A 72,089-nucleotide genomic window follows, 5' to 3' on the forward strand; every position below is an offset into this window, starting at 1 on the left:
GAGGCTTATCATCCCTAATTCAATCTAATAATAAAAATTACATAATAATATATTATATAACAGGCTTCCCATGGACATTTTAAGTGGCTTTAGGCATTGTGCGGTTTTCCCCCCCAGCTTCCTGAAAATTGAAAAACCAAGCAAACCAAACCCGCTACCATTGAGTCCACACTGATGCGGAATAACCTTAAATAGAGTCTTTGAGATTGCAAATCTTTATGGGAGGAGATAGCCTCATCTTTCTCCCTTCGAGAAACTGGTGGGCGAGAACCTCCAAACTTGAGGTTAGAAATCTAAGGTAATTGTGCTTACAGGGTAGCCAATTCACATTTGTCACATGCATTTTATAGTCTACTTTGCCCATAGTGAATAGCAATAGAATTGAAAGTTCACGGACGCAATCTATTTTTTTTAATAATTTTATTGGGGGTTCGTACAATTCTTATCACAATCCATACATACATCCATTGTACCAAGCCCATTTGTACATTTGTTGCCATCATCATTCTCAAAACATTTGCTCTCTACTTGAGCCCTTGATATCAGCCCATCATTTCCCCCCCTCCCTCCCGCTCCCTCTTCCCTCATGAACCCTTGATAATTTATAAATTATTATTATTTTATCATATCTAACACTGTCTGATGTCTCCATTCTCCCACTTTTCTGTTGTCCACCCCCCAGGGAGGAGGTTATATGTAGATCTTTTTAATCGGTTCCCCCTTTCTACCCCACCTTCCTCTAACCTCCAGGGATAGCCACTCTCACCACTGGTCCTGAAGGGATCATCTGTCCTGGATTCCCTGTGTTTCCAGTTCCTATCTGTACCAGTGTCTATCCTCTGGTCTAGCCATATTTGTAAGATAGAATTGGGATCATGATAATGGGGGGAGGAGGAAGCATTTAAGAACTAGAGGAAAGTTGTATGTTTCATGATTGCTATACTGCACCCTGATTGGCTGGTCTCCTCCCCATGACCCTTCAGTAAGGGGGTGTCCAGTTGCCTAGTGAGGGGCTTTGGGTCTCCACTCTGCACTCACTCTCATTTACAATGATGTGATTTTTTTGGTTTTTTTGATGCCTGATACCTGATCCCTTCAACACCTCGTGATCACATAGGCTGGTGTGCTTCATCCATGTGGGCTTTGTTGCTTCTGAGCTAGATGGCCGCTTGTTTATCTTCAAGCCTTTAAGACCCCAGATGCTATACCTTTTGATAGCCGGGCACCATCACCTTTCTTCACCACATTTGCTTATGCACAAATTTGTCTTCAGTGATCATATCAGGAAGGTGGGCACCCACTGATACGATTTTTTGTTCTTTGATGTCTGATACCTGGTTCCTCCTACACTTCATGGTCACACAGGCTGGTGTGCTTCTTCCATGTGGGCTTTGATGTGGAAGCAATCTTATTCCTACCATCTTTATATTTCAATATACTCCATTACCCAAAAAGCAAAAGCAAAGCCACTGCCGTCCAGTTGATTTTGACTCATTGGAATTTTACTGGACCATGTAGAACTGCCCCCAAAGATTTTTTAAGGCTGTCCCTTTTTATGGAAGCTCAGATGGTCACATCTTTGTCCCACAGAGCAACCAGTGGAGCTGTGAGAGCAAGCACTCTAGTCACTGAGTCACCAGGCCTCCCAAATGTTTGCTCTACCCCTGCTGGGGAGCTGAGTCCAGCTCAGCAGCCGCTGTGTTAGGAGACTGGGCAGCGCTGCCCCAGAGGGCTCCACGGCCGCGCGGCTTTGAGTGGAGATTGCTGCGTCTGCCCCTCCTGGGATTACTGATGGGCTTCAACTGCTGCCCTTTCAGTTAGCGAGCAAGTCCCTAACCCACAGGTTACTTAAAGATACCATACATTGTTAAAATGACATTAAAAGGAATAGAAAAGCATTCCACATTTTCAACATCCTGAACTCAAATATTCTCCATTTCTCTATGCTTCTTTAGAATCTTTATCCAGAGTCGTAGACTATCGGTAATCGTCTTTAAAAGTCACTTATTATTTTATAAACCATTCCTTTTGGTATCGTAATCTTTATGTTTGTATTTTAAATGCCATGTTCATATTTATTTAAGAAGCTATGTGATACTTTATTTTCTTTCTAATGTAGGTGGGCACATAGGTTGCTTCTAATTTTGTCTGTTGTAATTAATTACAGAATGTCTGACGTTCTGTGTAGACTCGAGTCCAGATATTTTGTTTAATTCTCTTTGTAAACAGTCTCATATTTGTCAAAACATGTCTCTTGATTTTGATCCCCAACACCATGTGAATGTGTGTTTCTTGTGTGTGTACATGTTTGCTAACTAGTTTATTCTGGGAATATGCCTTAAGGAGCTAGTTCAAAAGAAAAACAAAATTGAATAATTAGATGTTTGTTGATACATCATTTAAATCCTGAAGATGTTGGCATATCTTCATTTTCTTTAATGCTTTATATATATGTACATATATAGGTGGAATTTTTATGACTAAATAGTTAATGTGGAGTTCACTTTGATGTTTTAAATCTACATAGATGTTCTTTATATAAAAAAATAAAACTAGACTTCTTTATTAAGTAAATACTCAGTTTTTTTGAGTTTTGTGATTTCTATTTCATACATTTAGTATAATACATATGTTGGCTTTGCGTTTTACAAATTCCTATTTTACTTATTTACATTTTTGCATCAGTTTTGCAAATTTTAATGATTGAGGTTTACTCTGGAAAGATGAGTACTTTCAGGAACTTAAACCAATTTTGTCATTTTTCTTTAAGGAAACTTTTTAGTATCTCTTATTCTACTTTTTATTGTAGTGGCCATCTTTCCGTGACATTTATTGAAACAGTGCCAAACCAGCTAGTGGACTGCTTAACAACGACCATTTGGTTTCAAGTTTATTCTGCAATAAAACATGCTCACTGTAATGAAAATTCAAGCAATATTGAAATCAGTGTCTGTAATGAAATTGCATTAGAAGCTCAGGAAACAGAAGTAACAAGTATGAAAATTATACTACCCTGCACCTGGTCTTATTCATTCACAGTGAATAGCAGGATATTTTAATATCAGTTCATATAAACTTGCCTAATTTGATTAAATGGTTGAAGAGTTTCTCACTGAATGAGTTTAAAAATGTATCATAATTTACACAATTATGGGCAAGAAAAGTGAACATTAATTTTTTTATTTGGTCATTACAAGCAAGGCTACAAAGTGTGTAATTAAGCATATCTCTCTAAACTTGAGAGTTTATTTTTGAAGTCTAAATTCTTGGCAATGGAATTGCTAAGCTTGAGAATTGTGTTAGATATTAACAAACAGGCTCTAAATATTGTTTTGACGTATGCTATAGTATAAAATAATTTTTATTTGCAAAATGACAGCCTTAAATACTTTGAAGGTCTGAGACTGTCCATCTTCTGGGTCAACACTCCAAGGCACACAACCTTCCCCCTTATTCCATATCTAGTGTTGATCGGACACATTTATGATCCTAACCTGGTATTTTAGCATGGTTGCAGTAAGATTGTTTTATTTCTCTATCCCTCTGTCTGCCAACACTTTAGACTCAAGGTCTGAAGGAAAAAGAAAGTTCATATAAAATTGTAGAAATTTATTTCCCTGTGATTTCAGTATAAAGAGGGTGGCCCAGGGTCATATCAGGATGTCTGGATTTACATGTATTTGTAAACACCTCTGTGATTTAGGCAAGACACTTAACCTTGCTTTTTATTAATTGCTTCCTCACTAATAACAACCTCACAACAGTATTGTGAAAAAAATAATAACAGTGATGATTACAATAATAATATTTTGAATAGTAATTTATCGCATTCAAAGACTTTCTGAAAGGAAGCTTTTATAGAGTGACCAGCCTATTTATTTCAATTTGATTCAAAGATCCTAAGTTCCAGAAATTCTTGATACAAGCATTTAAAATCAAATGCATAATGGAATGTAGACATATATGCAGAAGGAAAGAGTGAATCCATGGTTAGCACAAATATACAAACATATATGTGTGTATGTTTAGGTCTATACACTCTCTTTTGTCCATATGATAGATAGATAAAAGATAGATAGATAGATACAGATATTTTTTGAATAATGAAATTCTGAAGCAATGAATCTTTACTAAGCATATTCACTGATTAGAAGTATAGAATTTTCAACTATGAAAGGAACCTTAAGATAATTTTGTCCATGACTTTCATTTTATAAATGTGAAAGTATAACGCATTGATTTGAAGTACAGTGTTTGGATCATGATTATTTAGTTTCATATCATAGAGACTTAGGACAAACAGGCTTATTAAGGAAAATGGAGGAATGTATTACTTCACATAGCTGAGAAAGCTACAGAATAAGCTTCAGATCTAGCTAGATCAAGGTGTTCAATATTTCCCCCCTTCTTTCTTTGTCTTGCTCCAACTTGCTTTTGTTTCCTTTTAAAGTTTTAACCTCACTATTTCCTGCTTGAAAGTAGACAGTCACAAGCCCTATATTTACGATCCTATCACTCACAAAGCAAATCAGAGGGAGTTTTTCCCTCTGCCTCTAAAGGTAGAAAGACTCATTTGTGGCCTGTCTGCTAAGAGTGTGGCAGTCTGGTCTGGTGATCCATGTTTGACAATCCTTCCACTAGCACATGAAGTGAAGGAGGATTTCCTCAAGAACTGTAAAGTGCAATGAGGGCTTGAAGGTAATATAGCAATTCATGGTATGAACTGAGACCAAAAGACAAGTTCCCATGACATTATTATTTTCAATAGCAGTGAGGATGCCCTCTGTTGAGGGTTACAGTGTCTACTTGCCTTGTCTGCCACGATACTCAGAGCTAAATTTAATATAATATAGATTGAGGTAGTTAGTTTATTGTGTCAACCTGGCCGATAAACACATGTGGGGTTAATTGAAGGGTGGAGGGATAAATGGCTCAGAGTCTCGCCTTTCCAATTCTCGGGTCTCTTGTTTCGTGATGGCCGGACCTGGGTGCAGCTGCCTTAGCCAGTTCCCTGCTTCAGCTGACAAGGCTCATTTCCTACAAGACATCCCCAAGGAGAAGCCACATGGATCTACCCCGATGCAGCCCTGGGTGCTGGAGCAGCCATGTGGAGACCCCTGCCAGCACTGAGATGCTTATATATTCACTGACTCGGCTTTCCTCCTGCAGTCGGTGTCATAGTGTTTTGTGAGATGGAGGAGGACTTTGTGGATTGGTATTGGACATATGGGTTAATGGGTTAATGTTGGACTTGTGGGCTTGGGCAGCACTGGGTTGGGATGTTTTCTTGATGTGCACTTACCCTTTATATAAAACTCTCTCTTATACATGAGTTTCTGTGGGTTTGTTTCTCTAAAGTACCCAAATTAACACATAGATCTATCTATCTATCTATCTATCTATCTATCTATCTATCTATCTATCTATCTATCATCTATCTATCTATCTATCTATCTATCTATCTATCTATCTATCTCTCCTATAGATTAAGGAAAGTACACATACCTAAAGTTGTACATAAGGTTTGGAACTAGTCAGAATCCTACCACTCCAGTAGGTTGCATATGAGCAAGAGCCAATGGTGCTGAAGGAAGAAGTTCAAGCTGCACTGAAAGCATTAGCCAAAAACAAGACTTCAGGCATTTATAGAACACCAAGCTTAAATATTTCAACAATTGGGGAAGCACTGGAAGCACTCACTCATTTATGCCAGCAAATTTGCCAGAGAGCTACTTGGCCAACTGAGCCGAAGCGATCCAAATTTGTACCAATTCCAAGGAAAGGTGACCCAACAGAATTCTCAAACAACAGAACAGTATTATTGATATCACATGCAAGTAAAATTTTACTGAAGATCATCCAACAATGGTTGCAGCAGTTATTGACAAGGAGCTGCCAGAGGTTCAGGTCAGATTCAGAAAAGGATGTGCAGGACCATGGAGTATTTCCTTCTGTTATGCATAGGCTGGCTATGGGTTGGACCCAGCTCTATGGCACCTAACATAGAACAACAACAACAACAACAATACATACATACATACGTAAACACACTCATAAGTTTGTTTGTGTCAACCATAGATTAACACTTTCTTTATCCATATATGCATATGTCACATTATGTACTTAATTTTAAATGTTTAAAATATTTTAATGTATTCATCTTCTGTAAAATTCATTTAGATTTAAAAAAATATTTGGATATAATAAATAATTAGTACCCATTAGCACTCCATTTTCCTTCACCCCTGGCCAAATACATGGGTCTCCTGCTTATTTATTTTTAAAGCTACTTTCATTTCTCTTCAGTCCCATGAAAAGACACAGCAGTTTCTCTAAGATGCTGGGTTCCACTGGTTTTATATGGGCAATTCCCAGGACTTGAATAAATCGCAAACTTCCCATTTGTCTGGGTATTTGCCATGGATAGCTCTTTAGATCAAGAAAAATTTTAATGCAGACCCACTTCTTATTGAAGAATGAATTGCATACTCTGTAGGCTTACATGTTTTCTCGGCATTCCCGTCTATGTTTAACAGGTACAAGACTGATCGATCCCACATCTTTATGACTATAAAAGAATGGCTCTTGGATGCGGGAGGGGGAAGGGAACACTAGAACAGATTATGATTATACAATTATTTCAAAAGTGATGTAACTATGGAAGTATATGATATGTGAATACTATGTAAAGAAAACCACAGGGGAAAAAAGAGAGAAGCCAAACTTGCCCAAGGGTTACCCTAGGTGAAGGGGAAAGAGATGTTGCACAGGGGGCATTGAGCTTGTCAATGGTGGTAGAATAATTTGGAAAAGGATATCAATATTGGTTTTACAGCTTGAAGAGTATAATTAATGACACTGATTTATGGAAGTAGAAGCTGTAGATTTAGAGCATATTTCCACTCGACCTTTCTACAAGAATTATTTGATTGACCATCACAGTAGAATTTGGCTTAAAGACATTAAAGACTAGTGAAGATCCTAAAATCAGAAGGAAGTGTTGGCAGAAAAGTCATTGAGTGTCTGCTGACTGATATTTTAAGAATCTTTGCAAGGAGTTGCTCATGTAAAACCAGTGGAATTAAAGTTATTATTGAACATTTATTGAATACTTCTTTTAGGTGAGCCTTGTACAGAACCTGGAACATGTGGACAACAGCTGTACATGGATTTGATCTTGAGATGCTCACAGCCTGGGATGACTGGCTTCGGTTTCATCCTGCCAATAAAGGCACATTGTGTGGTACATTGTGCACATTATACCCTATACTCCATTTTAGCAATAAAATATTTTATTGGGTATGTTTCTGTTGTCAGGGCAAAGGGATAGCTCTATGAATTAATCTGACACAAATTTCTAAATAACCTTCCTTCCTCCAGTTAACTTTCTCCTGACTAGTGTGAAATCTCTATTTGAATAATAATTTGGATTTTACCTGGACCTTCTGTAAGAATTGAGTATTTATATGATGGAGGAATTATTAACACTTTTGTGCATGTTCCTTTAGGTTATTTTCTTCTTTGTTTATAGTACTTAATGGTTGCCTGTATTTTTAAAAAGGGAGGGACTATCTAAAAAATGTAAAAAAATATATTTTATACCCGATTGAGTTGAAAAGCTCCATAAGTTAAAAAAAAAGAGAGATGTAAAGTAACTATATTTTTTGCTTTCCTTCATGGCAAGGATGTAGTTTTGACTTCAAAGATTCAGAACATAATTTCTTACATTTAATAGTATTTTTTCTCTCTAGAATAATTATTGAGAACAATGTAACTACTGTACAGTAAAACTAGCGACTCTTATGAAACATTTCTTTTATTACTCTGTTGACACCACAAAACTGGGGTATTTGTTTTGTATGGACACATTCAGTGGCCTGGAAGCTCTCCTACAGCTTTGCCCGTGTGTCAATAGGAGAAACTGTTTTCACATCAACAGAGAAGCCAGTCAGTGACATCATAAACAGAATATCAATTTCTTAACACCTTCATCTACATCAGATTATACTGTCCCCTTAGCAATTTTGGGAGATATTATCATCATGCTTTATGTGAACAAATTTAGGCTCAGGGGTCAAAAAGCAGTAGGTTAAATAAAAGTAACATCTTCTTAAAAACATATATATTTAGTTCATATTTATATAAGCATATGGAAGCTCTAATTAAGAAGGTAATGAGATTTAACACAATTCTGATGGTAATGGGAGGCTATTTAAATGTTGCAGGTAGAAGAATTGGACTCATTTATGATGGATTGATCTGTGATGCTGTACTCAATCTATCAGAATGGGAATCCTGGAGGAAGTAACCAGTGTGGAATCCTTGAACAACAGAGGTGTGAAATCAGAAGAACCTAATTAGTGTGATGACAGTAGTGGCGCTGCAGAGGAAGAGTTGTTAGTAAAGAGGAAGTGATTGCACTAGAAAACACTAGAAAACCTTGAAAGTAAAGACCTTATCTGTCTTTTATCTTTCTTCTGTTCCCTGTCAGTACAATCATGTCTGGTACTTAGTAAGCACTGAGTATTAGTTGGTAAATTAAGATCAAATCAGTGGGTGTGGTAAGGTGCAATAGGTGCTATGAAAGGGGCAGAAAAGAAGGCTTCCCTGCAGAGGAGATGCTTGAATCTGTAAACTAAGTGATTTTCAAATTGTTCTGGTCTAATGAATGTTTTCTAATTTACCTCTCTAGTTTCTAATGTCCATTGCAAGGGCTACACAGAATTTACGGATAAAATTCAAGATGAAAGGGTTTATTAAGGAAGTGAAGTTGTAATGCCAGTGAGAAATGCTAAGGGCTTTTTATAAGGACATGTTACAAAATTTCAGAACCGCTGATTAATGTGCAAAGGGGCATAGCAGTCTACTGTAAGCTTCAGCCCAAAGACAGTGAGCCCAAGCACTATGGGTGAGCAAACCCAGCTCCCTGAATTAAGTCCAGAGACATCCCAGTCCTGTAAGCCTCAGCTCAAAAGCACTCAACTCCACTTCCATGGGCCAGCAAGTCCAACGTCCCCAATTAAATGTCCAGAGGCACCCCACTCTGCAAGCTTGCCTCTTGCAAGTCACAAAAGCAGTCGTCCTAATTTGCTCCGTGAGTTGGAAAGGCCATCATTCTATTCCATGCTCTGGTTCCTGTTCTGCTGCTGCTCCACTGGTGATATAACAGTTACCTGGATCCAGGAGGTTCACTGCATGGAAATCTTGGGTCCACAAGACAAGTTCCCCTCCTGGCTCTTGCTGGTAATGAGATCCTTCATTTTGCTTCTCAGAGGCCTCTTTTATACACAGCAGGATGGCACTCTGGGAAATCCTGTTTGCCATTACTCACAGGTGACTCCTGTCAGTAACTCCCCCCACTTTCTTATCAGATTCATGCAGGTAAGGGTTATGTGGTGGGAATTAGAGAATTTGGCTGGAAGCGCCACATTAAATAATTCACTGCCCCTGCAAAAATGATCATGTAACAAGAACAATTTTTTAACTATAAGAAAATTAAAAACAAAATTTTAACTTGATATATTTTTAAATATGTATATATTTAAATATATCAAGTGGCAATGAGTACAAAGTGTAAAAGAATAAAATACTGAGGGACTAGAGTTAAGCTTCAAACCTATTGCAAAAATCTCTGGAAAAAGTGACAAAGGCTCCCATTAAGAAGCTTTAGCAGGGACAGATATCATGGCAAGACTCTAAAACACATGAGAGTTCGAAAGAGAAAAAGATAGATGAGGAAATAAATGTGAAAAAAGGCAATGGAACACAGAACAGACAACGGAACTATGGACACTTTTGGCTTCTGACTTGTCCAAAGGTAGTGTAATCTACAAGAGGGCTTCAAAGAATTTGTGAAAAACGGGATGAAAGATTTGAAGGCCTCTCATACTGCAACAATGAAAAGAAATAGAAAGAGGAAGTTGCTGTTTGTGCCATCAAGTGGATTCCTACTCATAGACATCCTGTACATCAGTGTGAAGCCATAGGCTTTCCAAGGTTATAACCTCAACGGGAATAGATTTCTTATATTGTCTCCCTTGGAATGACTGGTAGGTTCAAATCTTATAACTTTTGGTTAGCAGCCCAGCACTTGGGAATTGTGCTCTCAGAGCTCCTTAGGAGGAAGTTACTTAAATCAAAGCAAACCCATTCCTATTAACTTGATTCTGACGCATAGCAACCCCATATGACAGAGTAAAACTGCCCCACTGGGTTTACAAGTATATAAACGTTTATGGGAACAGACAGCTGCATCTTTCTCCCACGGAAGAACTGGTGGGTTTGAACTGCTGACCCTTTTGCTTGCAGCCAAGCACCTGACTTGTGTTACTGGGGCTTCCCAGCAGAAGTTAGAAGGAGGAATAGTGAAATAAATTTTGGCTCATTGACTTTGAAATGTAAACAGAACAAGAAGGTGAGGTTGTGAATAATAACCAAGTCTGGAAATGTAGCTTGGGTGTTGTCTGATTGGAAGGTTAAGGCATTGAGATGGAAAAGAGGTGAGGTTGACGATGGAATACTGGAGAATTCCCACATTCAAGTGCCAAATGGAGAAAGAGAAGCCACCCAAGGGGACAAAACCCTGAATAGTCAGGGATGTTGGTGTAGATTTAGGACTTTTGCATCGTTTAAAGTGATTTTGGCTCATTGAAATCTTCAAAAATCAATGAAGGAGACAAAAGAGAGTTTCAAGAAGAGGGAATTACACCACAAAAACTCCCAGGATTCAAAAGGAATATGTTCTATAGCCATGAAGATGGACAAATCCCGGAATATATTGACCTGTGGTAATTATAACATCCTCAGACTTATTCTTAAAAGCAAACAATAGATTAGTTTAACTAGTTAAACAAAAGTCTGCCTTGTGTATTATGCTCTTTTAAGAATTATCTATATGGAGCACAAGGAAGAGATGAGCCAGTCAGGGTTCAATAAAGCACCCAGGAAACATACAACTTTCCTCTAGTTCTTTAATGCTCCCCCCGCCCCCTACTATCATAATCTTAATTCTACCTTACAAATCTGGCTAGACCAGAGCATGTACACTGGTACAGATAAGCGCTCCCAACAGAGGGGAGCCAGGACAGATAAACCCCTCAGGGCCAATAATGAGATAGCAATACCAGACGGTAAGGAGAAGATGGGGTGGGGGTAGAGGGTAGGGTGGAACCAATTAAAAAGTGGGTGAAGGAAGACAGTGGTCATTGTAAGACATGGAAAAAAACCAATTATTTATAAATAATTATCAAGGGTTCATGAGGGAGGGAGGGTGGGGGAGGGAAAATGAGGTGACACCAAGGGCTCAGGTGGAAAGAAAATGTTTTGAGAATGATGCCGGCAACATATGTACAAAGGTGCTTGACACAATGGATGGATGGATGGATTGTGAAAAGAGCTGTAACAGCCCCAATAAAATGATTTGGGGAAAAAATAGAATGATCTATATGAGATTGTTAGGTAGGTTAGCAAAGGGCTGGGAGTGTCCTGTAACGCGTGCCCAGAGGGCCAAGGCAGGGGAACAAAGGAGTGGCACACAGCACATGCTCAGGGTCCCACCCCCCACCCCAGTAGGCAGGGGTGGGGGTGGGTGGGCGTGAACTTGAATTGGCTCACCTAGCCAGGTGAATTCAATTCAGCCAATGGGGTCGATCAGGGGTCTTCCACCACGCCTCCCTGTGGAATCCTTGAAAAGGCAGAAGCCTGGAGTTGAGAGAGAGAGAGAACTTAGGCGCAGAGAGCTTTGGCGGAACTTTGGGACGCTTTGCAGGACCCCTAGCCATTTCCCACCAGGCCGCATGTCTGGGAGGAGCCCCTCGGAAGCCCTGTGAACCTGAAACTTCTAATTCTCATAAAATTCACTTCGATCAGGAACCAGGCTTCGGCGTGAATTCTTTCTCGTGTGGAGCCAAGGACCGACATATATATATCTAGCTCCAGAGAGATCTAACAAGATCAGCAACTTAAAAGTTGAAATAGAGGCACGAGGAGCCAACGCGGACATCGTGAGGGAGAAACAAGTGTGCAAAGAACATGCAGAGGAGCAGAATCCCTGGCAGGAGACTGTGTGTAGAAACCGCTGCATCAGTGCATATGTTGCTATGGATACTCTCAACAGCCCCAAAGTAAATGCAATTTAGAAAAGTTATCATTTAATTTTATAAAAGAGTTCAAAGGTTACTTTCCCATAAACTCTGCTAGCAGAGCAGTTTCTGAAGGCCTAATGGGTCTTGAGCTAATAATGACACTATTTCTTCAAATAGTCCGTTGTTAAAACGTGAGAGGAATAGACAAACAAGGTTCTCAAGAGAAAGCCCAGATTGGGAAGCAATATTGTTTTGTATGCTTTTTTGTTTGATAAGGATGGGAACCATGTCAGCCTGGGATTCATATCATCCATATCCCCTGATCCCAGAATCTTATATCCACATGAATGCACCTCTTGAAATTACACCCAGGTCAACCAAATTCAATGTTTGAACATCTCCTCGAAGCCTCCTGTATTCTTGGGTACTCCACATCCTTCATCCACGTGTTCAAACCAATGGCCACCTCCTAATAGTTGAAATCCATATCCACATCCTCTTAGAAATCTAGAATCAGATTTCTTGGTGTAAAGGCAAGGGGTTGGCAGGACTACCCTCCCTCCAAAGGCTCTGGGAAGAATCCATTTCATGGCCTTTCCCAGCGCCTAGAGCTTCATTCCTTGGCTCATAGGCCCTTCTTCCATCTTCAAAGGTAGCAGCATAGGACCTTGCTTCGATAGTCACATTGCCTTCTTCCCTGTGGTACATCTCCTTGTGCTTACATGCAGTCCTGTTGTGATTACATGCAGTCCTGCTGTGATTACATGCAGTCCTGCTGTGATTACATGCAGGACTTTCCAGATAATTCAGGCTATTCTTTCCAGACCAAGAACCTGAATTTAATCATGGTTGCAAAATCTCTTTTGCAATCACAGGAATAGGAACTGGGTATCTTTGGAGGTCATTATTCACATTACTACAGCACCTAAATGTACATAATCTAAGCTTCTCATTAAAGGAGCCCAGGTGGTCTAGTAGGTTATGAATCAGGCTGCTAACTTTAAGCAGTTTGAAGCCTTAGTTGACACAAGGGAGAAAGGTGGGGCTTTCTGTAAAAAAAAAAAAAAAAATTACATAGTCCAAAACCCAAAGAGTTTCTGTGAGTGGGGATTGCCCCAATGCCAATGGCAGCGGGCTGACAACCTCATGTTCTTTACTGATCTTCCCTTAAATCCTTCATCGCACACCGGTGACTAATGGCACGTTGACTACTGACGTTGACCTATACGTTACACTCACAGACTCGTCCACATTCATTGGAAACGTCTACATGTCTCTTTCCGCCTGGGCGTTGAGGCCCGTTAGATCGAGTTCCCTCCTGTCACCCCTGTTCTTTCTTACAGGAGGCCGGCCTTGGAAACCCACAGAGGCATTCCACCCTGCCCGAGAAGGTCACTATGGGCTCGATGCAACTTGATGGCAGTGACTTCTTCGCTTTGCTTCTTTGTCATGCTTTGTACTCAGCATGATTATCTGGCACATGGTAATTTCCAAGGCTTGTTGAACTGAAATGGGGAAACAAAGGTCCAAGGGAGAAAAGGGTGTCTAATGCAATGAAGATTGAAGAGAGACAGTAAGGGATGGAGCAAAAGACAAATGAAATAGAAGAGATGCCTTTCACTCTGACTCTCAGGGGAAGCAGGTAAAGAGAGAGGAAGATATAACTCACTAAAACACAACTCATTGCCATCAAGTCTACTCCGACCCACAGCCACCCTATGGGAGAGGATAGAATTGCCCCTGTGCATTGCTGAGGCTGCTAATCTTTATGGGACCAGAAAGCTTCATTGGTCTCCTGAGGAGCAGCTGGGGGTTTGAATGACTGACCAGTGCTGGCAGTTCAACACAAAACCCATTATGCTACCAGAACTCATAGGAGGCAGATAGGTGGTAGGAAATGGGGAGAATTTTGGATTATGGACTGTGTTAGTCTGGGTAGACTAGGGAAACAAATTCACAGAAACACGAGTTTTATATAAAAAGTAAGTGGACATTAAGAACACATTCCAATCCAATCTGGTCCAAGCCCATAAGTCCGATATTAGTCCATATGTCTGCCACTGATCTACAAAGTCCTCCTCAAACTCGCAAAACACATGCAATAGCACTGACTGCAGGAGGAAAGCCGCATCAGTGAATGTGTAAGCATCTCAGTGCTGGCAGGGGTCTCCACATGGCCTCTCCAGCACCCAGGGTTGCATCGGGGTCGGTCCATGTGGCTTCTCAGGAATGTCTCACAGGAAGTTGAGATGTCGTGCCAGCTGAGGCAGAGAACTAGCTAAGGCAGCTGCACCCTGATCTGACCATCAGAAAACAAGAGACCAGAGAACAAGAAAAGCGAGGCTTACCGAGCCATTTATCTCCCCGCCCTTCAATTAATCCCACATGTGTTTATCGTCCAGGTTGGCACAATAAACCTTAACCATCACATGCATTTTATTTGTTAAATAGGCAATTGGACCATGTGAGTGTTTAATAAAAATTTAGAGAAGACTGGTTGGTAGCTGAAAAAATACACAGGACACATTTACTGGGACAGTAGAAACTCATCTTAAATGTTAAGACCCTAGAAACATTTCCCCCCCAGGAATTTGGAAATCCTTTAGGGCCTTATTCATATACTTGAAATCCTTTTACGAGGCAATGGTTTAGGGACTCTTAGACTCTTTTCTCTGTATCTATCTGCAAACACGTGTGCCTGCAGACCTTTGCTTTTCTGTGAGGCTGTAGACTTGCTGTCAGAGCTGGGGTTGCTCCCGGTGGTGTTGCTGTTGGTGGCGTCCAGAGACGCATGGCTCACGGCAATGCTGCTTGCACTGTGGGAAGAGTAACTATAAACCATCTGGAGGAAGGCAGATTTCGTGTTAATCTCTTGCTTCCAAAGAAGAACATAGCATTTGGGGAAGAAGGTGCAGCACAGAATTCCATAATTTGATATCAGAATGACGATAACCTCTACAGCCGGTAGGTATTTGCCAAATGTGTTGGCGTAGACAGGGATGAATGTGATCCAAGCTATGAAGTAAATGAGCATGCCAAAGGTTATGAATTTGGCCTCGTTGTAATTCTCCGGCAATTTCCGGCCTTTGAAAGCAAAGATGAAGCAAATGAAGGCCAAGAAGGCAATATAGCCTAGCATGGTGCCAAATGCAACTATCGATCCTTCTTCACATTCCAGGATAATGACTCTAGGCAAGGAGACATTCTCCTCCACGACAGGTGCCGCCAAGGTCAACCAGAGTGTGCAAATGACAACTTGGATACCCGTGCACGTGAAGATGATGGGGATCGGTTTATAGAGGCACTTCAGCAAGATCTGCAGCTTGGGATCAAAGCTGAAGGCTAGCAAAATTTTCAAGGACTTCGTCAAAATGCAGGAGATGCAAAGAGTCAAGCTCACACCGAAGAGGGTCTGCCTGGTTTGACACGTGAAGCTTTGTGGTTCTCCAACGAAAAACCCTGTGCTGACAAAGTTGAGGAAATGGCAGAGGAGCATCACATAGCAGACTGCCAATCCCCCTGATGACTTCACAACGGGTGTGTTCAGATTCCTTGTAAAGAGTATGCCAATGGCCAGAACGAACAGGATTCCCAGGAGAGCGAGACCCAGGAGCAGGATAGCCAGGGGGTCACTCCAGCTGAGAAACTCAACTTCTTTTTCATAGCACGTGGTGCTCCTGCCAGGGGCCCAGTGCGTCTCGTTGTTGCATACAAGACAGTGATCCATATCTAAAAGACAGAGGCTACTCGCTTACTTTGTGAACACTTTAATTCGGCGAGAGTCCACGATACTACAAATGAGATGCCTCCATCGGAGACCTGACTAGAAAACAGATATCGATCATTGCTAATTTGACTTCACGTTAACATAAAGCATGCATAGAACTCAACGAGGGTAAGAGAGGAGGAGAAAAGGTAAGAGGATAAGGGAAAAGAGAGAGAAAGATCAAGAGCAAACACCAGCTAGACTATTAGTCACTTGGAAAAGAAGACACCCAGCTCATATCCGTGAGCTTTCTAACCTGCTTCTCTCTCCAAACTTGCTACCTGTCAATTCTCAGCCAGGACAACTCCAAGTGCATGAGAGGAGAACTGTGTTCTTTAGGGTTTGCAAGGGCTGTGATCTTTCAGAAGTACATTTTCAGGCCTATTTCTCTGAATACCTCTGGCTGGATTTGACCTGCCAATCATACTGTTACTAAGCAAGCTCAAGCCATTTGCACCACCCAGGGATCTCTTTCCACCAAGTATTCCTTTTAAAATAACCTCTTCGACAGACAACCAAAAAGTGGATGAAGGGAGACGTCGGACAGGGCAAGATATGACAAAATACCCATTTATAAACTATCAAGGGCTCATGCGGGAGGGGGGAGTGGGGAGGGAGGGGAAAAATGAGGACCTAATATCGGGGGTTTAAATGGAGAGAAAATGTTTTGAGAAACGATGTACAAATGCGCTTTACACAATTGATGTGTGTATGGATTGGGATAACAGTTGTATGAGCCCCTAATAAAATGTTAAAAAATTAAAAAAAAATAAAATAAAAATAAAAAAGCAATCAAAAAAAAACCTCTTCCCCACCTCTATCTGTCTCTTGACCCCTGCTATTAGTGTCTGCCAGTTCGTTCATTCGGTGCACATTTACTAGCCTTCTCCGTGGAACGGGCCGTATTTGGTATTGTATAAACAGAGAAAATTAAAGATTGCAAATGACCTCAACTCCATGCTTTCCTCCAAACCAGTTCCAGTTGTCCATACGTGTCAATCAAAGTAATTTTTCCTGTTTATAAAAAGAATCTGAATTGGATCTTGAAAGACCCTTCTACATCTTTTGGGGAAATAAATGGTATATATTTCTCAGTGTTTTTATTTGTCCCACTTGAGAGACAGTTGCCAATTACTGTATTGCCTAGAAATGCCACAGACACTCCCGGCTCCATGCTACCACGTTATCTAATTATTTAGATAGCAAGATCCATCTCAGATTGGAGTAAGTGGCCCTTTGTGAGACAGTGACAACCTGAAATGAGAATATTTGCATAGGGGGTGCTTCTGCATCCTTGAAACTAATGAGAGAGAAAAAATAGTTTCTTGGGGCTCCTTCCAGCTCTGCATTGGAATGTTTTACCTTTAGGGAAAGTGCTGATAGCTCCTATTAGGTTTCCCAAGGCTGGTGATTTCACTCTTGCTCTTTGTGTATTTTTCTCTGATCTGGTAGCATTGTCAAAGATAGGATGACAAACAATCAGTTACTGGCAACTGATCTGTCAATAGTGGGTACCCTTGTCTTGAAGTGGGTTCTTTCTTCTTAGGATTAACATTTGTGTTTTTGTAGTAATGAGGTCTACAGGGTTCTCACGACTATTTATTTAATCTAGGTACCTCTGGATTTCTACTATTTTCTTATGATCAGTTAGTTATTTCAGCATTCTAGTTATTTATTTATGATTATTGACAGACGATTACAAGACAGACATCTCTGTGTGGAGATATATAGACAAATATGGGCATTATCCTGTAAGAGGTGCTGGAAAGGAAAGGGTTGAAGAATGGTATTTTCACTTGGAAGTAAAATTACTTTTTTACCATTGTTATTGGCTCAGTATGATTGACATAACAGAGAAGATTCTGAGATCAAGAGGAATCTCATCAGAATTTAAATGATCAAGAGCACGAGAAACTTCTTTTTTATCAAATGAGAAATAAAAACAGCCTGGAAGAAATAGTTTAGGTGCACAGTGCAGTGTGCTGAAATAACTGTAATTACCTGTCTGATTAGTGTAGTGGTTTTCAGGACAGTTCACACATTCATAGCAGCAAGTATGCTGACTTCTTGTCGTTTTCTTCATTTCTCCAGGACTGCATTCTTGGGAGCATCTAGACTGAACTTGCTGTATTCAAGGTGGAAAGAAATCCCACATAGATTAAAGACATCACAACTAGTTTTGATATAATGTGAAGATATACTTAGTAAACAGTATTGAGATCTTTGTTCCTATAAGAATGTGTTGGGAGGCACCATAGACTTCACCCTATGCACAAGTGGGCAGTCCTGCACCGTCCTCACAATGGTTCCTATGCATGAGCCCACTGATGGCTCTCTCTCTCTCTCTCTCTCTCTCTGTTTTGCCACCCCTCCATTTTACCAAACCTGATACCCTTTTCCAGGTATCAGTCTCTCCTGACAGTATGTTGAAAGTATGGAAGGTGAACTCTTGCCGTCCTGGTCTCTTAGGAGCACTTTGGCCTTACTTCGTCCAGCACGGATCTGTGTGTTCTCTCAGCAGTCCGTGGTACTTTAAGTGTCCTTCTCAAGTGCCACAATTCACATGCATCGAATCTTCTATGGGCTTCCTTAGTCCATGTTCAACTTTCACATGCATGTGATGCTACGGAGGATATCACGGCATGGGGTTAGGCACATTTTAGTCCGCAAAGTAACATTCTTGCTTTTCAGTACTCTAGGGAGGCCATGCGCAACAGATCTACCTAATGCAACATGTCTTTTGATCTCTTGACTGCTGCTATCATGACCATTGATTGTGGATACAAGTAAGACAAAATTCTTAACAACTTCAACCTTTTCGCAATCTATCATAAATTGTGATGAATTTATCACAATGCTACCTATTGTTCAGTTGTGAGGATTTTAGTCTTTCCTATATTTAGTTATAATTCATGCTGAAGGTAGAATACTTACTCTTCAATTCATCCTCACCTTCAGCAAGCAAGGTTGTGTCATCTGCATATCACAGGTTGTTAATAAGCCTTCCTCCAATCCGGATGCCACACTCTTCTTCATATAAGCCAGCTAGTCCGGTGACTTGCTCAGCATATAGATTGGACAGATATGGTGAGAGGATACAAGCATGACACATACCTTCCCTGATTTTAAACCATGCAATATTCCCTTGTTCTGTTCGTGCAACTGCCTCTTAATCCATGTACAAGTTCTGAATGAACTTGAATGAACACAATGAATTGTTCTGGGATTCTCATTCTTCTCAAGATTATCCGCAATTTATTATTTCAGCCAAGATCCATCTGACATCAGCAATGATATACCTTGTTCCATATCCACTTCTGAATCTGGCCTGAACTTCTGGCCAGAGTTTCCCTCTCAATCTTTGCTGACAAAAAAGTATTTGCTATGACCAAGTCGTTGTTTTTTTTCCAAATTCCATCATGTGATCTCCAGCTTGATTTCTATCACCAAGTCCGTGTTTTCCAACTACTCTGCCTTCCTTTTTGCTTCCATCTTTTGCATCCCAATCCCCAATAACTACCAGTGCATCTTGATTGTATGTTTGACCAAGTTCCAACTGAAGTCCTTGGAAGAACTCTTCAATTCCTTCACCACTAGTTTTTGCAGTTGGTACATAAAGTTGAACAACAGTTGTGTTGCTCAGATTTCCTTGAAGGCAGAGAGACAATGTGACCACAGAGAGCATTGCACCGCATGAGGGACTTGGCAGGAGCCTTTCTGACAATGAGCACCACGGCCTTCCTCTTGATTGTGTTATTCCAGGCACGTAAATCCATTGATTTTCTGATTCAAAATGGCCAATACCAGTCCATTCAGCTCAGCAGTGCACAGGATATCGATCTTCATGCATTCCATTTCATTTTTGACCACTTCCAGGTATGCTAAATTCATACTTTGCACATTCTAAGTTCCGATCGTTAGACGATTTTTGCATCTGTTTCACTTGACCTTGAGTCATGTCCCATCAGCAGATGCAGAGCCCGAAGGCTCCACACTCACACGCTTTACCCCACGCACTCCCTGTGGTCCACTGCCCTCCAAGAACTCAGCTCGTCTGCACTCAGTTCCAGTGCTCTCACACCCGAGGGACCCATCTGCCAGCAGTATCTCCAACAGTGATCTGCTTCCTTTGCTTAGGCTTTCCGAATCTGAAAATGCTTGGAAGCTATGCAAAAGACCTTTAGTGGCTTCTTCCTCAGAAGTGGGGCGCCACCTCCTTCTTTGTCATCTCTTCTGAGTCAGGAAGCTCCATTGAAACCTGTTCACTCTAAGTGCCCCTCTGACATTTGAAATAACAGTGTCAGCTTCCGGCATCACAGTAACACACACGTCACCGCAGTATGACAAACTGACAGACAAGTGGTGGTGTTCCTTCAATGGACTTAAAAAAATCTTGAGTATGTGAACAACATTAAAAATATATAAAATGTTTCACGTGAAACAACTATGCTTTAGGTGGCACACTGTTTTGTCACATTAGAAACAAAATTAGGAAAATTAACCCTTTGACATGTTCTAACAGAGAAAGAAAAGTGTAGGTTAAATGATGCTCTGGATATTTGTAGTTTATGGAAGCCTAGCGGTTTAGTGGTTACATGTTGGATTTTCAATCCCAAGGTCAGCAGTTTGAACCACCGACTGCTCCTCAGGAGAAAGGTGATGCTTTCTTTTTTTTTGTCAGGGGAGAGCGCGAACGCAGTCCCCCACTACCACAAATTATGCAGTCAAGTTTCCCACATTTGGGGAAATCGCAGGGGTCAGCACATCCGGAGTGCAATGGATAAGCCTCGCCCTGGGAAAACCACCTTCGTGATCATGGTATCTCCCCTGCCCGGTAAGTATTGAAAGGAGATGCTTTCTACTCCCATAAAAAACAGTCTCAGAAACCCACAGAGGCTGTTCCCCTGTGGGACACCCCGAGTTGTAATTGACTGATGGCAGTGAGTGTGTTTGAATGTTATGTGTTATAAAGAGTTCAACTATATATGAAAATAGAAAGTTATTGCGATTTTGTACTCTCTAGAAGAAAATCAGTAATCAAGCCTGCAAAAGTACAAATCCAAGAACCATATTCAATTTAAATCTAAAAAGGCATAATCATGGCCATGTTTCATTTAAAACTACTCTGAAAAGAAGTTAACAAGACAACTTTAGAGATATAAATAGAATTTCATTCCTCCCGAGAATTTACATTAAAATTCTGCAATCACAATGTGAATCATACGCAGCAACATTCTACTTTTATTCTCTTTATTTAGCTAATAATTTTTAGCACTTCAGTTATGTTACTGCTTTTTGTTCATAGTCCCTTTCTGATGGCATCTCTTGAGATGACTCATGCTGTTGTTTGACTCTGAACTATTGGAAACCAGAGAGCATGGCTAAACGGAGCTTTCTTAAGACTCCCAAAACTGCTGCTAGTGCTGACACTGCAGCCAGTCAAAACTAAGTCATCTGTCTTATCTCTTGGAGATGTGAAAGATCCGGCCGAGAGAGAGAAGCAGCCAAGATCATTGGCCCTGTGTCTACAAACCCTTGCTTTCTTCTCCTGAACACAATTTGTTGACCTGAGTTCTCCACAAGCAGAATGTCTGCCTTGTGGATTCCCCAGAGAAAAATTTTAATCTGAAGCATTCACTCACTTAAAAGGTGATTAGTGGACACAAAAGGGTTTAACTATTAGATAAAGCTGGATCGCATGAGGGGTAAACGCATAATCTTCCTGCCCAGCAACGCTGTGTCCTTTGTTCACCCTCCTCAAGAGACAACAAACACATTTTAAAGTCTAGTACAGTTACATACAATGGTAGAAGTTGAGACCCCTAGGTTGGAAGGCACTAGACAATGGATTCAAAGATGCCCGTGATCATGAAGACCCTGTAAAGCTGTGCACAGCTTTGTTACCTTGTACGTAGGGTCACCATGAAGACAACGGCAGGATGGTTAGTTGATGGCAACCATGAATTTTCTCGTTGTAGGAGGTGTAGCAGGGAATGGAGCACTACAAATCCTGCTCTCATAAGCTTTCACTTCTAGTTGACAATGATGATAATAAACGAGCAAAAGGTACACAAAATGCAGAGAATGCTAAATAGCGATACATGCTAAGGATGAAATAAAGGCAGGACAGTGTATAAGAACAGATGGGGAGATGATGCAATTTTAATTAGAGTATCCAGGGAAGAAGGCTTCACTGCAAGAGTGACATTTTAGAAAAGGGTTGAAGAGAGGAAGTGGACCATGTGGACATATAGGGCGATTGTTACAGGCAAGGGGAGCAGCAGGTATAAAGGCCTTTAGCTAAAAGCAAGAATCAGAAAACCAAACTTATGGCTATCGAATCAATTCCAAATCATAGTGACCCTATAGGACAGGGTAGAACTGGCCCTATGGGTTTCTGAGAATGTAACTTTTTACAGAGCAAGAATGGCAGGCATATAGTAAGAGGGAGGTGTGTGAGATTATAGGAGATGGGTAAGGGTCAGGGAAAATGGTAGGCAATTGAGTCTTAGAAGTGTAGAAGGGTATTAAGAGGTATTGAGGGCAGGTCATGTATAACTCTCTAAAGAATTTCCTTTTACCCAAAAAAGAAACAAGATGCCATAGACGGGTTTGTGAGCAGAATATTACATTTGCCAGGGTTACTCTGGTGTCTGTTTTGAGCCAGATTGAAAGGACTAATTGTGGAAGGAGGCTTTAGCATGAACTACACAAGTCAGTTGCTGATTTTTGTGATGGGATTGTTTTGAGAGAGTATATCAGGACAGTTTTGGAGAGGTAAGTTGAAGTGCCTATTCGGCATCCAAATAGAGATGCCCCAAAGACCGTTGCTTGTTTATTTGGGTTGGATACAATTCTGGGGATCATCAGTCCATAGAAGATATTTAAATCCACAAGACAGGATGTGATTACTAGAGAACAGTACTCAGCAAAGAGGAGCAGTCTGAACAGGGGAACTCCGATACTGAGAGGGTAGTGGGAATGAGAAGGAGTCAAAAAGGTAAACTGCCTATTAAGAGTGGTGTTATGGGAGCAAGCAAGCAAAGCAGTTCATGAAGAGAGTCCTTGTAGAGTGAGAGAGTTAACATGGGTTGAATTGTGTCACCACAGCATGTGTTTATATCCTACACCTACTCCTATATCTTCGGATGTTTAGTGTCTATTCTGTGCTAATATAGTGTCTATACTGTACAGTGAATGAGGTGAAAGGTCATTGAAGATCTTGGTTGAGTTCAAAATACTTCTGCAGTGAGGGACCAATTACTTTTCAATGAGTCAAGTTTAATGCTACAAAGCAGTCTACCATAAAACTACCTTAAGATTCCTGAATTCATTTTTTGTTTCTTGGTCTTTAAAGATGAAGACATCCTTCTGCAGGTCATATTCTGCCATCTTGGTAATCATCATACGTCCATCCGTCTCAATCTCCTTCCAGAGCAAAACGTCATAGCCAATGTTCAGATCCCCATTCGCATCAAAATGAAAGGAATTATTTCCATCAGTGAATGTCAGATTTTTCAGCACGTCAAGTAACTATAAAAAATAGAACAGAAACAAACATTGAGTACACACTATCAGAGTACTCATTATTTCCATTTTACAAGGAATATTCAAATAATTTGAAGAAGGAAATACATTTGTATCTAATAATATGCCGACTGGTTAAAAAGGATTGTTAACCATATGGTAGCTATTTAAGAATGAGTTCAACCTAGTGTTACCCAAAGCTTTGACAAGTGAATTTGGAAAAGCAAGTTAGTTTCCACAGGTGGTAGCTTTCCTGGCCTGTCACAGTGGAATCTGAGCATCTGAGTATTTCAGAATGTGTCACGCCAGGAAGAAACCTGGGCTCTGATTTCGATTCTATACCTTATGTTGTGATCTTGATGGTCATAATTTCAGCTTCATAAAATCATCTGTAAAATGAGGGTAACAGAACTTACTTAATTGGATTATTTTGAGAATTAAATAAATTACGCATATGAAGAATTTAGCCTTCTATCTGGAACAATTGAAAAGCTAGATATTGCTATTATCTGTGCCTCTCAACCTTCCCGATGCCTCGACCCTTTAAACAGTTCCTCATGTTGTGGTGACCCCCCCAACCAGAAAAATGATTTTCATTGCTACTTCATAATTGGAATTTTGCTACTGTTATGGATCAGGCAACCCCTGTGAAAGGGTTGTTAGACCCCCAAAGGTGTTGCAAACCACAGTTGAGAACCACTGTAGGGGCATTTTGCAAATAAGTAACAATGCATATTACTATTCATATCTGTGATACCTTTTTATTCCATAACAACTCAGTGAAGTGAGTATATTGAGGATTACCTGCCTCTTTTCTTGGGTGAGATTCCCAAGTACTAAGTGGTGAAGGGCCTGTAATAACATACACGATCAGTAATAATCCACAAGTATAGAATAACCTGTGATAATTATAGCTTGATTATTTAACGGTTATATTTCTTATATTATATAAATACAACAAAATTGTTTTGTAAAATCTTCTATGTTAAATTATATTATTAGATACAACATTTTAATAACCATGTTTTCTCTTTATTTTCCTTTAATTACTACTTTATTCTCAAAAAAGCTATCAATACAGGTTCACAGATACTAATTATCACACATATAGTTAAAAACACTAAATCTGACATCAGGGCAATGAAAATAATGTGAGTTTACAACACGCACAGACGAAACCATGTGATTTTGAAGCATCCTTAACTGAGTCATGACGACAGTTCTGACCGGAACACATTAGAAGGTTCAAAAAGTAAGTTAGCATAGAGCAGGAACCTTAAATGTATACGTATTGATACACGTAAACTGGGCTTACAAAGTGTTTTCCTTGGTATAACCAACTGTAGGAATGTTTTTATTAAAAACCAAATTCTGCTGAAACACTTAAAATGTTATGGACAGTCCTTGGGGGCTCACCCCCTCTGGCCACGTCACCTGGTGTGTTGTGCAACTCCCCACCCCTCCGTGATGCGGCTGGTTTCTTTCACATGGAACACGCTCTTAATTCGAAATCCTCTTCATTATTTTTCCTCTCTGATCCCAAAGCAATCACAAATTGCAGAGCGCAGAACCTTCTTTCTGTCTTTCTTGTCTCCACTGACTTGGTCTGAAAGGGCAATCCCAGCCAGCAGGTGTGCCTTTGTTCACCATCTCCCAAGTGGAGTCCAGGAGATGGAGCTGCAAGCAGCACTCTGCCTCTGGGGAGCGCTCTGAGGAAGGGCCCGCAGTGGGTGGCTGTCAGGGACCTTCGGGAGCCTGCCCTTTGAAACCATGCCCCGTTACTCATTGGGTGCGTGGGAGAGCCAGGTTTTCTGTCAGGGCTCTCGCATCTGTTTCCACAATCTAGTGAGAGCTACAAACCAAATCCAAACAGCCGCCATCGAGTGGGCTCCCCTCACAGTGAGGACAGCCAGTCGTGAGTTTTCATTTTTGATTGAGATGAACTTGTTTGTCACTAAAGACTCCAAGTCCATTTCCATTTTACATTTCCTCCTTTCTCTCCCTCTCTCCTTCTCCCCCTCCCTTTTTCAAACCACTTAAAGGAATCTGGAGAGATTTTATTTAAAAACGTAGTATGCGTATTCACAACTCATTTCAAGAAACGCAACAACAATACCCTACTAAACCCTCCATACATGGGGACAGCCAACATGGAGGTTGGCAAAGTCATGGTTCACTTATGGCCCCAGGCTGTCCTTGTGTGCTTAGTCACCTCGGTGTCACCCAGTTGCTTCTGACGCAGAGCACTCCTCTATTTGGAGGCTGCACATGTTTCTGGGGGCAGGCGGCCTCATCTTTTTCCTGTGGAGTGGCTGGTGGGCTTGAACCGCTGACCTTTTGGTCAACAGTCCAACACTGAACCCGCCACATTATCAGGGCTCCTGAGTGAGGCCTGGTAAAATCGTCTCTAAATTTTATTTCTAGTTTAATTCATAAGATGATTTTTTTTAAAAACAAACAAACCTTAGAGCAAGACATGTACTGGAATGTTACTCGTCTTGCTACCCGACGTGTAGTGAGAATCTGCACGCACGACAGCAGGGATGGAAAATACTGAACTTAGAAATGAGCAGCCGTGGGGAAGGTGTCTGCAGTGGAAATCACAAGGGCGGGAACACAGGTTTCAGTCCCGGCGCTGTCACCAACTTGGGTACATAACTTATGCCTCAGGACCCCTCTGAATGCACTGGACCTCTGGTATGCAAACTTAATGATCCCCTGTGACTTTTGCTGATCTCAAAACCCTATGGAATGAAGCAAAGTGTAGTCTCTTTCGCGTCTTTCACAGTGACCCCTTTATACAGTTTCCTTTCATTTTAAAGGAATCGAATATAAGAAACTCAAGCAATATTTTACAGCAAAATCTATTAGCTGGAATAATCATGCCAATGTCTGACCATCATCCCGTTGATATCTCTAAATGCATCTATCCCCACACCCCATATTCACAACCCCCTGTGATCAAGTCTGTTCTGCCTCCGAGGGGCCCTGCTGCGTGGGGTTGCTGAGGCAGAGAGAGAGCCTCGGCTGTCTCCCCTGGCGCATCAGCCAACGCTTACCCAACAAAGCCAGCAGGGCTCTTAAGTGGGCTGTATGTTTTATTAATTCTTCTAACAAATATTAATTCACATGACTTTAAAGAAGAAAAAGTTAATATCCCAACAAACTAATCTCTATGGTGAAATAAACCAACCAGACCTTATTCTAGTGATTTCCTGGAGGGAAAAAAAATTGAAGGAACTAAACAGACAAAGACAAATCATGTCAAGCCTTCAAGATCCTCATTTCTACCTGTGTACTTGTTTTTCTTAAACTGTTTCCTTAAGCAATGCATGCATGGACGTTCTGGTAACTCAGTTCTGTATGAAGCGTATCTTATTTCTGTCTTGTGTTTGAGCTACAATTTCCACCTGTGTTTTTTCCTGTATTTAATTAGGCTCTGACACATACAAATTCTGTAAACAATGATAACATTCAATAAAGTAAATAAACGGAAGCAATTCTATGCTTGTTCTCACAGCAAAGGAGGTGGAGGCAAATAAAGCCGAACCTTCATTATTCATTAAATATGATAGAACATTTGCTTTGGATTAAGGTAAATTTTGAACATTAACACTAGTTATTGTACCATTAAATGCTTTTTCCATCAATCATTCACTAGTTTTTCATGGAGATCCTGAAATTCATTATAAATTTGACACTAGGGGAAAAAAAGAAAAGTTTTTCATGGCCATTATTATATATTCTTCTTCCATGCAGTAATGTCATGTTTCTAAGAATGCAAATCCCAGAACGTACCCGTTATGTTGTGGTTGATGTCATTTCTGTTTTCCTAACAGCTGCCATCCAATCTATCCTCACAAATGAGCTTTGAAGAAAAATGATCTATGTCAGTGAATTCGAGAATAGCAGAAAGAGCAGTGAGACTGGCATCTCTATCTTACGACTCAGGTCCCTTACTTTTGTGGAGCTTTCCACGGGCATTAGAAAGCACACTGGATGAAGGCCGGGGCAGGCAATTGCTAACTATGCGTGCAAACGTGGGCCAGACTCTTCTAGCTGAAATCTCCTCCATCGCTATCCTGCTGCAAGTCTAGGTCACCAGCAGCATGCTCTTCCTCTTGCCACTTCTTTAGGATGGAGTATGCAGAAGAGGAGTCCTGCTGATCTACCAGCATACTGTAAAGAATCAAAGTGTGGTACACACCATTTCCACATTTGTCTTCTGACTGGAAAGTAAGAGGTTTGATTCTACCCAGAGACTCGGGGGGAAAAAAGAAATCTCTGATGCTCCACTTTCCCAATAAAAGCAGCCACTCAAGTCTCCAGCGCACGGATCTACCCCGAAGCACTTGGGATCACCGTGAGTCAGAGTTGCCTTGATGGCACTGCTATTGTTAGCACATCCAACCTTCAAAAGCAGTAGCTCTCATCGTCCTTCTCACTGTCACAGCGTCAGTGCTGACACAGAGTGACAGGATGGACAGAGAGCTGCCCCTGGGAGTTTCTGAGGCTCCACGTCTACACGGGAAGAGCAAGTCTCACCAACACCAAATGACTCTTACCACAGCACATCCGTCTCCTGACTGTTAAACTAGTACTTGTTAGATTGCTCCATTTGGATGTCTCATACAGTTTTCAGACTCAACATAACCACAATGAAATGCTTATGATGTCTTCCCCACACTAGCCCTCTACTTGTGTCTATTTCTATCTCAGTAAATGAGATCGGTTGTTCAAAGTGCAATCATTTGTCACATCTTTGTTACTTTAAAGCCAATCTAAATTTAAATGATTTCCAAGCTTCCTCCTGTCTATGTATACATTTCCCATCCTTTTTAATGCCTGACTGATCAAACTGGTCTTCTCCATTCCAGCCAGGGTCTCTTCAACCAATTCACACTGCAGGTTGAATTCTACCTTTGAAATAGAAAACATCACCCTTTTGCTTAAAAATACCTGTAATTTATTCTCCCTTGCTCTATCAGGTTTAGACTTTGGAAGATATTCTAAAACCTTTTCTATTTGAAAGATGCTCCTGATACCAGCATTGTCAGCAGCACTGCAAATCTCAGGAGCTTGTGAGAAACGCAGATCCACAGATCCCGCCCAAGAACTACTGAACCAGCATCTGCATCTTTCTTCTTCTTTTTTAAAATCATTCTCTCGAGGGCTTGTACAACTCTTATCACAATCCATCCATCCATTGTGTCAAGCACATTTGTACATTTGTTGCCATCATCATTCTCAGAACATTTTCTTTCTACTTGAGCCCTTGGTATCAGCTTCTCACTTCCCCCCTCCCTTCTCTATCCTCCCTCTCTCATGAACCCTTAATAATTCATAAATTGCTATTATTTTTTCATGTCTTACACTGACCAAACTCTCCCTTCACCTACTTTTCTGTTGTCCATCCCCCTGGGAGGGGGTTATATGTAGATCCTTGTGATTGGTCCCCTCTATCTTCCCCCACCTTCCCCTTCCCCTCCTGGTATGGCTACTCTCAATATTGGGCCTGAGGGGGTTATCTCTCCTGGATTCCCTGTGTTTCCAGCTGTGATCTGTACCAGTGTACACCAGCATCTGCATTCTAATAAGATTCCCAGGCAATTCAACAGCACATCCATGTTTAAGAGCTATGATCGGCAAGAACCTACTGATGAGTCCTTCACAAACCCTTCCAATCTAATTAATATACAACTTCCATGCAAAAGTCTCTTCCTACCGTGACATGGTCTGGCCCGGAGAATGTCATGTTTTCTCTTTTTTCTGGGATTTTGATAAAGGGGTTTCCCCCCTCAAACGTCTACCTTGTTAACTCCTACAAGTTCATCATATTTAACATAGATGCCATGTTCTTTGGGAAATATTTCTAGAACCACTAATTCTGGATTAATAACTAATTCTGAATTAACCAATAATTCTGCTTCAGTTGTGTGTTCTCTGCCGTTCTGTGTTTCTATGTAGCATTATAACACATCATCCTGAATTGACAATGGCTCTTTGGTCGTTTGATTACGTATTCTCGTGCAAAGAAGACTCCAGAACAGAAGGGATTCTTTTTGGCTCTCAGTAATAATTTCAACACTCAGCACAGTGCCTGGAACATCGAAACACCCGACATACTTGTATATTTGTTAAAGAAGGATATTAATAAAAGTTTGACATTGTCTTCTCTCATATACATCAACAATTAGCTTCTCAAGCATAAGAAATGAAGGGCAAGCATAAAATCAAAACCACAAGTGTGTGAGGTGGAATACTCATGCACGTGTGAGAAACATGGACACGTATTTGGAAGTAAAACAAGAGTAACTGTGCTACCCTTGAGTACTGCTCACAAATACCACCCAAGTCTCAACCCAAAGTTTATCTTCAAGCCCTGGGAAAAATTAACTCTTTCAAAATTATTTGACTCTACAATACATAATCATTCAGAAAACACCATTCAAAAAGAAGACTCAACACGACACCATTTGTTAAAACCCCAAACCAAACCCACTGCTGTCCGGTCGACGATCTTTAAAATGTAACGTCTACGCAGGTTTCACCCTGGAAAGATCACTGGTTGCTTTACTTGCCCTACTGACTGAGCCCAGAGGCGCGTGCACACGCGGATGAAAGAAGCGAGTCCGCAGCCATCCGGCCTCCTTTCCAGTCGGTTTCTGTTTGTTTCTAGATAAACAGGCTCTCGGGGCAAAAAGAATGATCCCGGGATTCTAGTGTTTAAATAAACAGTTTAGTAGATTCACTCCAGGCTCCTGGTGTTTAAATAAAACCGTTTAGAAGATTCTGCTTAGATTACACTTTCTTAGCTCTTAGAAGGGTTGAGACTTACTCCTGATACACTTTCCCCGATCTGAGGGCGTCAAGAAAATTCTCTGGCTTGTGTATTTCTTTCTCTGTGAGGCTCATTTTGTCCGCTCCCCTTTACTCCTTTCTGGATGATTACTTATTCCTCCCTTCATCCCTCTTAAACTCCCCTTCCTAAAAGTTCTACATAGTGGTTTCGTTATGGCCCTCAACATTTCAAAACAAAACACACACACACACACACACACACACACACACACATTATATTACATTATATTTGCAATGCACCAGGTCAAAATTATTGCAATCAATTAGAAAAATAAGGCTGAATTTAGAGGACAGTGAAGTGTGTTATCCTTAGAAAGATAATTTATACTTTATGTTCATCTTCCATTAAAATTTTACACTACAGAGTAGTCTTTCAAACAAGCATTAAAAAAATAAAACATTAATGTATATTCTTTCAAACAAGCATTAAATCAAGAGAGATCGTTTTAACTAAAAAACAATTAACTACACCTTCAGTCTTACCTCTTCATCACGGACCCCTAGTGATGTCGTGTTTAAACTCCTCATTGCTAATCAAGAAAGATCTGGCAATCTGCTTCTCATAAAGACAAAAAAGACCCCTCTTGAGACCAAAGTCACTGCCATCGGTCAATGCTGACTCCTAGGGCCCTGGATGACAGGGTAGAACTGCTCTTGGGGGTTTCCCAGACGGTAACTCTATGGGAGTAGAAAACGTCATCTTTTTCCTTTGGAAAAAGTGGTCTCGATCAGCTGACCTCATGGTGAGCAGTCCATCGCAGAGCCACTCTATCACCAGGGCTCCTTTCTTAAAGATTACAGCCTAGGAAACCTTACGTGGCAGTTCTACTCGGTCACAGGATTGCTCGGAATTTGAACTCAACTTAGCAACACACAAGAGCAATCTCTCTATTAGATTTTGGCCTTGCATTGGTGAAGCAAAAATTAACTTTAAAGTGAGCAATTTAAAACACTGTCCATTACCTGATCCACCCAATTGTAAGCTGGTCACCTCAAACCTTGGAGCTGGTGTTTTGGGTGCTTATAGTAAATGCGACAAGACTAGAAGTAGGATGTTCTGATATGCACTCAGGCCAAGGAATCATTTGAGCCTTATTCCCTCATAAAGTTAAAATAAATATTTTTAGAAGATAATTCTTCCTCAAGACATATTTGGCTTTGCACACATATTCTTAAGAAATGTATGTGGCCCTAATGAGTATACTTATCATCATTTAAATAAGCAACCTACTTTTAAATGCTCTGCTCCTCTCATTAAATACACATGGGCATTTTTCATTGAAAAGGACGACCCTAAGCTTTCAGTGGAGTTTCTACCAACTAATCAGAGGGAAGCAAGAGCAAGATTTCTCTCCCGTGATTTATATTTAAATGTGCATGTTATTGACCCTGCTGTGGTTGACCCAGCAACGTTCCACAGAAGAACATTGCTGTTCTGGGGAGATCACCCGAGGTTACCAGCAATCACAAATGACGCAGTGAAAAGCAGTGGGCTTGGTGTTAGAAGACTTGGATTAGAGTCTTATTTCTAGCACTTTCTGTTTCTAGTTTTCTCATACATAATAATTAGGAATAATAAAAATCATGAACCCCACCTGTTGCTAGCCAATCGATTCTGACTTATGACAACTGCATGTGTTACAGAATAGAACTGCTTCATAGGATTTCCTTGGCTGTAATTTCACAGGAGCCAATTGTCAGGCCTTGCTTCTAAGGTGTCCCTGGGAGAGTTCAAACCATCAACTTTTGGATCAGCAGCCAAGTATAAATTACTTGTGCCATTCAGGGCCCATCCCATCCTCCAAACACACACACACACACACACACACACTCATTCCAAAAAAAGGCTGTCAAGTGGATTCTGACTTATGGTGACCCAATAGGACAAAAAAAAGGACTGCCCCTGTGGATTTCAGAGACTATAACTCTTTATGGGAGTAGAAAGTCTCATTTTTTGACTGTGGAGTAGTTGATGGTTTGAACTACTGACCTGGTGGTTAGCAGCCCTTTGAGTAACTACAATGCCACCAGGGCTCCCATTCAGGGTCGTAGTGATAATAAAAATGGTCATTAAACTTGTCTGGTCCAACTCCTGTGTTTGTTAAAAACAGTAAAAGAGGAAATGTATATGTCATTGGAAAAACTGCAAAGTCTAATGTAAATCCACAAGCACAAGCAAAACCACACTCTCAACAGAAGCTTCTTGAGCAAAGAAAAGTATGAGCTTTTGATGGGTCAGAGTAAGAGGTGAGGTGAAATGTCAACCTTCTATAATCCTCAAGGAGGGTGAGCTGTGATAGAAATTCAGGGTCTTCAAACACTAAAGGCGTCTTCTTATAAAAGGGTTAGCATTAAGGGCACTTAATGTGACTCTACTGAGGAAGGGAGGGAAATGAGGGAAATGAGGATGGGGGTTGGTTCTTGACCCGGTGAGTTAGTACCTCCCATGGCTGAAAGGCGTTGGGGTTGTGACAGTCTCGAGCTTGGCACAGATCCCGAATGGCATAACCAAGAGCAAGCGCTGCAAGCTGAATACTGTGAACCAGTCCTGGCTCAGAATAATCCCACAGGAAGTCATTCCTCAGGGAGAAGTTACTTGCTATCGCCAGCTTGGCCAGGGACCCCAATCCCAGAGATTGATTGGAAATGCATTCACTCAACTCACTGTCTTTGACATATGCACAGGCAGACAAGAGCATGATATATTCATTTAAGGGTTTGTTATTGTCCTTGCGATGCATATGCAGATTTTGAAGAAAGGAATGGAAAGAAGACATATTCCCTCTTCTAAAGGCAAACCCCACAATTTTGCCAATCCTTCTCACATTAGGGATGGTGGCAATCTTAGTGGCAGTTGACCAATTATCGCTAGCAATCCAGATCTTATTTATATTCTTCTCAATGGCTTTATTGAAGAGACTGAAAACATGAAATTGCCTTAGAAATACCACGATGACATTGACTTGGGCTTCTGCAATGATCTTCTCAAGTGTCTGATTGATCCTGCCTTCGATGGTGTTATCTGACAGGAAGGCTGGGAAAACCTCTTTGAAGGCTATGCAGACATTATTTGCAGCCGCCTGAATCGCGAACGTGCTGAGAGCGAGACGTCCATAGTCGTCATCTGTGGTGATCATGCCGATCCAGTTCCATCCAGATTTCTGAATCAGGTGGGCTATCGCTTTTGTTTGATAGTAGTCACTGGGCACCGTCCGTAAAAATGAAGGAAAACGAACTTTGTCACTTAGGATTTCAGCAGTTGATTCATAACTGACCTGGAAATCGACAGAATCTATCAGTTATGAGTTCCACGTGACTGCGCGTGTTACGTGCTCCTCTACTTGATTTCTCTACACATCTCTAACCTTTCCCTCAATTCCCTGGTCCTTTTCATCCCTTTCTTTCAATGAACTTCAATTTTACCGATAGCTCATGTCGTGGGACTTACCACCTTGCCATGGCTTTAGATGCCTTGGTCTTTAAAAATTCCATTTGGTGTTTAGCCCTTTAATAGTTTAGACCATCTTTTATATCTCTATCTGTATCTTTAACTCCATCTGTATCTACCGTGTATCTCAGGTCAGGGTTAACAGCAGTTATTATCTAAATATCAAGAGGTTGTTAGAGGAAAAACTGGAGCCAGACTGAGAAGCAAAGTGCATCTGTGAACATCTAATCCATCAGAATCAGAATCAACTCCGTGGCCGTGGCCTAATGTGTGCAAAGTTTTGCCTGATTTACAGACCGGGTGGCCCTACTGGGTAAGTGTCAGACAGCTAACCTCAAGGTCAGCGATTCAAACTCACCAGCCACTCTGGAGGAGAGAGATGAGGCTTTCTGCTCTCAGAAAGCAAGCTACACTCTATAGGGTTGCTATGGCAGGAGGTTTATTTTGGGTGAATATATTTAAAATTTGTTGAATTTAGAACTTTTGTTATTTTATTCTAGGCAGAATAAATCATCCAGTCAAATAAGCATTTCCTCCAAGGTCCAGAAAACTTTTTCTTTAGAGCCAGTTAGAAAATATTGATGCTGGGAGGGGGTTCACACGTGATCTCAGTTGCATATTATTTGTATTTGTTGTTTTGTTTTACTTTTATAACCCTTTAAAAATGTTAGCAAACAAGCAAGCAAAAACACTCCTTGTAGCTTGGGAACAAAAGCCTCTGGGGGCCACATTTAGCCTTCACACTGCTGTTTGCTGAACCTGCTGCAGTCAAGAAAGCACCAAGGTTTTGGGAAAAGATCCCTGGCAGCAACCCTGGTGGTGCAGTGCTTAAGCATTGGGCTAACTGCAAGGTCAGTAGTTGGAAGTCACCAGCAGCTCCAGGGCTTTCTACTCATTCACAATTTCAGAAGCTCTGGGAGCAGCATTATACCCTGCCTTGTAGGGTCACTATGAGTTGCCATCAGTTCCATGGCAGTGAGTTTGGTTTAGTTTGCTTTTTAGAAGGAGCCCTGGTGGTGGTGTGGGCTAGGCTTTGGGCTGTTAATCTCAAGGTCAGCAGTTCAAACCTCCAAACTGCTCCATGGAAGCTGAAAGATGCGACTGTCTTCTCTCATAAAGATTTATAGTCTTGAAAACCCCATAGAAGGTCGCTATGAGAATCAATTTGATGACAGCGGATTAGTGTGTGCTCAATTTGGCCTGATTTACAGCTTTGGTGAATATTTTATGCTTAGCTCTGTAGAAAAATATTTCTGACCCCTGGACTAGAAGATTATTTGAGTAGATGATTTATTTAACTACTCACAGCAGTCACAAAGAATGAGAGGAACACAAACACTTTGGACTCAAGGTAGTAGCATTCTGATGCCACTACATTTTTTTAAAACTTACCATCGATTTACTGGTAAATTCCTAGGCCTCTTTTGACTAATAAAGGAAAAAATGTAAATGGATCCTAGAGCACAGCAGACATTCACGGAGCACTAGTGATCTACTTAGGGTGGACCCTGCCAGTGCAGCTGCACTGTAGGACCTGACCCTGTGTCAAATCACTGCTATGTCTGTTAAGTATCCCCTTCCTTTCCGTGTTCCCGATCACAGAGAGTACATTTTGGCATCTGTCAGCCATTGCTAAATCCATTTGTTTTTCCTACTTGACACTTCACTAGGATTGTGCGTACTCTAGAGTCTAGATCATGGGTCGGCAATCTTGTGAGATGGGAAAGCCAATCCTGTCTGTCACAACAGTTTAAAAATTATTCAAGACCCAGAAATATATTTTCACAAACGAATGAAATCGCCATTATCTAAATAACACCCTGAGATTTTTTTCAATTTTACTTCAAAACCACATGCATGTACTGAAAGATCTGCATATAGCCTGTGAGCCAGTTTGCCAACGCCTAGTCTATATTATCTGAGGCAAAGCCTTATCTCTGATATCACTGGGGAATTATTATTATCATTAATCTTGTCATTGAAGACTTAGACTTTCTCTTGTTTCTGATGCAATCTTACTTAAGTCTCATATTGTTGCCTATCTACAGTTTACATGTTTAAATTGTTAGCGCATAATAAAACAGTAAAAGAAATCATCCAGTCACCAATAATCATATATCAGCTAGTACCTTTACCTCCTATTTTCTTCCATTTTTTGACCTGTATACTCATTATAATTAATTATATTTAATTTTAAAATAAAATTAACTTGAATTATGTCCTAAGTACTTTTTTGGAACACATTGTAATTATCACAATTGCTTCTATAAATGATCATTTCTGGTGGTTTATATCTTATTGGATTCCTAGTTATTTTGTAATTAAAAATAACTACTGTTATTTTTAATTACAAATGAGTATTATTTTTGCTTATAGTTAGCTTTCATTCTTTAAAAATACTGCTTATTTTATTTGATTGCTTTTTAAATGTAGATCATTAAATACAATTTCACATTTCCTTGATAATTCAGGATTTTCATAAGAAAGGATCACTAATCTATAATATAATCTATCGAGATTGTTTAAGGTTATATGATCTATTTACTTATGTTCCAGCAAGTTAGATGTTTTAAGTTCTTATGCATGTTATAATATATGTACTTTTCCTATCTGTTCACTTCTATAAGATGACTATTTCCTGGTAGTAGGACAACTAACTTTTGCCTTCTTATTTCCTTTAGGCTTAGAAAGCAAGGAACGGGGCAAGTTCTAGACTGGTGTACTGTGAACATAAATAGATTCAAAGTGAAAGTCAAGGGAGCTTGTTTGGCACTGGGTAATGTACAAGAACTGGCACATGGGATCTCTACTGCCGGTTTTAGATTTTCACAGATATTTTGACTAAGATTGTGGTTAGAAGCTTAGACTGCCCCATTGACATCCTTCCCTTCACCCTCAGAAGAAATGAGACCTACCAGGGCTTTCATCGTGCTCTCTGACCCTGTCTCCACAAATGCATCTCTCATCCTCCTCCTTTCTGCTCAAACTTAGTCAAAATAACCTTGAAACATATTGATGGCATATTCCAAACTTTTCCTTGTTGCTTCCTCTGCTTAAATACTCCCACTCTGCTCCGTGTTCCCTGTGTGACTCTCCCAGTGAAGCTTCAGGCTCGATGTTCTTCCCTCAAGAGATCTTCCTTTCTTGACCATCAGACCCCTTTGACTCCTACTCTCTTCCCTTTTCTTAATATCAACATGTTTTGGAATAGTGTATTGACATTTTCAGATGTTTGCTTTTTATCCAAACCCTACTGTACACGGTCAGTAATTAGACATGATAGATTGAGGCAAAAAATACCCATCAAATACTTTTCAACTATACTGTCAAGAATTGGGAACAACTTTGTATTGACTGGTGAGAAAGAACAATGGGAGTAAAACCAACATCCTAAATAATTCTCCAAATTTACTCAGAGGCTTTCATAATAATGAATATGATCAAGAGACATATATGGAAATATAGCAAACCTACTTGTGGTATGAGCTGTAAATTCAACATCCTGGAAACGGCCATGGTTATTTCTGAGTAGCCAGCACCTATGACCGCCTTTACCCTGGGCATGTAGCTGGAATAGTCACACTTCAACTCCACAACTTCTCTGGAGCAGTTGAGTTTAGAAAGAAATCTGAGAGCGGCTGCCATTGCCACCGTGACTTCTGTACACGTGTCATAGATTTCATACCCAAGTTTGACACCAGATAATAATGTTGAATTATTGATCATCTCAATGCTGTGTATCATAGCAAGAGTTTGAAGAAAGATCGATATCTCAAAACTGTTGGGAAAAAAATATTGGGGGAATCAATACATTTTTTGCAATCAGAACTCTTCTATATAATCCTGCTATCTCACTTTATTTGTATTTCTGCATATAATTAGAAAAGCCTGGTCAGTGAAGCCCATCTGTTAAAGACTAAATTTATTTATTTAAAAATCATTTTTGAGAGAAATCTTTGTAAAAGATATCTAGAAATCACTCAGCTTACTAAACATACAATAAGATATATGTCAAATGATTTTTGTGGTGAATTTTGGGATCATTTTGAGCAATAGGGTCATATTTTTAAAAATTATTTTTATAATTAGATCTCATCATTTTATTATTGTCAAAATACTTGCATTTTAGACTGATCAGGTGCTATTTTGATTTTTTGATTCTAATCTGCTTGTAGTTGAAAACTAGATAAATACAGCCCTCAAGGATTGAATGTTAAACCAGTTCTGGGTAAAAGCTCAACAACCTTCCCCTAAATGAAGTGCATTAATCTAATTTTAAAGCACAGCTTTTTCCAAATTCAGAGCACTTTTTCAATTTACTTCTTGATTTGTGAATTTCTCAAAGCATTTGGTTACATGATTACTGCTTTACTGTTATGTTTACCTTATCCCCCCACTGTACAAGAAGGGTTATAGACATTTCCTAGTACGCAATAGTAATTTGCTAATTTTTTTTGAATTTAGAAAGTGGGATATTATTGATCAAGCTTTGATAGTATAAAGTCTCATTTTAATTCATTAATAGAAATGAGATATTAAAACAATTTGAATAAAACTAACAACATGGACCTTATAAATAGGAAATTTGGAGAACAAACATTAAGATCTTAGTTTTCAGGAAAAAGAGAGAAGAGGGAAAAGTTAAGGATCTCGGTTAGCTGACAATTAAATCTTATAATATTTTCAAAGCCTTCCACATTTAAGCTACATTAATCAGGATCTGTCTAAACGGGTCACCCCTGTATCTTCAGTGCCAGGATAGGGCCTAGGCCATGTAGGTATTGAATAAATACTTGGTCAGTTTAAAATGAGTATCATTTATCTTGAGGAGCTAAGTTTTATTAAGATATCTTTTTGATACCATACCTACACATTACATCTATGCTAATCTTCTGACATGGCCTTGAAGTCAATGTGTATTCTCTGAGGCTTTACTCACCCAACACACTTCTGGATCTGTGGTCGTCTGGGATAGTCTTCTGAGGACATCATTTTTTCATGAATGGCAAACAAACCTCCGATCATGATGTGTCCTGGAGAAGTGGCAGCCACAAGGTCATCCGGGGTCTGGCAAGGTTGGGAAGTAGCAAGAATAATCACCAGACAGGTAATCTGTATAATCAATAATGCCATATTGCTTTCTGATTTGCTCACTTCGTGAGAGTTCTTAGGTATCACTAAGCTCAGAGCATGTGCACACCGTTCCTGTTTCACCTGTAAACATCAAGTAAAGCAGGGGCCAGTGCCAGGACACTAAACATTCAGGTACTCGTGATCGTCACAACAGCTCTTTCACCTTTGAGAACATGCCACACTATGTCTGGACAGAGTGGATGTGTGTGATCACAGTAACTTTAGGTTAATGCTGCGAAACAAAACAAAACAATCCAGACATCACTATGTGATGACACCCTGCACTGATCTATTGAAGGCATGGAGTCAGGCTGGATTGCTTTTAAGATGAAGGTAGACGCTTCAGAAGGGAAGCGTTTGAGGAACTTTTCCCACTTCAGAAACAGTTCTGTATTTCCAAAATTATCACATTCACGATCCTAACCATTTTACAAAACATATCGTCATGATTTTATTTTTCTTAAAAAGTTCCAATTAAGAAACAAAATATAATAAATTGAGGTATTTCAAGCTACCAATTTACATATGATATAAATAAATAGGATTTTGTGGTGCTAGCCAAAACTAAAAATGAGATGACACTTAACTTTGGACCCAAAGGGACTGTCCAGAGTGTCATAAATCATTTCCATAGTTGCATAATTTTTATCTGATGAACTCAGGACTAATTTCAGGCTGTGTTCTTGTTGTTTTTAGGTGTGGGCAAGTAGGTCCCACCTCATAGTGACCATATGCACAAGAAACCGATATACTGCTGGGACCAGAGCAATTGTTATGTTTGAGTCCAACAACTTGCTTGTCAACTGGTTGTACTGTAGTGGTTTGTGTGTTGCTGAAACCTATTAGACTGGTATATTAACATGCCAGCAGGGTTATCCACGGTGAACAGGTTTAAACAGAGCTTCCAACAAACAACAGACAAAGAAGAAGGAATAAACTGTCCATGTTTGAGGAATTAGCCACCCAGAAAGCTTATGAATAGCAGGAGAACATGTTCTTAAATACTTATAAATCTGAACTAACAAGGGTATCTCTTGGAATTTAATAATAGATAGATCTGTGGCTTTGGCACTACAGAGAAAAAGTTCAATTTTAAAATTTATCCCCCAAACTCCATTTTCAAACATTGGATTAAGAAGGAATATCTTAATTACAAGCAGTTCAAGGTTCAATAAAGCCAAGTCCAATTTGTCTGATGAGTAGCAGATAAATAAAGGAATTTCAGAAAATAAAAGGAAGTGGTGGTCAATATGGCATTTTTTATTTCTCAGTTGTAGTGGAGTGAAATTTCTTAATATGGCTCTTCTAATCAAGCCTCTGCAACTCCCACCCAATGACTGGGTGGAACTATGCAAATAAGGTGTGTGAAACAGTGAAGGAGGGGATTGGTGGGGTTTTGTTACTACCAGCCCTGGCTAGAAGGAGGTGGGCTATCTTGGATGAGCCATCTTTGGACCAGCAGGAGAGAGGAGAGACCTGGAATAAGAGCGTGTCCAAGATCTCTGTCTGAGGCGGCAGAGGATGCTGAGAGCAGATGCCTCACAGACGGTGGCACAGAGACTCAGAGGACCAGTGCCAAGGCTATGAGGTAACTTCTTACCTGACCTAAGATCATGGAACTTTGGGCCTGAGTGACAAGGTAGGCCAGTTTCCTGGCCTGTGGAGACAAAGACCAAGGGACCACATCACTGAGGGACGAAGGACCCGGGAGAGCCTTGGCTACCAATTGGTCGAAAGGCTGAGAACTGGATCAAAATGCGGCTACAAAAAAAAAAAAAGAAAGAAAGAAATGTGGCTACTATGGGGCTGAGAGGTTGAGCCCTGGGCAGAGAATTGGCTACTGGCTGAGGAAACCAATGACTGCCTCCTTACTGATTGCTGATCCTGACTGGTGGTAGCCTATTATTAATTTCCCTAATAAACCTCCTTAATTGTGAGTATTGTCTGTGCATTCCGCCTGGCTATTGCAATGAATTATTGAAACCAAAATAGATCTAGAGTGGCAGAGTAGGACTGGCTGGTATCAGAATAGGTAAAGAAGAATGGATCATGGAGACATCTCTGAACTCTGCCTCTTGGCAACGGGGCAGTCATCTATGTCCGCCTCTACAATTAACATTAGCATTGATTTCATGGACTATGGGACTGCGTGAAGCGAAGAGTAGAAAATGTACAACACAGTGTCAATTATCTCCTTAGATTCATCATCATCTGGATTTTCTGTTAGTAGTAAAACCAGTTAACTTCAGGTGCCTAGAAGACTCTGTAAATAAACATGAGTCTGGAATCTACAAAGCATTATTACTGTTTTGTTAGGAACTGCCAGGTCAGTTCTCACTCAAAGCAATCCTCATAGCGACTGGATGAAACACTGCCTGGTCCTATGCCAGCCTCACACGTTTCTGATGTTTGGGCCCATTGTTGCAGCCACTGTGTCAATCCATCTTGTTGACAGCCTTCTCTTTGTTGATGCCCCACTGTTTGAACCAGCATGATATCCTTTGCCAGGTACTGGTCTCTTCTGGCAACATGTCCAAAGTATGTAAGAGAAGTCTTGCCATCCTTGCCTCAAGGAGCATGCTGGCTTTTCCCCAGAACAGATTTATTTGTTCTTTGAGCAGTCTTTGGTACTCTCAATATTCTTTGTCAGAACTACAATTCCAATGCTTTGATGCCAAACATTAGTGATTTCCTTTTACCCATGTCTAAGGACCCTTGGTGGCTGCGTAGTTTACACCTTGGGTTTGAAACCACCAACCAATCCACAGGAGATAAAGAGGAGGCTTTATGACCCTGTAGAAATTTACAACCTTGAAACCCAAAGGAGCAGCTTACCCTGTCTTACAGGGTCTCTATGAATATGAATTGACTTGCCAACAGTGAGCTTCATTTCAAATCATTTGTGTGTGTGTATTTTATGCTGAGTTGTCTAAAGAAACAAATTCAGTGACACACATATATGCATAAGAAAGAGCTTTATATCAAGAAATAAGAAGGCATCCCAGCCCAGTCCACCTCAACTTTGTAAGTCCAATGCTGGTCCGTAAGTCCCCCTTCAGAATCATGCAGCTGCAGGCCAGTAAGGCAGAACAGTGAAGCGGGATGGAGGAAGCTCACAGGACAGTGGGTGCAGTCACATGGATCGATGGTAGGTGGGAACATGGCAAGGTGCCGGCAGATGTCAGGGTTAAGGTCGAGCAGTCCATATCAGGCCACCCGTGAGGCAGAGTCCCAGCATGCAGGAAGGCCAAGGGGCAGAGAGAGGTCTTCTCTGTTCATCTGGTTCTGATACAAAAGGCTTATAGCAGTGGTTTTCAAACTTCCTGATGCTGCGACCCTTTAATACAGTTCCTCATGTTGTGGTGACACTCCCCAACCATAAAATTATTTTTTTGTTACTTCATAACTGTAATTTGCTACTGTTATGAATCGGATGACCCCGGTGAAAGGGTCGATCTACTCCCAAAGAGGTCACGACCCACAGGTTGAGAACTGCTGGCTTACGGTATCAAGGAGGGGGTTATGGCGCTGTGACTTGATTGACAGGTTTGACTCCACCCCTAGCCAGGAGTGTCTAGTTGACATGGTGCCTAACCATCACAAGACGTATATGCATATAATTGGATATATGTTCCTGTATTTAGTTATTTTCTTCAAACAATCTCAAAGTTCTCAAAGATTCAAAGATTATTTGGGGATAAAAGTATACTAAAAGATTAAAAAAAAATCCAGGCAATTGCACAGCAAATGCATAGAACAACTTGTGGAGTCAATTCTGACACACAGAGGCCCTATATAGCATTTTCAAAGTTATGGGTTTGAACCATTGATCTTGAGGTTAGCATTCCCATGTTTACCAGACAATGCCAACAGGACTACAGGTGTTAAGCAATTCGGAATGATTCTGAAAATGTCTCTCATGTGACCATACTCCTTAGATCTGACATTTATCTGAAAAGAAGCAGCTCATTTAGGAGCCATCATAGAGCTTAGATAAAATTTCTTAAAAATCGCAAACAATTACAGTACACTGTACAAAAGCAAAAATGCATCTGATACGTAGCTCCGATAAGTAGCGATGCAGACAGAAGCGTGTACAGTATGAGCCAATCAGTGGCAGTAATGACAGAGCATGCGCTGTTACGCAAAAACCGCGATAGAGTGAAGCTGCAGAAGTCGAAGTGCGAAGTGGCGAGGGTTCACTGTAATCTTTTCCTGAAAAATTCTACTTGCATTGAGCTGCTTACTACAACGTTGGCAGTTTAAACCCACCAAGTGCTCTGAGGGAGAAAGGAAGTTGTCTGCCCCTCTCTAAAGGTTTAAAGTAGACTGATGCTGGTTAGGTTTTATGGAAACCTGGTAGTGTAGTGTAACATTGCTAACTGCAGTGTTGACAGTTCGCAACAGCCAGTCACTCCTCCAGAGAAAGATGAAGCATTGTATTCCTGTGAGGAGTTCGTCTTGGGAACCCACTGAGGCATTTTTCATGTCCTACAGAGTCATCCGAGTCAGAAGTGACTTGGCGGCAGTGGTTTTTGTTTTCATTTATGCTACTTCAAAATGACTGTTGTGATATCATTGGGGGGCTCAAATTATGTTCCTTTGCAACGTTCGCTTTGATGAACAAAGTGTAAAATGGCAAGATGAGGACGATCGAGTGCAGGAGGACTCCTGTGTGTCTGCATCCACCAGCTATGATCTTCCTGCAGCTGTGACTCAGGCAAAGCTTTCTAGCTCAGCATTGAACCCAGGGAGTTGAGTTGGAATGAAATGAGCTGTTTCTACAACTACGTGAGCCCCTCCCTTGATATAAATCCCTTCCTTCATTCCTTCCTGCCTGCCTTTATATCTTACGTGTTTTGCTTCTCCAGGGACTCCAGCCTAAAGCAAGTATTGAAAAGTCATAGCGCAGTATCACTGTGCAAGATATTCTTATAAAGTTACCACTGCCCTACTTGGATACATATAAGAGAGACGGAGAGTCAACGATCAGAGGTGTTTTGTTCTTTTGTTTGGGTGTGATTTTTATTACTTTTTTTATGACTATTTTTATTACTATTATTACTATCTTCACAAAAACAAAGCAAAAAATACACCATTTCAGGTTCTACACACATAATCCAACGACACTGATTACATTCTTCAATTTGTGTAATTGTTCTTGCTGTTCTTTTCCAAATTATTCTACCACCCTCAACATAAACTTATTGCCACCCAGGATTCTCATTTAACTTTTCAAGTTACTGTAGTTTATTTGATTCCACATAAATAATTCTTTAAAAGATCCCAATGCTCAAGCCAGGCACGATCTATTTGATTCATAGAGATTTTCAGGTTATAAGGTGGTTTGAGGTTTAACATTTATGGATAATTTCTGAGCTATCATTTTGGGATTTCCTCCAGCCTCACTAGATAGCAGAATATCAGAATTCCATGAAAAATGTGAAATCCCAATCTGCAGTTTCCTCCTGCTTGACTAGGATTCTTTTATAGAATCTTTGATCAGAATGTTCACCAATGAAAGTCGGTCACAATCCAATTCTTCTGGTCCCCTGGTATCAGGGGTGCCCCTAGACACAGATTTCCTTTCCTTTCTGATTCCTGATTCTCCCTGATCAAAGCACATCACACAGCGTCAGCACTGAAGGAAACTGGTGAGTCAGTGGGACTCGGTCCTCGTTTACCTCTTCTTTTAGCACTATATTGTCCCCTTGTGGTCCCCCAGCTTGTCATCCACTTTATCTAGCTGCATACCATCTTTTATATTTTGTTAAAGTTCAAAATCTAACAAAATAACTTGATAGTGATAGTACCAAGTTATTTTCAGTGCTATTTGCATTTACAATAAGATTTTTAAAACAAATGTCTCCAAGATTTAAGGAACAAACTTAAAACAGTGAGACTTCAGATTTCTGCAGGAAGACTTGGGGGGAAATACACATGGCAGTGACTCATGTTTTTTTAACTACACCACCCAAGCAGCTGCCTTTACACAGAGCCAGCCTGACAGAACAGGTCAGAATGCTAACTCTGCAATGAAAGAAGAAACCAACACCAATGTTATGAAGGTACATGCCAATGTCTACAGCCTAGAGGGAAATGAAAAGGAACTTAAGAATAAGAATTTGGGTTCATCATTCCATGCTGTCAATTTCTTTCGGTCTGTTTCTTAATCTCCCAGGGCTGCATAAACAAAAATATATTTAGCTAAAACAAGCAGGTAGTTAGAGCATAAACTGCACCTCCAGATCTACTTGATCAACAGCACATTGGAGTATATTTCTCTTTTTGGGGTGCTTTGTGTCCAAACGACCCCTTTTCAAGAAGTCACAGCAGGGCGGATTACACCTTTAAGGGTACAATCCTTGGGATTGCATAGTTTGTTTTAAAGAAGATGTAACCATGAGTGGGGGAGGCTTTAAAGTTGAGGTGGTAATGATTGTACAATTCTCCTTGATAAAATTGAACGATTGAATATTGAATTGTAGGATATGTAAACTATGTGCCAATAAAATTGTTGGAAAACAATGAAGAAAGATTCAAAATGCATTGAATTTTCTTTAAGGTAAAAAGTTGGAATAATATCTAGAAAGCAATAAGGAATACATCAGAATACTCCATAAAATAGATAATGTAAATGAACAAGAAACCAGTAAAACTTCAGTGTTACCTATCAATAATTGTTAAACTTGAATGTATGCTGATAAATGGAATTATTTAAAAATAGGTCATAAAAAAGAATCATGGATTAGTAAGTAAAATGGACAATCTCAGAATAATACAATCCTGAGGACTAAGCCATACATTCTTGAATTAAAGACTTTCAAGTGGCAACCATTGTGCTGATGCCCTCTATGCTTATTTAATCTTCCTCTTAATGTCTTTTCTTTTTTTTATGCGCTTACTATTTTTTACCTCTTTAGTTATCCAGCAAGTGATTGAAGGGTAAGACAAAGCTTTGGACTTGTTTGTGTAGCTCATAGTTTGGTGTTTTAAAAAATTGTTACCAGGAAGGAAAAATAGATAAGTCCCTGCAAGGTCAAGTGACAACACTCTCTAGAATTCACAGTGTATGCTCTTATCATTCACTAGTAAAAATTAAAATACCAATGCATATCACTTCATGAGCAAAGACCTAAATCTCCAATGGACCCTGTAGGGCCTATAGCTCTGTAATATATTTCATTTAACCTGATATCAAAAATTTCATTCAAGGCTGATCCTTCGTGAGACTGCAAACTAACTGAACCAGAATTTGCCCCTGTTGTATTCTTTCGTTATTAGCTGTACTTTTCTGTACCTAACACCCTAGACTCGGTATTGCACATCGAGTTGTCATTTATTAATCCAGCGCTCTGTTCTTTCACTATATCATCTTCTTCTCCCACTGTACCCCGTCTGTAATAGAAGTTTCAACCTAGAATTCTCTTTCAAATTACTATGTAAGTTATAATATTAGGTAATTAATATCCTTTAATGTACAACAAAAAATCAAGAAGGGAAAAAAACAACAAAAACAAACCCAAAGCCATTGCCATTGAGTTAGTGCCACGTGACCTTGTCAGACAGTGCAGAACTGCTCCATAGGCTTTCCGTGGCTGTAGCTCTTTATGGGAGCAGTCTCATCTTTCTCCCACTAAGCAGCTGGTAGGTTCCAGTGCCTGAGCTTCTGGTTAGCCATCCAATGCTTAACAATATACAACATAGACACACAACAAGCAAAGAAAAAAATGAACTCATTGCCACCGAGTCGATTTCAGCTCACAGCAACCCTAGAATAGAATTCTGAAGCTGTCAATCTTTACGGGAACAGAGAGCCTTATCTTTCTCTACAATGCAGCTGCTGGTTTTGTACTGCTGACTTCGTGGTCACCAGTCCAATTTGTAACCCTTTACACCACCAGGGATCCTATGTACACTAGAGCAGATATTATTTCGCTAAGGCAATTTAGTAGATCTATGGATGGACTTCAAGGAAGTCTGTGAATCCCCTAGATTGTACAAAAATATTTGTGACTTTTTCTGAGGAAAGCATCTAGTGTTATTTATTTATTTTTTTTTGCATCTGGTGTTTTTATCAGATAACCAAAGGGACATTTTTACCTCCCACCACCGCCCTCAAAACAGAGTTAGGTGCGCCTGTCTATTAGGACACATTTGAGATTTGCTCTCCGGGAAACACAAGAATGTTTTCTGAGATAATGATCCTGCTTTTGTTTTTCCCCATTCCTACCTCAAATCATCTTCGCCAATGCTGTTTGTCTTCCAGCACCAACTTCATCGTGTGTGATACACATCACTATTTCTAAGTCAAAAGATTATGTTACTAAAGCATTATGAGCCACCAACTGCTTCTGATCCACTTCACGGTAGAACATTGCTAGATCACTACCATGAGAAGACCAGATCTATTTATCTACCTGACGACCAAGTGAAGGAAGGTTGTTTTCTGAAGAAGTAGCAGAAGGCGTGCATAATATTTTATTTTTATTTTTAGTCAATAGTGTTTTGTTAGTTCAGAGGAGGCCCAGTGTTGATATAGAAATGTTGTTTACTTTCCCCTTTACACAAATCATTCAGAAAATATCATCTGATATTATATAATTTTGTTATAATCTCTTTCTCTGTATCTTATACATGAGTGACACACTATCGACTCAATACCAACTCAAATGCATATTCAAGGGAGCTTTAAAACGTTTATGGAAAAGAAAAGTTTATGGAAAAATTCCATTATCTCTTAATTCCCCTTTTTCATGAACTTTTTGAAGCCTCCTCTCATATACTTTTTCTATGGAGAGAATTTTAATATTTTAGGTTTCCCATTCAACTTTATCACTCATAGTCTCATATGAAATGGTAATGCAGCGTTTTCATTCCTATTTTTTAGCTCTGATATTACAACTCAAATAGAAAAGAATTATTTTTGCCCAATCTGCACTAATTATGAAGTAGACCAGGAAATCATAATTTCAAAGGCTCTACCAGTTATCTACCTGAAGGTCCAACTATGCCTCAAACTCTGTGTGTATAAACTGACTATTTCATATTGCAATCTAAGCTAGTCTATGTACATTTTATTTTGAGTGGTGTTGTATTTCAAAAGACAACACTAAAACGTTTATTCTTTTCATGAACAAGTTAAACTTGAAATAACCTTTAATGTCAAACTAAATTGTAAGTTCAATGTAAAAAGAAATGGGCTAAATTGCTACATAGGTGTTGTTGGTGCCGTAATCAGACCACTACATCACTCTCTTTTCCCTGCAGCAAATAAATAATGGAGAATTTGTCAACGAGACACTTTCTTCCTTAGAAATGTGGAATGTGTCCCCTTTAGCCCCATGTTCCCAATAACGGAACATTCTGCACCCAGCAGATGCTGAAATTGGTGAGAAGCCCATTCCTTTCCACCCATGTTGCTGAGGTGGGTTGCAGACAACAGAAGGAAGGGTTTTCTTCAACTCTGTGAGTGCTGATACTATTTTCAGCCTGCTTACATTGTCTTTGATTTTAGCTTAAACATCACTTCTTCAATGAGCCTGCTCATTCCCTTTACAGTTTTTTTTTAAACTCAGCATCCTCTATTAGTTATTTACTGTCCTCCTTTATAGTTTAAAATTCTATCGGGACAGAGATTATGTGTACGTATTTATTTACTAGCAGCCAAGAGATCAAGCCATATAGTTCATTGTGAAAGTCTGCTCCAACAGACTTCTGTAGAGTTTGAAAAATGCAAGGACGTCACTTTGCTGACTAGGGTGCACTGGACTCTAGCCATGGCCTTTTTTTTTTCTTCAGTTTTTAGAACTACCGGAAAAATGGACAAAGCTGTCTTAGAAATACAACCAGAGTACTTCTTAGAAGCAAGGATGCCGAGAGTTTGCGTCTCTTATTTTGGATGTATCCTTGGGAAATCACTAGCCGAGGGAGGGCATCGTGTTTGGTAGAGTCAACAAAAGCAAAGGAAATCCTCAAGGAGATGTCTTGACCCAACAGTCATAACAATGGGCTCAACCACACCAATCATCACAAAGAGAGGACCGGGCTAGGTGACATTTCATTTACTTTTATGAGGGGCTTCCAAAAGTTCATGGAAAAGTGGAATTAAAATAATTTTTCCATGAACTCTCATTCATAATGGAATCATGATTTAGAGCTAGCTAAACAGCAGCTAACAAGAAACCCAGTGATGTCAGCGGTGTCTACCCCACAGTATACACCCAGTAACTCACTGAGTAAATGCAGGTTAGGCTAGGTCGTCATAGCTTTAGAAACTTGCAATATCTAGTGGAACTCTGAAAGCTGAGAATTAGTGAAGATCATTCAGAGGCTAAAAGCAAAAATCCAAATTCACATTATTTTCTCCAGAATAGGAGCTCATTTGGGGACTGAGTGACATCTCCTTCCCTGTTTATTCCTTCTCTAGCCTTCTCTTCTAAGGAGGGGATTCAGTGAGCACGTGACTGCTGTAGGTCCAGCAGACTACTCCCTGCCTACTTGTTATCTGTTTACAGTAGAAATACGCTATCCGTTCACAGTGTGTGTTGAGTGTGGAAAGCTTGTGTTTTAAGGATAAATAACTTTTTACATGTGCCACACACAGCTCTTAGGTTCAGTCCAGTAACCAGAAACAGGCAAATAAGTAATAGGACACATTCAGACTCTGTCATAGGATTGGGTAATCAGGGAAGAGGCTGCAAAGGGATTGCTCTGGAAAAGGAATTCTTTCTTTAGGGGATTCTACATTGATATGAGCAAAAATAAGAAGTGGGCAATTTCATATGGGAAATAGGACTTGTGTAAGAGATGAGATCAGACTTTTTCTCTGAGAATCCAGACAATCAACAGGCTAATCCTTCAAACAAAGACCGATAACTATGACGAGACCAGTTTGGTGAATTATTGCCGATCTGGCTGCTTCAGTTGGCAAGCAATCATTGCGTTTCCTTCAGAAGTTTACTCGGAGAAGAGATAATAGAGCTATTGAAAACAAACAGGGAACCTCTCCATTTTGATTGAAAAGGACAGTGTAGCAGATAATGAATATATAAAGATAATAAATGTGACTTTGATAGACTCTTGATTACTTAGATACTTTAATTGACTGGTGGTTTAATTTAGCACTTTGAATCTATTTGTCCTAAAATGCTATATATGTAATTACAAATTCCCTAGCAATGATCATTTTTGATTTAAAATAACTTCTCTAGTGAGACATATGTGATAAATAGAACCCACACTTTATAAAAGGAAATGAAGGGTGATCTTTTATTTTGCTTTATTCAGTAGGAAAAAAAATTACCAACTCTAAAGTTCTTTTCTTTTTCCTTCATCAGTTTCCATGTCCAGATTCACTAAGAGTGGTGATGCTGACTTAAGAAGCCAATTTTCTAGGCAATAGAGACTAAAATTAGATGTAGAGAAAAAGCTCAAGACATTTAGGTATTACTTGGCAATATTTTATATTTATCTTAGGATATTCAAATAACATGGGATGAAAGATAAAATGCAAACTGTTTATTTTTTTCTTCTACTAAGTATGTAAATATTATTTTTAATGAGGTGTGACTGAAATATTTAATTTGAACTTCATAAGATTTTGGCTCTTTGTGTTTACCAAATAATAACAGAATATATACATACGAAGAAATGAGAAAGATAAAAGGATTTCTCCATCTGTTTTCAAAGGCAGTAAAGAGAAAAGCAGGAAAAGAATAATAGTTGGCATTTTTCAACTTCTGAACCCTGTTACTATCTCTTAGTGTACTTTTACATTTCATTTTCACCATTGGTTTAAAACCACTATGAGAACTAAAAAGACATTTGCTTTAGTAAATATGAGATGATGAAAGCATTTTCTTGATATCATGAAGTAAACAAAAATGTAATTCCACTTGAAGATATAGGCGTACGCAGTTGAGTATTTGCATCTTCTAGGATATAGAGAAGAACAAACTGATGAGCTGTAACTCCAGTGACTAATAGCATCCTATCAAAGACAACGCTTCGGAGGACTTCCCAGGTTAGGAGCCAGGGAAACCTGATTAGAGCAGCTTCTCCAAGAGCGTCTAGAGAAAAAGATAAGGAATTTAAACCTCTGGGTCAGTGCTACTTAAACCATTCCTTGAGATGTCTTATAAGAAAAAACTGTTTTGTTTGCTGGTTTTTGTTTTCTGAGTGTGTTCATTTAAGTAAAATAGGAAACACCAGGTTGAAGATGTGGTCCTTCGTGCCATCTCTGCTTCTCTTTCTGAAGTGAGCTTTCTATCCTTTCTTTAGCTTTCCAACAAAGGGATGGTGTCTGAAGCATTTCCAAACCTGGGACTTGGAAGTGCCGCCATGAATTTTCCACTGGTTCCTTTGACTTTAGAGGCTGCAACTCCCTACAGAACCATAGTCATGCTGGGAAAACCTTCCGTAGCCCTCTTTTCCAAAGTGTTGCTATTTCCCGGTCCTGGGGACTGGAGGCCGTAGAGAAGTGGCTTTTAATTGTTGATGTATAATTTACTGACATTTTAATTGAAGAATATGATCAGTGTAATGCTGGTTAAAAAGAAAATCATTAAGTACATGAAACAGAAAAGAACTGATTACTAGGGGCTTCGCGTCTGCATTTTCTGGAGACGGACAGGGCTTTATTCCCATACACCTCTGCGTTGGCTCCAATCACCCAGCTTTTAGTGAGAAGTTGAACACTTAGCCATTTGTGCCACCCAGAGGCACCCATGTCTAGAATTCTAACAAGCTAATAAAACGCTCTTACAAATCAATAAGAAGAAAAAGAGACAACCTAATAGAAAAGTAGACAAGAGGCTACCTCACAAACGAGGAGGGTCATATCAAGGGATCACGAACATATCTAACAAGACCCGGATTACATTCCCAGAAAAGCAATTTAAAACCACAAAATACCTCTGGATGGTTAAAATGAAACAAACAAAAAAATCTTGGCAAATAAGTGGAGCAGCCTGGATTTTCATACGTGGATGACAAGAGTGTAAAATTATTGCAACAATAATGGAAAATGGTCAGAACCTACTGACGCTGACCCAGTGCAAACATGACATGACAAAAGAGATCAACCCATGCTGTTGAGCCACTTCTAATGCCCAGGAACCCCCCAGGATGAGCAGGATGGTCCCATGGTGTTCCCAAATCTGTCACCTTTCTCCCAGCAAGCAACTGAGGAGTGCAAACGGAGGACTTTCCTGTAAGCAAGACGTGCATAATCATTGTGTGCCCGATCCCAGTGATTTCAGGCCTAGGTCAATCAAGAGTACATGCATCTTTACTAACAGACATAAACCTGTACAAGAACATCTGTTTATAAGAATAAAAATCTGGAACAACCCACATGTCAATCAGCAGTAGGATAGAATATATATATATATATAACTTGTGGTGTATTTTTTTTATTTTTTAATCATTTTATTGGGGGCTTATACAATTCTCATCACAATCCATACATACATCCATTGTGTCAAGCACATTTGTACATTTGTTGCTATCATCATTCTCAAAACATTTGCTTTCTGTTTGAGGCCTTGGTATCAGCTCCTCATGTTTCCCCCTCCCTCATGAATCTTTGATAATTTATAAATTATTATTATTTTTTTATCTTACACCGTCCGGTGTCTCCCTTCACCCACTTTTCTGTTGCCCATCCCCCAAAGAGGAGGTTATATGTAGATCCTTGTGATCGGTTCCCCCTTTCTACCCTCCCTCCCCTCCCGGTAGCGCCACTCTCACCACTGCTCCTGAGGGATTCATCTGTCCTGGATTCCCTGTGTTTCCAGTTCCCATCTGTGCTGCTGTGCATCCTCTGGTCTAACCAAGTTTGGAAGGTAGAATTGGGATCATGATAGTTGGGGGGAGGAAGCGTTTAAGAACTAGAGGAAGGTTGTGAGTTTCATTATTGCTATACTGAACCCTGAGTGACTCATCTCCTCCCCACTACCCCTCTGCAAGGGATGCCCAGTTGTCTACAGATGGGCACTGGGTCCCCATCACGTGCTCCCCTCATTCATGATGATATGATTTTTCCTCCCCGCCTTTGGTGCTTGAAACCTGGTTCCCTCAGTCCTTCATGATCTGTGCTGCCTCCATGTGGGCTTTGTTGTGTCTGGGCTAGATGGCCACTTATTTACGTTCAAGCCTTTAAGACCCCTGATGCTGTATCTCTTGATAGCCGGGCACCATCAGCCTTCTTCACCACACTTACTTATGCACACATTCGTCTTCAGCATTTATGTGGGGAAGGTGATCCACAATGATGGTTTTTGTTCTTTGGTGTCTGCTACCTGATTCCTTCATCACCTCATGTTCACACAGGCTTGTGTGCTTCTTCTCTGTGGGCTTTGTTGTTTCTGAGCTAGATGGCTGCTTGATGGCCTTCGAGTTGAGTTTTTGTTCTTTGATGCCTGATACCTGATCTCTTCAACACCTTGTGATCACACAGGCTTGTGTGCTTCTTCTCTGTGGGCTTTGTTGTTTCCGAGCTAGATGGCCACTTGTTTGCCCTCAAGCTTTTAAGATGCCATATTCTCTATCTTTTGATAGCCAGGCACCATCAACTTTCTTCAACACATTTGCTTACACACTCATTTGTCTTCAGCGATCATATCAGGAAGGTGAGTATCATGAAATGCCAGTTTAATAGAACAAAGTATTCTTGCCTTGAGGAAGTACTTGAGTGGAGACCCAATGTCCATCTGCTACCTTAATACTAAATCTATAAATATATGCACATAGATCTATTTCCCCATCATAATATATAAATCTATTTACATATGTACATGCCTTTATTTAGACCTCTATAAATGCCCTTTGCCTCCTAGCTCTTTCCTCTATTTCCTTTTACTTTCCTCTTGTCCCACTATCATGCTCAGCCTTCATTTAGGTTTCAGTAATTCCTCTCTGTTACATTGCCCTTGATCAAGCCCTACCAGGTCTCCTACATCCTCCTCACCACCAATTTGGATCGCTTATTTGTTCCCTTGTCGCTGGGGTTCTTAACACCACTTCCTTTCCTCTCACCTCCCCCTCTCTCATGCCCCCCCACCACCCCGTGGAACCATTGGTCCCATTGTTTTCCTCTCTAGATTGTTCATCCAGCCTATCTTATTTAGAGAGACCTGCGGAGATAATAACATGTACAAAAACAAGACAGAGCAAAACAAAGCAACAACAAAAAGCCAACGAAAAAAGAACAACAAAACAAAAGCCTGTAGTTAGTTCAAGGACTGTTTGTTGGCCTTTAGGAGTGTTTTCCAGTGGAGTCTGATGGGGTGCCAAGCTCTGGCCCCAAAGTAATTTTTGATATTCCCTGGGGACTTTGTTGCTCTGTTTCCTTTGCTGTTCTGTTGTACGCCCTTAGTGTTTAGTGTGGTGGGATCAGATCGGACACAATTCTCACACTGTGTCTCCAGTGTTGTCCCCTGTAGCGAGGGATGTCATGTCTCATAGTGGGGCTGGTCATATGATCTTCTCTGTGGATTGGCTGCAAAGCGGGAATACCGTCCTCAAGGCTTGATGGGCCAGGCTGTGCTCCACTCTCTCTTCCTCCCCCTTCATCTGCTCCCATGTGCTCTGATCAGACATGTCCCTCTTTCTGAGCTGCAGCTTCAGTGCTGTCCTCTGAAATAAATTCTTCTAGGGGGAGGGGCAGGTGTCCATGTAGTTGAGATTGGCGCAGGCCCCTCAGACCTCTCCACTGGTTCCCTACTCCATGCCAGGATGTTGCATTCACATCTTGGAGCACCGGGTTGAAGTCTGGTCCCTCCTTCCCTGTGGAGAGATAAACAATACCTTCCTCTTGGAGGGTAAGTGCCCTTGCCCTAACTTGCAGTGTATTTATTCATACAAACTACACAGACCAAAGTGCAACGACCATATGCTGTTCATAAACATGATGTTGGCGAAAGAAGCCAGGCACAAAAGAGTGCTTGTATCTGAGTATTATTCTATTTCTCACTCACTGTGATTGAACTGGTTTCGGCTCATAATGACCCTACCAGTTTCTGGGATGGTGCCTTCTTTCTCCTGACAAGCAGTGCAGCATGTCATCATGATGCACCAGGGCTCCTCTTGTTCCATTTAAATCAAGCTTAAAAGTAGATAAAAGTAAACTGCATTTGAATTAAAAATAGTGTTTTCCCTTGTGTAGCAGTTGTAATCAAAGGGGGGGAGGTGTCCAGGAGGCTCCTGGTGGTAGTGGTGACAGCCCATCTCTTGATCAACGTTGGGTAAAGTGTTATATTCAGAATATGAAAATTCTTGAATGGTGTATGTATCATTTGTTTTATTTTATGTGTGTATGTTATAGGAGGCCTGGTAACGTATTGGTTGCACGTTGGGCTATGATCTGCATGGTTGGTAGTTCAAAATCACCAGCAGCTCCGTGGGAGAAAGATTGGGCTTTTTACTCTCGTAAACAATTGTGGTCTCAGAATCCCACAGGGGATTTTCTATGCGTCGGCATTGACTCAGTAGTAGTGAATGTTATAACGGAAGAATTATGTTAAAAATGAAACCTGCTACTGTGGATTCGTTAACATCACATTGAAATGATGGCTATTTTTGGTGTGTATACTTCTAGCTATGCTATTACGTGTGCATGTAAATGTTCACAAGAGTTGTATTTTGTGGATTTCTTCATTTTATCCCTCTTACTGTGTTTTGTCTTAAATTTTATTTTATCTGACAATACTAGGAAAACCAATCATTTTTATAGTAATTTGGAAATCTTTAGAAAGTCATTCATACTTATTGCTTTTATTTTTTGGAAAACCTTTCCATTAAAAATTATGTTGTACATTAGGGTCATGATTTTGCATGTATGTGTGGTTAGGGAGTCAGGAACAAAACTTACAACATCTTAAGGAAAATATTATTCAACATCTCCACCTACTGGTAGCCCTAAACAATGATATTCTTCTGCTAGAAAAAAGAAATAGAACCTCCTAGCTTAACAGGTATTCAATAATACTAACCATGATAATGACTACTGTGTCATTATACAGACACCTCACTAGATGGTCTAGAACTTTCCAAGAGCTTTCTATTATAGTGAATCATAGAATAGTACAATATTTTTTGGTTGAGCCAATACAACCTAAGGAAGAAATAATTTTCAGCATTATGCAAAGCAAGAGAACGAATGGATATTTAAATACAAAGCAAGATCTTGGGTTCACCTTGTCTTAGGCATAGATTATTACAACAACCTCTTTGCCTCTAGTTTGTTCTCAATCCAGTTCTCCATGAACTGTGCCTTTAGTCTTCTCAGGAAGCTAAAAACAAAGACATGAAACGAGTCTCAGAACAGACTTTTCAAACTTGACTTGAAGCAGAGATAACAGTCATGAAAACCAAGACTTGTGGTTGCCAGTGTTGGACTTGTTTAGGAGAAAGGATTAAAAGGTGAAACCTGGAAGGTAATAGTAACTTAAAAGTATTACTAATAGGGGGCCAGTTCATAAATGCATACGTTTATTCAAAAAAAACTGTGTTTAAACATTGTCTCTGTGATCAATGTATGGTTTGCAGACAAGTTCTCTCCACAATACACTTCTCTCAGCCTCATAATGTCACCTTAAAACAACAACAGCAATTTTTAAAAGTGCAATTAAAACTGGCTTCCAAGGGGATCTGCTGGGCCAGTTAAACTCAAGGCACAGAGATCAGCCCAGAGGTTATGGGGCTGTTCTTTGAAATCCTAAGGAAGCATTCTTGATAGATTTCTCCAAGGACACAGGATAATAATGAGGCTTATTATGAAGTTTTAGGGAAACTGAAAACTACATTGGTTAGGAAAAGACCGAGAAAATTGTGTCAAGGAATTTTTTTTTCTATCACAACAATATACCTGTAAAGTCCTTGTTGGTTGCAAAAGTTGTCTTGAAAAAGAAACTGAGAAACCACCCTGATTTAATAGGAATACATTTTACTCACCCTTGTATTTGTATCATAGAGTTTACTTGAAAAACTATAATGCTATCAAAGCAAGTTCCTTAAGTTCCTACAAGATGTTGCATAAAGATCTCATAGGTCGAAGAGGGCCAAGATTGGAAAAGGATCTGACCACCTTGAGCCTTTCACCTGAAATTGGTGCCATAGGTGATGAGACACTTGGCAATTTGATGAGACGCTTAGCATTTTACAAGTGGGAAGCTTGTAAAGATGAGCAATTTGTAGCGGAGTGTGGACTGTAGTTGATTAATCCATTGACACTGAGTCAATTCCAACTCATTACACTCTGTAGAACGGTGTAGAACTGCCTTTGAGCATTTCTGAGGCTGTGGTTAATCTTTCCCCACATTTTCCTCCTGTGGAGTGGTTTGTGAGTTCAAACCAACAAACCTTTGCTTAGTAGCCAAGCATGGTAGCCAAACGATGTAGTGGCCAAACCACTGAGCCACCTGCTTTCTTTGCTATTGATTGAACCCACAAATTCTTTATTGAAAGGCGAGGGTCTGGGGTTTGTTTCCTTGAATTGTGCCGGCACTATAGTGTAGAAGTGACACTGCCAGTTTTGGGCCGAGTTCTTCACCAGTGGGTAGTTTCCATTTCCTGATTCTTGGGGCATTCTCTCGGGGAGTCCCATGGAAGAGCCATGGAGGACCAGGTGTTCCATTGACAACGCTTCTAGTTAAACTCCAGAGGGGGGCGTGCAGTCGTCTTGGATGCTCCGAAGAGTCCTCCTTCTAGCTGAGCAATAAGCTGAATCCGCTTAGCGAGTGCCACGTAGAACAGAGCGATTGGGTTCTCTCTGAAATTTTGACTCCTGTAATCAAGAGGTAAAATAAAATAATGATTATTCTAATCCACTACATGCATACCCTGCAGCCAGGGTGAACATCAAAATGTTAAGTCAGATCATATCACTCCTGTGTCAGAAACTCTGCAATTAAAGTACTCAAAATTTGATTGTTTTTCTTTTTAACCGTTTTTTTGGCACATAATCCACATATCATCTAATTCAATAGTTCAGTCATATCAAAAATAGTTGTCCAAGCATGATCACAATCAATTATAGAACATTTTTCTTTCTTGCTCTTCTTGTTATTAGCTCCCCATTTCCCTCCAACACCCCCATCACCATACCCCAAGAAACCATTAATCCAATTACCGTCTCTATAGATTGGACTATCCTGGATTTCATAGACAGAACAACATACAAAAAACAATGAACAACTACCACCACTACACAAATAATAACAACAACGAAGTGAAACAGAGAAAACCTTCGATCTAAAAGAAAACTGAAAACATTAAACTAGAACAAATTTAAACTGGGTCAAAAGAGAGATCAAATGATAAGATATTAAAGTTAACCTATCTACATCTACAAAATTCTTTCAGTGGCAGTGTATGATTTGGCTCTTGTTACTTCTCTAATTTCATTTCCTGCTAATAAGAAACATTAGTAGAAATGTTTCACTTACTCACCTCCTGCCACACTGGCCTTCTACCCTTCTGCTATGCACACAGAATGCTCTTGGTTAGGTTTCCAGCAGTTTCCTCTGACTGAAATATTCGTCTTCCAGATAACCACTTGGCTAACTTCTCTACTTTGAATATTTGCCCCAAACCACCTTCTTAATGATGCCTCTCAGGAAGATTTATTCTGATGACCTTATTTAATGCTATCATTTATAAACATCACTCACCCTTTTCATTCCAATTATCCTATTATACCATTCCACTTATCTACTTGTACTATTTTGGCTTTTTTCCACTTGCATGCTATTTTAATATACCATATGTTTTATTTATTTCTACTTCTACTAAACTATTCATCCTTTCAACTAGAATATTCTCTAGGGAAGGATATTTTTCTGACTTGCTCATGGATGTGTGTGGTGCAGAAGAGGTAGGTACTCGAAAAAACATGGTGAATACTTTGATTTACAAGTTTACCTTGAATTAATAGGGCTGCATTCTCTACTCCTGAGTATATATAGGGCTTCTAGTAGTTCAGTATTAGTCTACATTTGTAACTGGCCCATTTGTGGTGATTCTATAATCAATGTTGTCATGTCCAACTATGTACATATTGAAATGAATATTATGGTTTAAATATTTTCCTCTATGATACAGCTAGTGCTCATTGATTAAACATATATTGTATTTATCTAGGAAATTATTTTTAGTGTAGTAACTAAAGTATTACAAATATTGATAGCAAATGTTTGTTATAAAAAGGGGTCTAGGAGCATGGTTTGATAAAAATGAGACCCACTGGTCCAAGTAGATAAGAGACAGAGACCTGGTACTTCTTTCTTTCTTTTTCAACATTTTATTAGGAGTTCTTATAGATATTTTTATAATCCATAGTTCCATTAGATCAAGCATAATTGTACAATTGTTATCATCATCATTTTCAATACATTTTCTTTCTTCTTGAACTCTTTAATATCAGCTGCCTTTTATCCCTCCCCCCCCACCCTACCACTCTCAAGGACCCTTAATATATTATCTATGATTATTATTGCCATATCTTACACCATCCAATATATCCATTCAACTGCAGTTCTGTTGTTCGTTCCCCTCCAGTGGAGTTATACATTAATCATTGCTATCAGGTTCCCCTTCCCCTCTGCCCCTCCCTCTCTTCCCATGACCTCAGGGAATCGTTACTCCCATTACTGATTTTGAGGGATTTATCCATCATGGATTTTGTGCACAAAAAGATCTTGATTGTACAAGTGTACATATGCACATCGAGCAAGGCTAGTGAGGAAAAACCAAGGTCTTAATAGTGGGGGAAGATATATTAAAGAAATAGAGAATAGTTATGTGTTTCTTACAGTCCTGTACTGCGCCCTGGATATATCATCCCTTCCATGTGGCCCTTCTGTGAGGGACTATCTGATTATCTTACAGGTGAGTTTTGGGTCTCCACTTTGCCCATGCTTCTTCACATCAATTTGATTGCTTGTTTTTGAACTTCTGATACCTGTTCCCATCGACACTTCATGATATCACAGGTTGGCGTACTTCTTCCATATGGCCTTTGTTGCTTCCCTGCTAGATGGCTGCTTGGTTAACTTTAAACCTTTAAGGCCCCAGACACTATAACTTTTACTAGCCATGCACCATCAGCTTTCTTCACCACATTTGATAATGCACCCATTTTGTCTTCAGTGATCGTGTCGGGGAGGTGAGTATCATACCTTGCCACAAAATGAGAAGTCAGAGTTGTGTGGGGGGTCTGAGGACTCTAAGTTAAGTTGGGCTGGATATAACCGAACCAGGAAGCATGCTAAACAGAGAAAATATTGAAAATATTAAGTATTTCTTTTTACTTGGATCCATAATTTGCACCCCTGGAAACAGCAGTCAAGAAATGTATTGCCTTGGGCAAATCTGCTGCATAAGACCTCTTTAATGTGTTAGAGTAAATATGTCACTTCAGTAGGCCTGGTACAAGCCATAGTATTTTCAATCACCTCATATGCAAAGGGGAAACTAGGCAATAAATAAAGAAGACCATAGACTTAGTGTCTTTTAATTATGGCATTGGCAAAAAATATTGAATATACCATGCCCTAGGAAGGACCAAATATTTCTTGGAAAAAGGACAGGTAGAATTATTTTTAGAAGCAAGCATGCACTTTGGATATGTTATCAGGAAAGACTTAACCCTAGAGAAGTCACCATGCTTGGTAAAGTAAAACGTTACCAAAAAGGAGGAAAACCCTTAATGAGGTGGATTGACATAGTAGTTGGAACCACAAGCTCAAAAGCAGCAACTGTGAGGATGAAGCAGGGTATTTTGTTCTATCTACTGAGGGTGACTATGAGCCAGAATTGAATTACTGTTCGTCTGGGTACACTAGAGAAATGAATCCACAGAAATTCATATAAGAGACAGTTTTATATAAAGAGTAAGTGTACATTCAGAAAGCATCCCAACCCAGTGCTGTCCAAGCTCATAAACCCAACATTAGCCCATATGTCCAACACCAGTCCACAAAGTCCTCCTCCATCTCACAAAACACACACAATGATGCCGACTGCAGGAGGAAAGCTGAATCTGTGAGCATGTAAGCATCTCAGCGCTGGCAGGGGTCTCCACAGAGCTGCTCCAGCACCCAGTGCTGCATCAGGGTAGGTCCATATGGCTTCTCCTCAGGGTTGTCTTGCAGGAAATGAGCCTTGTCAGCTAAAGCAGGGAACTGGCTAAGGCAGCTGCACCCTGATCCGACCATCAGAGAGCAAGAGACCCAAGAACTAGAAAGGTGAGCCTCACTGAGCCATTTATCCCTCCATCCTTCAATTAACCCCACATGTGTTTATCGGCCAGGTTGGCACATAAACCTTGGCCATTTCAGATACCAAACAACAAAAATAATGAATAGTGACCACCAACATGATCCATGTCCTATATATTATTAACGATTTCTCAAAAACAACCATTGAGCTGATTGTGACTCGATGACTCAAATAACCATAATGATTTGGATACTGATCAATGCTTTGGATTTATTTATTCACACTTGCACCTCAGCTATACTCAGTTAAAGGATGGGATTGCTACCATTCCACTATGTGTTGTCACCAGTGATGTGAAATTGTGCCTCTCTTTGATTTTGAGTATTTTCTGTGGCTCTTGAATTTGCATTCAAATATTTTAGACAGGTAATTTTCTTCATTTCCTTTCCTCTGACTCTGCATTATTATTATCTGCACTTTGAACAGGAGAAAGAGTTCGAGTGTGTCTGGATGCATCAGTCTGTGTGGAGAGGAAGTCGTTTTGTTGAATCAGAATGGGCAGCCTGTTTTCTCAGAAAGCTTGGATGTGTCCTCTCTTCTCAAAGGTAAATGCAAAGACCTGACAGAGATGGACTTCACTTCCCGCAGGCGCCTCTAAAAAACCACCTACTCACAGAGCGTTCAGTACCCCTTACTCCCCGAATGGAGGAATAAGACTATCCTATCCTATACTCTGATGCAAGGAAGGCTCTGAACATGAAAATACTTTTATATGATCTTGACTTTGATGCTAAATGCTTAATTTCATTATCTAGCATGTGATTTCACTATTCCACAATTTTTATGAGTTAATTGTTCAAGCTTAGACAGTATGTGTGCATTCACATTAAGGTGGATGATGATATAATTGGAGTTTGAATAGATGCCTATTTTGGGCATCATGGAATTACTTTTCTCTCTGTAGGCTTATAATTATCAATATACTGGAACAGAATTAGAATACAAATCAATCTTCACCATGACCCCAACTCTATTAAAATTCTTATTTTGACTTTAATCACTTCCCGTCTGAAGTACTGCAATTTCAATTTTTTATGGTCTTCCTCAATTTTCTTCCTTCTAACACTAAGTGAATGTTGAAAGCTGCTCTTAATCCATAGAGTATTCGATGGAAAAATTTCCATTAGTTTTATTTTCTTTATAGGGCCAACCAGAAAATCATATAATGACCTTGCTAATTTACCTAATGTCTTTGGAGGGACCAATTGACATTTCTGTCTCCCATCTTCTTCTTTAGAATTAACTCATAGTTATACACAGATAGTCAGCCACCCTTTTGATGTGAGTTAAGGTATATATTAGCAGTTGTAATTGCTATGTTGGCTACTTATTCACTTCATGAAACTGAAGCTGAGTTCACATTGCTGCTCGCCTATGAGTAGACTTCCCGCCTGATTTTGTGTTGTCCTATTTATCAGTGAATTTAGTTTCTAGGAATGTGAGCACACAAATGAAAATGTATCAGTCTAAAATATGTAACCATATCAATTATTTATTTTCCATGCTAATATAAATGTTATTACAGGTTACTGAGTATTGCGTATTATTTCATTTTCTTAAAACTTGATAACATATTCTTGATTTATTTTTTGGTATTTTAAAATATCCAGTGAGTACTGAAAATGCAATCCTGCTAAATTCAACTTAGTGACACAGTGGTTAAGCCACTCCATTGCTAACGGAAATTTAGGTGGTTGGAGTACATCAGCTCCAACGTGAGAGAAAGACGTGGAAGTTTGCTCTTGTAAAGATAAAACACAAACAACAACTGTTAAAACTTAAACTCACCGCCATCCAGTCGATGGCGACTCAGAGCCAGCTTATAGGACGGGGTAGAACTGCCCACTGGGGTTTCCCAGGGCTCTAAGTCTGTCTGGCGGCAGAAAGCCTCCTCTGTCTCATCTTTCTCCGGCGGAACGGCTAGTGGGTTTGAATTGCTGAGCTTTCGGTTACCTGTCCAACGTGTAAATGGACTTTATCAGAGTAGGTTTATATAGACGAGGTGACTTCAAAAGCTCCTGGAAAAATGGAATAAAAATGAAGATGGAATTTATCTATGAACTTTTGGGAATATTATCCAAAGTGTGTGTGCGTGTGTCCCCATTTTAAGGAGACCTAATACACAGCCCCCCCCCCACCACTAGCTGCTCTCTCTTGCCTCCTCTCCATTCGCTTTTTCTTCCACATTGATCTTCCAAAAGTATAGGTTTTGAATTGCCATTCTGCTGAAGGCATGTTTTATTTTGACTCAAAGATTCTGTGCTCTGACATAAGCTAGGACACATTCTTCTCCCTTACTTTTCTAAAACCTACATTTTCTTTTTTTGATGTGAGACATTTGACAAATTTGTCAAAATATGACACTATATCGATAAACTCCATTTCATGTCCTTCACCAGGACCCCTGGTAATCTTGATGCTTATGGTCTGACCTTTAGAAGCACTGTTCTAAACCTTGGATTAGAAATAACCAACCACTTATTCACTTGATTTACTCTTTATTTACTTTATATATTATTTTATTGTTATTTATCCTCTCCTGGCACCTTACAGCAATATGTGATGGAAAGAGTAGCATTTACTCAGCAACTCCATTTGATAAATGCTTCAGTAAAGATGCTATATTGAGCTCAAAAGCTTTCAAACAGAATAAAGGATGAGGATTAAATGGATTGTACACACAGTCTTAGAACCACAGCCTGTAGTTCGTAAGAACAGTTGTCCATTTGACACGGTGACATTTTACAAAACTAGTGATATAAACAAAACTAATTTTGTTTAGCTTTGAGGAAATTACCCAAGCCCTGAAAAGAGTTATTGATTTCAATATTACATTAAAAAGCAATGTGTTTCATCAAAACTGATAATGATTATTAGTCAAATTATGATATACAACTAAGTGATTATCATCAGCACATTCACATATCAATTTTATGAACTATGAAAAAATTGGAAGGCTGAGGGGAAAAGAAGACTACAATTACAAATATTTATGGGACGGGGTTCTAAGTAAAGGAACCATGTGCGGAATGTATTTCATAAAAGAGCAAGGAGCTAGAGGAATATACTGGGAGGAAAAGCAGATTTAGAGCTAGCGATTAGATACAAGAAATTGAGGACAATTTTAGATCATGTCACGTTCTTTTGCTTTTTCTCCTACGTGATCACTGATATAGCAACGAGCAGTCTATTTCCTTCATCTTGTACAATAGATTCATCATTGTATATTATGTGTACATGGTTAACACAGGAGCACATCACGTTACATAACTTATTTCATGACATATGTGGTAAACATTTTACATTCATGAACAATCTCATAAAAATAAGAAGTGTTTGTGTAGACCCCCACAGTGCCTCATTAATGAGAAGAAATTGGAGTTCACGCTTATTCGCTTTGTGTGGCCCTGGTGGCAGGGTGGATTAGGAGTTGGGCTGCCAACCACAAGGTTAGCAGTGCAAAACCACCAGGCACTCTGCCAGAGAAGGCTGAGGCTTTCTGCTTAGGGGAAGACTTATGACCTTGAAACTGACAGGAGCAGTTCTACTCTGTTCTAGGGTCACTATCAGCCAGAATTGGCTTGAGAGCAGTGAGCTTTGTTTTTGTTTCCCATCCATAGAGTTTATCTCTGTGTAGACACATCATTTTGGAGAAGTAACTGCAGAATTCTTGGGTTTGGAAGTAGAAGATAGCTACCTGTGAAAAATTGCACTCTAGGGAGCTGCCCAGGCGCTTTGAAGGGGTAGTGATTACATGTTGCCCTGCTAACCTCAAGGTCAGCAGTTTGAAACTACCAGCTGCTCCTTTGGAGAAAGATGATGCTTTCTACTCCTGTAATCAGTTGCAGTCTCAGAAGTCCACAGGGGCAGTTCTGTCCTGTCTTATAGGGTCGATATGAGTCAGCATTAACTCAATGGCTAGGAGGGTTTTGTAGAGAACCCCAATTTGTTTTTGTCCTTGTGTGTATAGCCATTTGAGTGTGTGTTCCATGCATAAAATATATAGTACACATAATACACATTTATAGGGTAACAATGATCTTTTATTTAGCATTTTTGAATATATTATTGCATTTGCTCTTTACATGACTTTTTTGAAGTAAATTTTATTATTCTAAGTATCCCTCTCCTTTGAGTCTTTTCTCACCTAAAAATAAAAGCAAACAAAAGACAAAAATTGCCCAGTACTTTCCAAATTGCTCTACCTTGTGATCCTCCACAAATAGCTACTCATTTTTCTAAACTACAACCAATTATTGTGACAATTCAGGGTTACAGCCAATTCATCACTCTATTAATTAGTGTTTTCTACATAACAAACCACCCCACATGTTAGTGGCTTAAACCAATGTTACTTTGTTAGCACATAGTTCGATGGGTCAGCAATTTGGGCTGTGCTCAGCTGGGCTTTGCTTCACAAGGGCTTACTTGAGACTCCACTCACCTACAGGCCAACTGGTTATTGCAGAATGGGTTCATGCAAACGTCGGGAAGTTTGTTCTTCTGTTGGTTAATTCTCTATTTGCATCGGCTAAGCCTAGACTTGTTGCAGTTGTTAAGTACCGTCAAGTTAAGTCCCGCTCACAATAGCTGATGTACAGTAGAATATAACGCTGTCTAGTGTTCGAGCCAATGTACAGTTGCAACAGTTCATTGACTAGGAGCCACCAGAGGTGCAGGCCGGATTCAGAGAGGATGTGGAAGAAGGGATGCCATTTCTGACACCAGATGGATCTTGACTGACAGTGAGAATGCTAGAAAGGTGTATACTTGTGTTTAAAGACTATGCAAAGCGTTCAACTATGTGGATCATAAACTATAAATAACCTTGAGGAGAACTGAAAATCCAGGACACTTAATTGTGCACATGTGGAACCGGTATATGGATCAAGAGGCAGCTGTGCGAACAGAACAAGGGAATGCTGCTTGGTTTACACTCAGGAAGGTATACATCATGGTTGTGTACTCTCACCATTTTTATTCAATTTGTACGATGAGCAAACAATCAGAGAAGTTGGATACATGAAGAAGATGTGGCACCAGGATTGGCAGATGGCTTAATAGCAACCTACAAGATGCAGATGACACACCTTGCTTGCGGAAAGTGAGGAAGACTTGTAGCACTTGAGGATGCAGATCAAGGACTGCGGCCTTCAGTGCGGATTATGAGTCGAAGTAAAGAAAAAGAAAACAAAAATCCTCACAACCTAACCAATAGGTAACCTCGTGATAAACAGAAAAGACTGAAGTTGTCAAGGATTTTGTCTTCCTTGAATCCACAATCAACGCTCATTGAAGCAGCAGTCAAGACATAAAATGACGCACGGCACTGGTAAATCAGCTGCACTTTAAAGTGCCAAAGAGTAAGAATGCTCCTCTGAGAATTTACGTGCCCTGACCCAAGCGATGACATTTACCATCACCTCATATGCATATGAAAGTTTGACTTTGACTAAGGAAGACCAAAGAAGAATGGATGCATTGGAATTGTGGTGCTGGTGACGAATATTCAAAGTGCCATGGATGGCCAGAAGAATCCAGCTGTCTTGAAAGAAGTAAAGCCAGAACGCTCCTTAGAGGCAAAGGTGGCAAGACTTCATCACATGTTCTCAGGAGAGACCAGTCCCCGGAGAAGGGTCTCAGACTTGGAAAAATAGAGGGGCAGCCAAAAGGGGAAGACGGTGGACCCAGTGGCTGCAACAAGGGGCTGAAATATAAGAATAGATATGAGGATGGCACAGGCTTAGGGTCACTACGTCTTGCAAATGCCTCTATGGCAACCAACAGCAAGAACAATGTTTGAGCCTATTATTGTAGCCTCTGCGTCAGTCTAGCGCAGTGAGGACATTCCTCTTTTTGCTGGACCGTCTACTTCACTAAACATGGAATCCTTCTCTACGGACTGGTTTGCCCTGAAAACCAGTCCAAAGTGCTTGAGATGAAGTCTCTCTCCATTCTTGCTTCTAAGGAGCATTCTGGCTGTACTTCTTCCAATACAGATTGCTCCTTCTTCTGGAAGCTTATGGTATCTTCAAGGTTCTTTCCCAACACCATAATTCAAATGCACCTGTTCCTCAGTCTCCTTTATCCGTTGTCCAACTGTTGTAGGCATACGAGAATGGAAACATCATGGCTTGTTGAAGGCCCACCTTGGTCCTCAAAGCGACATCTTTGCTCTTCAACAGCGTAAAGAAGTTTTTTGCAGCAGATTTACTTCATGCAACATGTTGTGCTCTTTTCTGGCTGCTGCCTCCATGAGCTATGCTTGTGGATCCAAGTAAAAGGAAACTTTCAGCTTCAGTCCTTTTCTGTTCATCAGGATGCCGCTCATTGGTTCAGTTATGAGGGTTTTTTTTAAATCATTTTATTGGGGCTCATACAATTCATCACAGTACATAGATCAATTGTGTAAAGCACATCTATACATTTGTTGCCCTCATCATTCCCAAAAATTCGTTTTCCTCTTGGGTTCCCGGAATCAGCTCATTTTCATTATTTCCCCTTCCCCCCTCCCCCATGAACCCTTAATAATTTATAAATTATTATTATATCTTATCTTACATTGCCTGGCGTCTCCCTTCACCCACCCCTTTGCTGCCCATCCCCCCAGAGAGGAGGTTATATGTTGATTCCTGTGATCAAGTCCCCCTTTCTACCCCCCCCCCTCCTTCCCTCCTGGTATCGCCACTATCACCCCTGGTCCTTAGGGGTTCATCTGTCCTAGATTCCCTGCATTTCCAGTTCCCATCTGTACCGCTGTGCATCCTCTGGTCTAGCAAGGTTTGGAAGGCAGAATTGGGGTCATGGTAGTTGGGGGGAGGAAGCGTTTAAGAACTAGAGGAAGGTTGTGGGTTTCATTATTGCTATACTGAACCCTAAGTGACTCATCTCCTCCCCACTATCCCTCTGCAAGGGATGTCCAGTTGTCTACAGATGGGCATTAGCTCCCCATCACGCGCCACCCTCATTGACAATGATATGATCCCCCTCCCCCCGCCCCCACTCCGCCTTTGGTGTTTGAAGCCTGGTCCCTTCAGCCCTTCATGATCACACATGTTGTGTGCTGCTTCCATGTGGGCTTTGTTGCTTCTGGGCTAGATGGCCGCTTGTTTACTTTCAAGCCTTTAAGTCCACAGATGCTATAGGTCTCGATAGCCTGGCACCATCAGCCTTTTTCACCACACTTACTTATGCACACATTCGTCTTCAGCGTTTATGTGGGGAAGGTGGTCACACCATGATGTTTTTTGTTCTTTGGTGTCTGCTACCTCATCCCTTCAACACCTCGTGTTCACACAGGCTCATGTGCTTCTTCTCTGTGGGCTTTGTTGTTTCTGAGCTAGATGGCCGCTTCTTTGCCTGTAAGCCTTTAAGACCCCAGACGCTATATCTTTTGATAGCCGGGCACCATCTGCTTTCTTCACCACATTTGCTTATGCATACGTCTGTTTTCAGTGATCATGTTGGGAAGGTAGGTATCATGAAATGACCGTTTAGCTGAGCAAGGTGCTCTTGTATTAAGGGAATGCGCATGAGGAAGCCCAATGTCCACCTGCCACCCTACTACCAAACCTATAAATATTTGCACCTAGATCCATTTCTACCCATAATGTTAAATATATTTACATATGTACATGTCTGTATTTAGGCTTCTATGTATGCCCTTTGCCTCCTACTTCTTTCCTCTATTTCCTTACGCTTTCCTCCTGTCCCATTACCATGTTCAGCCTTCATTCTTGTTTTGGTAATTCCTCTCAGTTACCTTGCCCTTGGTCACTCCCTACCAGTCCTCCCATCCCCTCCCTACCATTGGTTTTGAACCATTTGCTGTTCCCTTGTCCCTAGGTTGGCCAACCCTCCTCCCATCCCATACCTCCCACACTCACATGTCCATTGGCCATGTGTCTCTTTATTTTCTTCTCACATTTTTTTGTCCAGCCTCTCTTATCTAGGTGGACGTGCAGGTATATTGTGAATAAATTGGGGATGGCTTTGACAGCACAGCACCAAAGTGGCACATAAGAACATGGCGACGATGGCAGCAGCACCGACAAGCTAACAAACAAAAAGCCACTGACATTCAGTTGTGAGGATTTTTGTTGTCAAGGAAAAAGAAAACGTTTGGTTTCTCAATGGTTATATTGAGGTTGTAACCCATGGTGAAAACTATAATCTTTGGCCTCAACAATAAGTGCTTCAAGTCCTCAGTAGCTTTTGCATATCACAGGTTAATGAGTCTTTCTCCAATCCTTAGGCTATGTTCTTCCTTATATGATCATTCCTTGGCTATTTATTCAGCATACGGGTTGAATAAGTATGGATAAAGTATATAACCATGAAGCAGCCCTTTCCTGGTTTTAAACATGAAATACAAGATAAAAACTACTTCTTGATATATTTATGGGTTCCACATAACTAAGTGTTCTGGAGTGCCCATTTTTTGGAATTTTATCTAGAATCCACAATTCACATAGTTCAATATCTTTGCATAACCAGTGAAACGCAGGTCTTCTTTCTGGTAGTCTCTGTTTTCAGCCAAGACCTAGTTCAGCCATCACTTATCCCACGTCCTCTTCTGAATCTGTCTAGAATTAGTGTCACTTTCCTGTCAATACACTGCTGTAATCAGTGTAACGCTTTCATCAGTAAAATTTCATTTTCATGTGACATTCATATTATTAATTTCTGCATTCTAGTGCTCACTTTTCTTTGTAATGGACACACACACGTATATGTATATATATATACATATATATGTATATATAGGGATATACATATACATATATATATATTTCCCCCTCCCCTCTTTTCAGTCAGATGGCCAGGTAGTTGTGTTTCAAATTTCTTGGCATAAACCTTTGAGCGTTTCCAGCAGTGTATTTCTTCACTTGAATTTCACACCTGAAAAAGTGAAGCTTAGTCGCAGTGATGGCTCTTGGGTTTGTAGACTCCATCCGAGAAGTGAAGGCCCAATGTACAAGTGCCTGTCAACACCCTGCTTGCACTTGCTATTATATGACCAAGCTCAGAGTCCATCTCGGAAGGGTCTATCCATGGATTATTCAGGGACTGTATTAATTTAAACTATGAGTGACCCCATGTGATAGAGTGGAACTGCCCCATGGGGTTTTCTGGGTTGTCATCTTTATAGTAGATTTCCAGGTCTTTCTCCCACAGAGCTGCTGGGTGACATAGAACAACCAACCTTTGGACCAGCAGCTGAGAACACCAACGTCCTTAGTAATTGTGTAATAATTACTAGCTTGATTTTTTTCCTTTTAATAGATCTGGTCACTTTGTCTATTTCTTCTTAAGTCAGTTGTTTTAAAAAAAAAATCATTCTATTGGGAGCTCTGACAGCTATCATAACATTCCATAGTTCAATCGCATCAAGCAGTATTTTAAAATTGCTACCACAATCAGTTTCAAAACATTTTCTTTCTTCTTGAATTCCTTAAGTCAGTTTCGATAGCGTGTGTGTTTCTAGGAATTTGTCTATTTCTTATAGGTTATCTAGCTTTTTTGCATATAATTGCTCATAGTGTTTTTAATAATTCTTTTATTTCTGTAAGGTCAGAAATAATGGCCCATCTTTCATTCCTCGTTTTAGTTGTATCCCTTCTTTTCTCTTTCATCAAGCTGACAATTTTTCAATTTTGTCAATCTTCCAAAAAGACAACTTTTGGTTCTGCTGATTTCATCTATTATTTTCCTATTCTCTGTTTAATTTGTGTCTACTGTGATTTTTCTTATTTACTTCCTTTCTGCTGTTTAGCTGGTTCTTGTGTTCTAGTTTCTTAAAGCGGAAGATCAGGCCACTTTATTGACTGGTTATTGACTGAGATGTTGCTCATTTTTCTTAATGTATGCATGCATTTACAGTTCCAAATTTTATTGGAGCTTTATCATCATCCAGTAAATTTTGGCATGCTGTGATTTCATTTTCTTTCATGTCCATGCTTTTTCCAATTTCTCTCGTGATTTCTTCTTTGACTCATTGGTTTATTTAGGAATGTATTTAAAATAATTTTCACTTCTCTTTGAATTTTGAAGTTTTCTGCATTAATGGTTTCCAGCTTCATTCCATGTGGGTAGAGGACATACATTATTTTATTTTTGGGGGGGACATTGATTGAGATTTGTTTTATGGCCTAAAATATGGTCTGCCCTAGAGAATATCTCATGGGCCCTGGAAAAGAATGTGTATGGCAGTATACAGGGTTGCATAAAACAAAAAAATGAACCTGTTGCTGCCAAGTTCCTTCTGACCCTGAAGACAGAGGCCTGCACCATACCGTTTCCAAAGCTCCAAGACTTATGGAAACAGAGTGCCACCGCTTTCTCTCTCAGAGCAGCTGGTGGGTGTGAGTGCCAAATTTTCAATGACCACCTGATGACCTGGGTTCCTTACAGCATTCCTCAAAAGTCCCTTGGAACTTCCGAATATGACTAGTTGGAAACAGGATCTTTGAAGATGTAATTAGCCAAAGTGAAGATTCTTGAATTGGAGTGGACTTTAAACCCAATGACTCATGCTCTTATTTAAAAAAGAGACGTGGCTCTCACACAGAAGGAAGATGGGCATGTGAAGACAAGGGCGAAAATTAGAGGGAATTCCAAGCACTGCCGGCAAGCACCAGATGCTAGGAAAAGTCCAGAATGTCTTCTTCTCCGGCCCTTTCAAAGGGAGTATGGCCTTGCCAACACCCCCAGAATGGTTGTCTTCACTTGCAGTCATTTATTACAGAAAGTCTCAGTAAGTCCTCCCGAGAAAGAGGAAGCTTTGTACTCCCATGGACAGTTAGAGTCTCAACCCCCTACAGGGGCAATTCTACCCTGTCCTGAAGGATCACTCTGACTCTGAATTGACTCGATGCATGGGAGAGTGTTTTGAGAAAATTAATGCAAGTGGAGAATTTGATAGATGTCTAGTATATCTAGTTAGTGTGTACTGTTTAGGCTCTGTTAGTGTTCTGTTTTCTAGCTGATC

The 72,089-nt window shown here is 40.2% G+C and overlaps 1 protein-coding gene and 1 non-coding gene across 4 annotated transcripts; both read right to left on the bottom strand.

The window, feature by feature from the left end:
• Positions 1-14,556: 14,556 nt before the first annotated feature.
• Positions 14,557-38,818, bottom strand: GPRC6A (G protein-coupled receptor class C group 6 member A). Of its 3 annotated transcripts, none has more exons than XM_013004511.2 (6): positions 38,625-38,818; positions 37,160-37,463; positions 33,201-33,512; positions 23,164-23,382; positions 17,851-17,974; positions 14,557-15,812 (listed from the first exon to the last, which is right to left on the bottom strand). In XM_013004511.2, the coding sequence occupies exons 1-6, from the start codon at positions 38,816-38,818 to the stop codon at positions 14,698-14,700; spliced, it is 2,268 nt and encodes a 755-aa protein (XP_012859965.1). In that variant the 3' UTR covers positions 14,557-14,697. The 3 variants fall into 3 exon arrangements, with proteins under 3 accessions (XP_012859965.1, XP_004702079.1, XP_012859964.1); XM_004702022.2 differs by having other exon boundaries at positions 32,679-33,512; XM_013004510.2 differs by lacking the exon at positions 23,164-23,382 and having other exon boundaries at positions 32,679-33,512.
• LOC115871072 lies at positions 20,528-20,691 on the bottom strand. The gene has a single exon (XR_004047061.1). It is a non-coding gene; the product is annotated as a U1 spliceosomal RNA (small nuclear RNA).
• Positions 38,819-72,089: the final 33,271 nt, after the last annotated feature.

Source organism: Echinops telfairi, unplaced genomic scaffold, assembly GCF_000313985.2.
Source record: "Echinops telfairi isolate 266 unplaced genomic scaffold, ASM31398v2 ScPeMD7_3533;HRSCAF=4204_0, whole genome shotgun sequence".
Classification (NCBI taxonomy): Eukaryota; Metazoa; Chordata; class Mammalia; order Afrosoricida; family Tenrecidae; genus Echinops; species Echinops telfairi.

Excerpts from the sequence above, each read along its gene's own strand:
- GPRC6A (XM_004702022.2), bottom strand. The coding sequence starts at position 38,818 with ATGGCATTATTGATTATACAGATTACCTGTCTGGTGATTATTCTTGCT. Across the intron at positions 33,513-37,159 it reads ATTTACAGCTCATACCACAA|GTCAGTTATGAATCAACTGC; the intron begins GTAGGTTTGCTA and ends GTCGATTTCCAG. Across the intron at positions 17,975-23,163 it reads ATGAATTCAGGAATCTTAAG|CAAGTTCAGTCTAGATGCTC; the intron begins GTAGTTTTATGG and ends CCTTGAATACAG.